Consider the following 72,089-nt stretch of genomic DNA (forward strand, 5'->3'; position numbering starts at 1 on the left):
ATCTCTCTCTCTTTTTCAAGGTATTATGCATGCCAAGCTAGCTAGTTATGTTGTTTCTTGTTATAGACTCCAGCCAAGCACTTTTATTTGCTCATAATGAATCTCCTTAATAAAACTCTCTGTTGTTAATATAAATTACACTACAATTAATGAAACTAGCTTTATTATATCACACCAACAGGGCACTGAAGACGTGCCCATGGGTTAGCACTCTCTTCAATGCTTAGATGAGGTGCTCTCTTCTCTCAACATGAAAATGTATATTTACTATCTTTTGTTTTTCATCACGATTAAGACTTTCATAAAATAAGAGTATTATAGATGTCTTAAGAGCGAAGGATATTGCTCTTTTAACATTGATTGTATGACCGAGTGGGTAGCTTAAGAACTTGCCATAGAAAAGAAATCTACCACAATGAAAGCACATAATGATATCAAACTTTATTTTCTAGGTAGAAGCGCCAAAAGTAAGTGTGTGTGTGTGCACATGCGTATGTGTGCGGGGAGAGAGAGAGAGAGAGAGAGAGAGAGAGAGAGAGAGAGAGAGAGAGAGAGAGAGAGAGAAAGAAAACACTATACTAGGACCACAAGATGGGCTGGTCCCCCAATGTTAAAGAGTATCTTCAATTATTGGGGAGAAGTCTATCCAAGCACATATGTGTGTGTGTGTGTGTGTGTGTGTGCGCGCGCGCGCTAAAGTTACCTATATAAACAATATCACAAATCAACATTACATGTTCAAACACCAACAAACACTAATAAAGTACACAAATTGTGTAAAACCACTTGTTGTTTAAATAATATTGTACAACAAAATTTAGGCAAAGCAAGTTATAGTGACCCGCCCTATAACAACCAATGATGACCTTGCATCAAACCATTTGAACAGCAACAATCCATTTGAACACACATCAAGGAAGGTAGCCCTCAGCTGCACCCGTAGACACAAGAAAACAATTCGTTAGCAAGTGATTGTATGCAGGTGATGTTGAGCATCCTAGTTGTTATTCATGTCACCTACATGCAGTAAAGTGAAAAGAACAACAACAACAAGCTAAGTGAGTCTCTTCAAGAGGACTCACCTGTTTAAATGGATTTCAATGTCCATCTATATTCGGCATTGCAATCTGCCGAATGGTCCCATAGCTAGATCCGGTGACTCTTTCCCCCCCCCCCCCCCCTTTTGAACTTCATAGTATGAGAATTCATCACACCTAAGAGGGGATGCAATAACCCACCACCATATTCACAGATCACCTAACCCCCTGCAGACGATTTCATGCACTGTCTTCAATGCATAGCATGGGTATCTCCAACATCAATTGTGCAGTTCCTATTTAATTCAATCGATTAAAATTGTCCACTCCCCATCAGTCTTTGAACTTGTTTTGAATAGAACCAGGAAATTTATACAAGTTTTTGTTTGAATATCGGTAATATCTTCCCATCTTGTCCCAACAATTGAGAGCATTTTAAGTTAGCCCTTATTATTGGAAGCATCTGAGATCCAAGAAAACTTACCTTTATGACTTTTAAAAATTGGAAACAGGATGGGAAGCTTGGTAGTTTCTTCCTGAAATCCTATTTCAGTCATACTTTTACATGTTCTCTAGACAATAATATCCAGGTCTTTTGCAATGTAACAAAACTCATTACCTCTGAGTTGGTTTTTGGCTGCTTCAAAGGCAAGCTTTTTGTAGATGACAGATGTCGTGTTAGATGCTTTATTAAACCCACAATGAACCATTTCATCTTAAGTTTGTGAAAGGCTAAGGAAAGTCCAGGGGTGAGCCAAGTAGACTCCATATGTAACCACTCATGTGGGAGCTGTGAAACAAGACTGGAAAAGACAACCATCAACGTTTCTTTCAATTCTTGTTGAATTGATAACTCCAATTGGAGTTTATTGACCAAGTCGATCAGACATTCAGTAAGAGATTTTAAAGCAATATGAGGATTAAGTGGTTGAGGAGGAATGTGATTGAGCCCTTTCAAAAGGAGGCATCTTATAGAGTTATTCTCAATAATAGAGAGATCCATGGTACAAACATGCCTTCCTTCATTGCCAAATTCAATTGTAAACTCATTCTATAAGTGATAATCACATGACAAGGGTTTTCTTTTTCTAAGAAAATCATTAGAATATACCAGATGTAGTATAGAACCAGTAAATCTCCATCCAATCCTAACTTGGCTTAGTAGATCCAAATTACCAAATGTAGAGAGAAATCATTTGTTAAAAATAAAACGAGGTAAAAATAATTCTAAAATTTTGTTGGCAAAGACGCAATGAACAAAAACTTCATGTCCACTGACCTCATTAGATATAAGATGCATTATTCCAACCTCATTACATAGTACCTGCATTTAGAAATCCAACAAGTGTCTGACAGGATACCCTTTGCCTCTCCCTCTAGTCATGCTTCTTGCTCTCCCTCCATAAGACTTAGTAGAAGAGGAGGTTCGAGTCAAAAAAGATGTGTATGAAGAAGTGGGGGATATAAGAGAGTTAAGTCTTTTAAGAGTAGGGGAATCCTCAGCATCTGTATTAGGTTGTAGCAAACCTAGGAGAGTTTTAATACCAAGGTAGTTACCATAGGTAGTCAAAAGAAGCCCAGGTTTTTCTGCAACTAGTGTTTTGATAAGAGAAAGCATAAGGAAGTGAAATTGAATAAAATCCATCTGAGCTAACACAAGTTCCTTGGCCTGGCCTCCAAGCCAAGAGCAGAAAAGGGAGAGGTAGTGAGCTGAAGGAACTCAAGACCAAGCCTCCTTACCCAAGAGATTGAAGATGGCCCAAGATATGCAAGCAGCTATGGGTGGTAGATCAGATGCCAGCGGCACCGACACAATCATGAGTACAACTTTGAATGCCAAGTGCGCGCATCTAATTGGCATTCCCCACAAGGTCTTGGTAGAAGGTACAAGGGTTGGAGCAGACTCTTTTGGTTGTGTGCACATTGTACACCATCAAGGGAAACTCTTTCTTTCCATACCACATTACATACGTGGGAAAATGCTACAAGGGAGGGAGTGAGGAAAAATTTAAAAGCTTCCAGTCACAGCAAGGAATGCAAACGCTTCACCCCTCCATTGTAAGATGCATTCGCTTTACCACCAAAGCCCCCTAGATCAGAATATTTCCATACTACAATGGGGGCGCCTTGAGCGACATGATGTGCCACTTGCTATTCGTCCACGGATCATTTAGATGCCGCAAGCTCATAGGCTACAACACAGCTGGAGGTCATTGCCACCAGAAAATTAGCACTTACCAGAGATAGAGACAACACGGATCAAAGCAGTGATTGAGCGTATGCTAGCAATCTGTCACGCCTTAATTGATGGCGTTGCGGTTGCTCACTCAGCTGGTATAGTGCACAACGACCGACACTTGTGCAACATAATGTTGGACTTTACTCGCAAAAATAAACCCCATGTTGGCATCATTGACTGGGAAATGATGCTTAGAACGTCAGCTAAGCGCGTGTTAATTAATTATCTGCATCCAAGAGGACAGTCGGACCCTGCAATTTTGGAGGCACAAAAAGCAGGGGAAGTAGAGATTGCAAAGCGATCGTGGATTGCTCCAGAACTATATGATCCATGGTGCTCATATGTGTACACAAAATTGAGCGATATTTATGCATTGGGTTATCTATCGACATGTTGATAGATTTTTGAAGTGCATCCAAGAAAGTTTATTTTCCGAAAGAAGTATTTTACCACTTCGACCAAGATGTTATGAGGGCCATTCAGATTAAAGTAGACAGCTGGATGAAGTTAAGAGAGTGGAAATGCATCCAATGTTCTGATATTTTTCAAAGAACATTTAAAGATAGATCCTAATCCTATCCAATGACCGTGTGTTGAACTTGCACTATCTTTTTACCCCACCTAAACATTTTTGTGATATACATTTGTCTTGTCCGGGGTATTTCATTTGTATTGATGTGTATTATCTGGTTCGGGGTGGTTCACCTCATTGAGTCATGTCTTTTATTTCAATTGGATCAATTGTCTTGTATTTTAATCAGATCGATTATCTTTAGTCATTTAATATTTGTCTTGTGGTTCCATTGGGTTTGTCAGTTGTGATTTTGTTTAGTTGCATCAGTAGTGGACGAGCCGGATCTACTTTGTGTATCTATGAGACTGTTGAATTGTGAGAATATATTTTTGTCAATGATATTGAATATTTGTCTATTTGTCCATTGCAACTCTAAGATAAAATGGCCGATGAAGAACAAGTTTGATTGGGTGCCTGATGATCATCAACAAGCGGCTGTTAATGCATTTCAGTGCATGAAGTCTCTAGCGCACGGTATGTCGGCACAACAAGCGACGTGCACTGCTCCACAACTTTCAAAATGGGAAAATCCAAACCACATGCAATGGAAAGAGATTAATAAAGAAGTGACCAAGGACATGATCAAAACAATATGGCCATGCTAGGACGCTGAGATAAAGAAAGCAAGGTGGAAGGTATCGAAGTGCCTCCACGAAGCGATCAAAGAAAGGAAGGTAGAAGGTATCAAAGTGCCTATACGAAGTGATCAAAGAAAACACTAAAAGGATCTACTTGGAAGTTTATGGTCATCCACTGTACAAATACAGATTGTACATTATATTTTGCAAAAATATAATATGTTCATTTTGTGCAATAGCAACCAGTAGACTTCTCGTCAAAGGAGACAAATGTTGCCACACATGATATCAAGGAAAGTTGTGTTTCTTTCACCCGAGATGAGCTGGCATTGATAGTTGAAGGCACCGACCTATAGGTAAAGAGAGAGAAATATATTTACACCGCACAGCTGGCAGAGAAAAATGCAAAAATAACACGGGTTTCTATAGCCACCCAAACACCCCAACCCTCACAGGTCTGGATGGAGAAAAGTATTCACCGCTTAAGCCAAGTCGTTCAGAATCGACACAGCAAGTGAATCCTCCACTTGTATAAGGGACACACATGAGCCACCTTGTCCTGCTGATCCATATTTGGCCCCCTCATCTACTTTGGATGCATCTTCATCATCCCAATGTCCACTTTGCTACAAGAATTTTGATGGATGGAGTGGATACTATACATTGGCATGTGGTCATTATTATCACTTTGTTTGTCTTATTCGTTTGATGCAAAATAGTAGCCGATGTGCCATTTGTTCATAAGATATTCCACAAGGAATATGTATTATATTTGGCATGAAAAATGAATATAAATTCAAGCAAGCCCGCTAGCATACCCCTAGTACAATTAGAAATCTGTTTGGTGACCAAGATGATGGTTCTGAGCATAACAATTAAGATCAACAAACTATGTATAATCGCGAATATGAATCATTGTATATGATCAAAACACATTGAATACAATCTCTTTCATAATGGTTTTTGACACAATCTTCATTCTACTCTCAAGCTATATTGAATCTGTGAAGTTGTTATCTGGTTCTAAGTCTGAGTGTTGTGGGTCTCCTTGTAACTCTGTTTCCACATTATTACTAAAATCTCTTCTATTTTGTCTATAGTACATTGAGATACACCGATATTGAACTCTTCTTTGTCTTCATTTCGACAATCATACGACCAGGTTGACATTTCCTCCTCGTAGCCAACACTTTCAATGTGATGCAATATCTTTTCGTTTTTACAAAACATATACACTAATTTTTCCGCTCTATCTGCCAATAGTGTGTTGCGAATAGTGCTATGAACATACTTGTACATACTCCATTTTCTCTCTGAACTTATGTTTGCTGCACATTGTACCAATACTCTCATCGCAAGGGGACGAAAGGTCGAGTAATGCTCTCCACCATTCATCATCCGCCTCTTCCATGCAGGTTGCTCTTTTGCCATTGACTGTACAAAATCACTTGCAAAAGGATCCTCTTTTAATCTAAATGCACTCATTTCTTTGATACAATCAATTTGGCCATGGACAGTGGAGGAGAATGTGTTGACCATGTGATAGAAATCGCTGACCACCTCTATATCGGACATCAGATCTAGATTCCAATACTCTAGATTGAGCATATAAGCCACACTATGGAGTGGACTATAAGCAATCTTCCATCTTGCATGAAAATACTTGGCAAAAATTCTTCGTTGTTTTTCAGAGAATGGTAGTCTCCACTCCTTCCCTACTACAGACTCTTTCAGCTCCTCAGGATTTTCAAGACTCATGACCACCATGTCATCCACACTTTGATTATGTTTGGCACCTTTTGATCAAGGTTGCAAATTGCAAACATAACGGGCATCATTACATGGTATGCATCCACTACACTCCTCCACCAGGCAACCTTGTTTATGTTGCCACATAGACATGTAATTTTCTCCATCACTTTTTCTTTTTGCTCAAGCTGCCATTCATCAAAGGCCCTACAATTGAAAGTGTCAATCACAACGCACTTACTGCAGAGAAGTGATTCCAATGTATACAAATGCGTGCAAAACCAAGTTTCAGCAAGAAGTTTCAACATCACTGCCATGCACATTCTGTACAATTCGAGCACTCTTTGTCATTTCAAGATAAATTTCAAATATTTTGGCGAACCATGTGGTTTCTTCACTAGTGTATCAATCCTTCAACACCAGGTTTAAGCTGTGCGTATTACAACCATTGGCAAAAATGTGTGGAAAGCACTTCTTTATTAATTTACTAGCATTTTTATAATTCTTTGTTTGTCCATGACTACTTGAACAACATGTCCAACACCAATTTCTTTAATTACATTAATCAAGACCTCAGAAATGTATTTGCCACTTTCAACTGCACCAGAATTGTCAATCACCTTTATGAACGTTTCTCCCCTTGGACAAACCAGCATTACATTGATGGTTGGTCTTATTTGAACATTTGACCAACCATCACTCACAATTGTGCATCCTGAAAGCGAAATATTTCTAAGTATTATTTTGCCAACACGCTCTTTGACTTTGATGTAATATTTGTCCAAGAGAACATTTGGTATTTGTGTAATAAGAGGGAGCTGAAAATCCTGGGCCAAATTCATTGATTTTCTTCCAAGTGGCCTTCCAATGATTGCTGTCTACCATGACTAGCGTACTTTCAGTGAAGAATATTTCTTTGGCGAGTGCAGTTTGTGCTTCTTCTAGAGACTGCATCCAAAAGCTTTGATGCAATGATTTTTGATGCATTTGACCAAGTTTACCTTCATTGTGATGCTTAAAAGGAATGCTGCTTGAAATTTCCTCTCCATGTGCAGGCTATTCTCCAAGGTTAGTTGGTGTCGCCACAGGATCAACAGAGTTAATATTTGGCTTTGATTGCTCTTGACTTGCATCCATAATAGAGCTATATATCTGTTCTATCAAACGATTTGCAATTGCAGGTGCCTGAGGATGTTCAAATTTCTTACAACTCTTTTTAACGCTACCCAAAAAATGGTCCCTGATACGAGGTGCACCGCCTGATTTTGTTGTGAGAGAAAATTTACGTTGCCACTCCATATATCGACCGCATATATTGTGAGCATAATCCCACTCATTGGCAGGTGCATTTTTATTCTTTGGCTTCTTCGTACCACTTGTGCCGACGTTTTGCTCCATTGCTTTTAAATTAAAACTTAAGACAAAAGAACTAGATGTTCAATTTTTAAAACATTTTTCTTCTTTTCAATAGGAAGAAAAGGGCTAGGAAGAGGTCACCCTCTTCTCCTTCTTCTTCACCTTCCTCCTCTTCTGACAAAAGTTATGGCTATTCTCCTAGAGAATACAAGAGGGGAGGACATTGCAAATCATTTCCTGCCTGGCGAAGGTCACAAAAGCTAAAGAAGTTCAAGGAGGGAGGAAAGAGTATCTCTTTTCTCACCTATGATGGCACCTTCGGTGCTACCGACGAAGTGTTGGCCTTCATCCAGCAATTTGATGCGGCCTTTGGAGATGAGGGCTTCACAGAGTCCTCCAAGCTACGCCATGTAGCTATGCATTTCCAAAAATCAGCTCGTCAATGGTGGGCTAGCCTTCGTGGAAATGGTGAAGCCCCAAAGACATGGAAAACTCTACGAGTTTCCATCATGAAGCAATTCCTTGCAAGCGATGCAAAGGACAAAGTGCTTACTGAATGGCGCAGCTTAAAGCTCCTCTCCCATGAGTCTATCCACAAATATGTAGACAAGTTTTGGGATTTACATCTCAAGGCTACTGTCTTTCAAAAGATAGATTTTGCCGAGCAAAGGCAGCAATTCTGTGCGGGATTACCTGAAGAGATGGCTGAATACATCAACTCTCAACGACCTGCTACTATTACCGAAGTAATCCATCACACCATGGTTGCTTCACGCATCAATTTCCATCAAGGGGCTAGACGTAATGTCAAGCCCATGGAAAACAAAGACAAAAATGATGCAAGGGGGAAAACCAATGCTCAAAATAATTCCCAAGTCACTTCAACAACAACAACAACAACAACAATCGGTCCAAGGAGAAGGGAGTTTACAAAGGGAAAAACAAACTCTCTCCTGAAGAGCTTGAAGCTTTTTGCAAGGACCATAAGTTTTTCAAGTGTGGGGAGCAAGGACATGGCTATCGTTCTTGCCCCAAGAAGAATACTCGCAATGAGACTCCTAGGGCTTCCACCATCGAAGCTCCAAAAGAGGATGCCCATTGCAAAGGATCATCACTCTCCTATGCTTGGGGAAAGGTAAGAGAGCATGATGCTTTCATCTTGTTTGACCCTGGCTCTACTCTCAACTTCATATCAATAGAGTTGGCCACCAAGTTGGGCATTCAAGCTTTTGAGATGGGAGATATAGTAGTGGCTGATGCAGCTTTCAATGGACAACAAGCCTCCGTTACTCCCTTGATTGGGAAGTTCAGGCTTCATGTCCAAAGCTATGTCGACAAAGAAGACTTCTTCATCTCTCCTCTCCAACATGAGGATGTTATCCTAGGGGCACCATGGTTTGATCGCATGGCTGCTAACATGAAGTTCCCTGAAAGGAAAATCTACTTCACCTACAGGGGAAAGAACATGTATATAGATGCTAGTGAGCATGGTCGCACTATTCCACTTGTAAATCCTCTTGCTTTTGATAAGTCAATGAAGAGCTCAGTTTCTGTGTACATGATTTTTGTCAAAGAGTCTCTAAAAGATATTACTGTTTCATCAAATGTAAATAATGGGAATCAAGAAGAGTTAGACTTGTCTAATTTTCTAAAAGGATTCCAAGATGTGTTCATCGATGATATCCCTATGGACTTACCTCCAAAACGAGGGGATGATGACCATCGCATTGAGCTCCTTCCTGGAAGCTCACCACCTAACAAGCCTCCTTATCGAGTCTCACAAGCTCAACAAGAGGAGATCATGAGGCAAGTACAAGAGCTGGTAGACAAAGGGACGGTGAGGCCTAGTTCCTCTCCCTTTTGTTCTCCAGTCCTTTTAGTGCAAAAGAAAGATGGTACATACCGTATGTGTGTGGACTATCAAGCACTAAACCATATCACTATCAAAAATAGATTTCCCGTACCTCGGGTAGAAGATCTGTTTGATAAGCTACAAGGCTCTACCTACTTCAATAAGATTGACCTTAAGAGTGGCTACCATCAAATAAGGATAGTGGATGAAGATATCTTAAAGACCGCGTTTCGCACAACGTTTGGTCTTTATGAATATCTAGTCATGCCTTTTGGTTTGACTAATGCACCAGCTACGTTCAATCGTTTGATGGAGAAAATTTTTAGACCATATCGTAAATTCACTGGAGTGTTCTTTGATGATATCATCATCTACTCCAAGTCTTTGGAGGAACATAAGCAACATCTCCAAGTGATTTTTCAAGCATTGAGGGAGAACAAGCTTTATCTCAACCAAAAGAAAAGCGAATTCTTCCTTCAAAAGATTCAATACCTAGGTCATATTATCTCTAAAGATGGTATCCAAATGGATCCATCAAAGTTAGAGGTAATAAAAGCATGGCCTAACCCAAGAAATCTACATGAGCTAAGAAGCTTTGTTGGTATGTGTGCATACTATAGACGCTTCATAGAAAAATTCTCTCAAGTAGCAGGACCACTACATGACTTAACTAAGAAGAACGTTAAGTTTGTATGGACTGCTAAGGAGCAAAATGCTTTTGAAAAGCTCAAAGAGAAACTTACTTCCCAACCAGTCCTCATGCTTCCGGATCTCTCAAAGCCATTTGAGGTCCAATGTGATGCTTGTGGTGATTGCCTTGGAGTAGTTTTGCTTCAAGAAAGGCATGCCATAGCATATGAGAGCCGAAGGCTCAATACTGATGAATGCGTCTTCGGCATTTATGAAAAAGAGCTTTTAGTTGTTCTACATGCCCTAGACACATGGAAGCACTACCTATTGGGGACTCCATTTATCCTATGAACCGACCACCAAAGTCTCAAGTATTTCATGACGCAAACCAAGCTTTCCGACAAACAAATGAGGTGGGAAAATTTTCTTTCGCAATTTAATTTCCATATGGCTCACATAGCTGGTAAGCACAATCAAGTTGCCGATGCACTTTCACGACGACCAAAAGTTAATGCGGTGTCTATAGCTACTCACACTATCCTCTATGATAGATGAGTATGCTACTGACCCTGACTTTAGAGACATATTGTCAGCCCTTGCTTTGGGGAAGAAAGAGGAACCATTCACCTTGCAGGATGGTTATCTTCTCCACGGCAACAGGCTATGTGTTACCCATTCCCTTTGTGAGAAAGTTATGTATGAATCCCATGCTCCTCCATATGCGGGGCATAGAGGTATTCAACCTACTCTCCGAGGAGTAGAGACGTACTTCTATTGGCCTACCATGAAAGTGGACATACAAGAGTATGTATCAAAATGTGTAGTATGCCAAAAGACCAAGTATGATAGAGGGAAGCAACCTGGATTACTCCAACCATTGCCTATTCCAAATTCACCATGGGAGAGTATATCCATGGATTTCATCTTTAGATTACCCAAGTCTATCCATGGGAATACAAGAATATGGACAATAGTCGACAGGTTTAGTAAGCAAGCACATTTTATTCCTGTCAAAAAGACTATTAAGGCACATCAAATGGCAACTCTCTTCATATCTCAGATTTTCAAGCACCATGGATTACCCACATCCATTGTGTCAAATAGAGATCCTAGAATGACCAGTAATTTTTGGAAAGGTCTCTTTGAAAATCTAGGAACAAGATTGAATTTCTCTTCGGCCTATCACCCACAAACGGATGGCCAAAGTGAGATAGCCAATCTTACGATACTCGATCTACTCAAGACTTATGTTACCGAAGTAGATCAACGCTGACAATGGGAAAAGTACTTACCTCTTGTAGAGTATGCCTACAATAATACTGTACATACTTCTACGGGAAAAGCACCTTTTGAGATCATTGAGGGAAGACCTAAAAGTCCCTTGCTACTCAAAGTACATGGGAAGATCTTCGCCGCCGATGAGTATAGCCGTGACCTACAAGAATCTTTTCAAAAGATTAGGGAGGCTATATCCATCTCTCAACAAAGGCAAAAAGCTGCTGCTGATAAGCACAGAAGAGCCTTAATGTTCAAAGAAAATGATTGGGTCTTACTCAAGTTTCCTAAGGCTCGATTGAGGCAAACGACGGGCAAAAATCCTACGGACCATCAAAAGTATTATGCTAAACTAGCAAAAAGATACTATGGTACTTTCCAAATCTTGAAGCCCATCAATGAGACGGCTTATAAACTCAAGTTGCCCAACCATTGGCTCATACACAATGCCTTTCATGTAAGCCTACTTAAGCCCTACAAAGGAGAGCCACCAACTGAACCAATTATTGAAGACCCTCCCGAAGTTGAAGACCAAGAAGAGGTGCTACAACCCGAAGCTGTCCTTCGCCATGAAGACAAGGTACTATGACATGGTAAGATTATCCGACGGTATCTTATTAAGTTCAAAAATTATCCTTTTGAAGATGCTAGATGGATGCAAGGAGTACAGCTTAAGGATAGTATGAACCTTGTCAATGCTTACAATGCTACATTAGAGTAAGCAAATGTTAAAAAAAAATTTAATGACTCATGTTTTTGTCTTATAAGACTAGTCCTCTTTTTAATTGTGTACAAATTTAACTAGTATGCATGCTTAGAATCATGTTTGTGATGACGACGTCTCTCAAACACCAAGTAGAATTTGTCACTCTACTTTGGGAGAATGACATGGACTAAAGAGCAGACATGCTTGCAGCAGCTATGTCTCTCAAGCACCAAATGGATTAGTCATCCATCTTGGAAAGATGTCGTAGGATAAAAAGGGATCCTCTACCCGCTAAGTAAGATTGACTAATGACTAAGGCTTTATCTCTTCTATCTCATAGTCGAGGACGACTATGATTTCAAGAGAGAGGTAATGTCATAAAATCTAATATCTAACCAACCCAAATGATTTTCTCATATTAAATTGATCACTTAATGTGGGAGAATAAACGGGAACAAGTGTTAAGATATAGATATGTGCTTATAGATCTATCTCAACACGGGGCCAATGATAAAGGGGCCCAAATGAGAGATGGTCTATCAAAGAGCAAGGCTAACCAATGGAGCATAAGACCTTAGGGTTAGCTTCATTGAATACCTCCAATAATGTGTGTAAAAGTCCTTTGACCTTAGGTAAGCTAGGGCTGAGCTTGAGGAGGGAACCCGGCCCAAGCTAGAGGTGCTTGTCGTGCTTGAGGTGCTTGTTATGCTTGATGTGCTTGATTAAGGTTCTTGAGGTGCTTGATTTGCTACATGCTTGAGGTGCTTGACTTGCTACTTGATTAAGGTGCTCGAGGTGCTTTGACATGCTTGATGACTAAGGTGCTTGATCACCAAAAGTCAAAAGATCCCTACAAGAAGGGGGGCGAGCCCTTTTCCTAGGGACTAGAGAGAGAACACACACTCACACACACAAGGAAGGCCCAATCTTGAAGAGACAGCAAGGACACATGTCAGGCCCCTACCTATGTTACCTTCATGAGATGCCTGAAGCTTATTGGTTGGCCACCCAAGGGGTCCAATAGTAATTTAGGAGATTTAATTAATTGATTTAGCATTTATCTAGCCCTCTCTCTCAAAAGGGAAAGGGGAACACTTGTCTCAAGGCTACCCCTACTGCTTGTAATGCCTCCTGCTTATGATTGGCTAGGCCTAGAGGGGTCCAATGAGCTTCAAGCATGAGCTACAAGGGGGGGTCGACCCAAGCTAGCTAGGGGGTTGGTTAGGGGGTATACTCACCCACACACACTCACAAACACTCTCATTGTGTGCTATGCAAAGTGCAAGAGCTCCCTCTCCTTCTCCAAGCAAGTAGAGGTTGAGAGCCTACACCAACACTCTTGGCTATGGAGTGCAAATCCAACCAAGAGCCATGCTTCAATGCTTAAGCTTGCCATCTCCTTCTTCTTCATTACTATGCTATTATGTATGCTAGCAACAAGAGTATGATAAGCGAGGAACTAATTCTTTCTCCTACGAAATGTTTCTTCTTCATCTTCCCTACCCTCATTCCTTGCTAGCTCTCTCCACCTTCGAAGGTGTTTGAGGTCTTGGGACTGAGGCTTGGGATAGTTAAAGCTTTCTTCAAGTTTATGTTATGTTTGTGATGCATGAAGCTTTCCATATTCATTGCATCACCTAGGTCATAAGGAACACAAAGATTGTATTGTAACAAGTCTCTCTTAATGGGAGAAATCATAATACAAATGCCCATTGGAGGGGGGACCGGCTCCACTTAAATCCGGTCCTCAACTGTTGTCATGTTCTCTAAATTCTCTCTCTTGCAAAAGTATTGTTCATGCCAAGTTAACTAATTGCTATGATTATGTTGCTATCCTCAATTATGTTCACCCGTTATGCTCACAAAGTTATTTCACAAAAGTACTCTCATTAGTTTCCGCTACTCTCAAGTTAAATAGGCCAATTCCATTACATCACCACACTAAATATCACCACACATTGCACACCATTAATGTCAAAAAAGTTGATTCGGTTTAATCATCAATAGGCCTCAAGCCAGATTCAGTTACAATATGATAGCCAACATTATGGCCTCCATTCAAACAAAGGCTTGAATCCCATATCTTAGGTCTATCTAAGGGTTTGGGGGATTTTCCACTAGCAAAATGTTTATTTACATTTCACAAAAAATTGCGCTTGAGAACCTCAGCGGGCTTTGGAATACACACAATCAAGCGTCTAAGAATATATGAGAGACTATATATATCAGATGTCTTGGTGAATGGAGGAGGATTGGTGCTGATATTTTCAGGGGCAGTCCATGGAGAATCTCGTTCAAATTGAGCTCTACATTGAGGGGTGAGATTTGGCAGCTTGGAAAATGTTGCAGACGTGCTTGATGGTGTGCTTTGCCCCCAATCTGCAATGCCAGCATACACTCCTCGCTCACCAAAATGAAGTAGAATATTTCTAGTTTGTAGGTCATTGTGAATAACTTTGTGACTATGCACGAATTTAATCGTTTGTAGAGGAGCATTACAGATTGGCAAAATGTTGTCTGTGAATTGTTGTACAGTTCTAGACGTATATTGGAACTCTCTTATTGCAGGCTTGCTTCCATCATGATGACATGCCTGAATCCACTGCTCGAGATGACCTCCATTCCAAAGCTTGAATATCAGCATAGGTCTTTTGTTATACCGAACAAGAGCACGAGGCAATATCATGCCACAATGCTGAACAGTTGTAGCAGTTGCCTCCTCTAGCACGATATGTAATGTCAGCTTGCTTCCTATTAGGTCTTTGTAGATAGATAGGAACTTTGAAGAGAGGATAAGCCACTGATACTTGTCTCACATTTGCAAAACGTCCCTCACCTAATTGGGGTGCTTGCAAGTGAAAGATGGAATGCTCCCCAAGTAAGTGTAGGACATGAGGACATATCGTATCATCCAGGTGTACAACTAAGGATGAGCACCTGATGGAGGAGGTACATCCTCTTCTATCCTAGGACGTTTTGAAGAGTCTTCAATCTTATCTTTGCTCTTCAATTCTGAATGTAGCTGTGCTACAAGCTGCATTCACTCTTTGATTCCAGGTTTGGTTTTGATTTCTAGATGAACCATACTTTCAAAACTTCTAGTGACCTGACCCAATAATTGCTTTATTGTGTTATGCATCACTCCATTAGTGCGCAGAGCTGGGTCAAATGAAACTGGGAATGCACTGCACAGCTTCAGCCAACACTGTTCCACAAGTTCAATCACAAAATTATCAAACTTTGCCTACAGTGGATCAAATGCTCGTCGCAAATGATCATCTGAAGCTCCATAGATAGATAAAATCAGAGCATCACTAATGATTTTGTGATGTTGACGCATTAACTTTGTCTCTACCATGACTGAAGCCTGAAAATACATGAAGCAAATATAAGGTAAATCTAGGATAGATAAAAAGTTGACATATATGATTGTAAATAATTCTAAACAAAACATTTCATGGACAATAATAACCTCCAGTGTGATGCAGTGGTCACCAACAATCAAAGACAAAAAAATATATCATAACAATCGCCTTGCAGTGCGACGCGAAAGTCAGCAGCTATCAGGGACGAAGAATTAATACTATCAAACCTCTCTCTACAGTGCAACACGGTGGTCAGCAACAACTAGAGACGAGGAATCTGTTAAATCCAATCAACCTAAAGTGTGACGCGATGGTCAAAGCATTCCAGATTGAAGGATGTCAAATATATATCTCCTCCCTACAGCGCGACACGGTGGCCAGCAGCAACTAGAGACGAAGAATCCATTAAATGCAATCTCCTTGCAGTGCGACGCGATGGTCAGCAACAACCAAGAACGATGGATTTAAAAAGTCTAAAGCTCTCCCTGCAGTGTGACATAGTGATCAGCAGCAACCAGAGACGAGGAATCTATTAAATCCAATCTCCTTGCAGTGCGACGCAATGGTCAGCAGCAACCAAGGACGATGGATTTAAAAATCCTAAACCCCTCCCTGCAGTGCGACACGGTGGTCAGCAACAACCAGAGACGATGAATCTATTAAATCAAATCTCCTTGCAGTGTGACGCGATGGTCAGCAACAACCAAAGACGATGGATTTGACAACCCTAAATCCCTCCCTGCAGTGCAACACAGTGGTCAGCAACAACTAGAGACGAGGAATCTATTAAATCCAATCTCCTTGCAGTGGGACGTGATGGTCAGCAACAACAAAAGACGATGGATTTAACAACCCTAAACCCCTCCCTACAGTGCGACATGGTGGTCAGCAACAACCAGAGACGAGGAATCTATTTTCTTAAATCCGATCTTCCAATAGTGTGACGCAATGGTCAGTAAAAACTAGGAAGAAAAGATAAGTTAGCTAACTCCTCCCTACAGTGCGCCTCGGTGGTCAGCAACAACCAGGGATGGAAAGTCTAATTGAACAACCTAAGCTACTCCTTGCAAAGCGACACGGAGGTTCGCAACAGTCAAGGACGAAGCGTCTAAAGTCTAATCCCCCTTGCAATGTGTCACGAGGATCAACAGAGTCAAAGATGGGTGTCTCAACCTGCAGACTAACAATGAGGTGTGAGCAAAGCTCCACAACAACAACGCTAGTAAAAAATAAAATGTAAACAAACATTGAGATGCGAGCAAAGCACCACAACAACAATGTTAGCAAAGAAATTACAAAAAGAAACAATAAAAAAAAATTACCTGCTCTGTCTGTCTCGACGCGGGCCTGCTCTGCTCGCTTTGTACCTGCTCTCTCTCTCTCTCTCTCTCTCTCTCTCTCTCTCTCTCTCTAACATCCTCTCTCTCTCTCTAGCAACTATCTATACCTCTCTCTAACAATCGCTATCGCCGCAGTTCCTTCAAATTGCCGCAACGCCTTTTTTTCTAAGTCCAATAGTATTTTGATCGAAATAGACATATATTTTGATCGAACTATTATTCGATCGGAACATATTTTGATCGAAGTACATTTTATTTGGATAAACGTGTATAATACGGATAAACATCGTATAACTACATAATATACGTAAAAATTGTACTATACGAGCGTATAAATGCAACTTAGATGTCCACCACGGTAGAATTACACGACCATACTGGCCGATGTCTATCACCCCACAAGTAGGTTACCCCACTATTAAGGGTCATACACCAATCAACCCTCTATATAGGTACAGTAGAAGGACGATTGTGGCCACCATCAACCACAACCACCCAATCATGACTAAGTGAGTAAAATTTGACAGTATAGACCAGAATTGAGCACGAGTAGTAAACTTGGTTTCCAACCTAGAATCACCCTCGACACAAACGGTATAGACCAGATTTGAGCAAGAGTAGTAAGCTCAATATCCAACCCAGAATCACCCAATAGAAGCATACCTGCTACGGTAATTTATAAAAACCAACCAAATTTACCAAGTCATGGTGTATTACCTGAAGGAGTACGAGCGGAAGTGCGACGCGAGAGAGAGTGCGAGAAGAAGAGCACCACGATATGGTGAACTCGCTCTACTGTAATGTGTAGAGCATAGTGAGTTCTTATTAGGTTTTTACAAAAGAATATGTGTACATACCTGGCGGCCCGCCCACTTACCTGGGCGACCACATTGGGCTTTATACCCCAACAACCTCCCACTTAAAGTCCAATGTGGTACTTTAAGTGTGAGAGAAGCTACTATACAAGCTAATATACAAGAGATGTAGAGAAGTGATGTGCTACCCTACACCTAACTGCTTGCGAAAATGCGCAAAGCTCTCTGAGGGAAGTCCTTTTGTAAGTAGATCAGCAGGATTTTCTGTGGTGTGAACTTTGACAAGCTGAAGTTGCTTATCCTCGAGCATTTCCCTGATGAAATGATACTTCACATCCACATGCTTTGTCTTTGAGTGATAAACTGGATTGCGAGCCAATTGTATAGCACTTTGACTATCACAATATAACACAGGCATCTCTTCTTTGATTCCCAAATCTGTTACTAGTCGACTAAGCCAAATTGATTCTTTGCATGCCTCTGATGCTGCAACATATTCAGCCTCTGTAGTAGACTGAGTAACACAATCTTGTAATCTAGAACGCCATGATACTGCTCCACCAGCCAATGTAAAGACATACCCTGACGTAGACCTTTGGTTGTCTAAGTCACCTGTATAATCTGAGTCTGTAAAACCCTTTACACTTAGCTCCTGACTCCCATAGCATATACGCATACTCTTTGTAGCTTTCAGGTATCTCAATATTCCTTTCACTGCCTCCCAATGTTTCTTGCCTGGGTTTGACATGTATCGACTTACTACTCCCACTGCAAATGCAATGTCTGGGCGAGTAGCGATCATTGCATACATCAAACTACCCACTGCAGATGCATATGGAATCTTATCCATTTCAGCCTGTTCTTCCTCAGACACAGGACAATCTTGTTTGCTAAGTTTCACATATGGTGGCAATGGAACACTCAGTGCCTTTCCCTTCTCCATATTGAAACGTTGCAAAATCTTGTCAATATACTCTGTTTGAGATAACCAAATCAACTTCTTTGATCTGTCTCTCTCAATGCGCATACCAAGTATATGACTTGCCTCACCCATGTCTTTCATGTCAAACGATTTTGCCATCTTTGACTTCAAAGCTGAAATTTCTTCCAAGTGCCTGCCAGCAATCAACATGTCATCCACATACAAAATAAGGATCAGCCAACTACCATCCTTAGCCTTCTTTGTATATAGACAATGATCGAACTCACTACGTTTGTAGCCTTGAGAAAGCATAAACTTGTGGAATTTATGGTACCATGCCCTCGGTGATTGTTTTAAGCCATAAAGACTCTTTAAAAACTGGCATACCCAATCTTCCTTGCCTTTCTCAACAAACCCTTCTGGCTGCTGCATGTAAATTTCCACATCTAAATCACCATGCAAGAACGTTGTCTTGACATCCATTTGGTGCAACACCAAATCTAATATGTCAACCAATGCAAGAAAGCATCTCAATGTAGTCATCTTGACCACCGGAGAGAAGACTTCATCAAAGTCAATGCCTTGTTCTTGCTTAAAGCCCTTGGCAACAAGCCTTGCTTTGTACTTTGGCTGACTATCATGAGCGATGATCTTATACCTGTAAACCCATTTACAAGGTAGAGCCTTTTTGCCCCGTGGTAATTTAACTAGCTTCCATGTCTGGTTTTTATGCAAAGTTGTCATCTCTGACTGTATGGCCAATTGCCAATTCCCGGAGTCCTTCATTTGCACTGCTTCCTTGTAACATGAAGGCTCATTGCAATCAGTCAACATGACATAGTTCATAGATGGAACAAACCTATCAGGAGGTCGCGTGACACGTCTAGATCTACGCACAATAGGTGGCTCAGGCTCAGCCACAACCTGTGGTTCCACTCTATCATGTCCTTGCTCCTCTTGAGCCCTGACATTTTGTCTTGCACGTGCAGGTCCATCTTCTTGGAAGACAACTCTTCTAATCTCCTCAACCCTCTCTGGTTTAGAATGATATTTGGATTCATTAAAGTGAACATCATTGCTGCAAACAACCTTTCTGGATTCGGGATCCCAAAGTCTGTACCCCATCTCACCAGAATTACCATAGCCTAGAAAGATGCACTTTCTACTCTTTGGCTCAAGTTTGTTCCTAAATTCCTTTGGAACGTGAGTATATGCCTCACAACCAAAGACTCTGAGATGCTTGTATGAGGGCATTTTGCCTGACCATACCATCTCTGGCACTGAATCCTTCTGCAAAACCTTGCTAGGAGATCTATTTACAAGATGAACAGCTGTTGATACAGCTTCAGCCCAAAACCCATTTGGCAGCTGTGCATTAGACAACATACTTCTGACCTTCTCTTGTATGGTCCTATTCATCCTCTCAACAACACCATTTTGAGGAGGATTGTAAGGAGCAGTAAGTTCACGTTTTATACCTTTTGACTCACAAAAGTCCTGAAAGGCCTTTGAAACATACTCTCCACCATTGTCAGTGCGTAAGCATTTAAGCTTCTTGCCACTCTGATTCTCCACAAGTGTCACAAATGTTTTGAAAACACTAAACGCTTCATCCTTGTGCTTGAGAAAGTAAACCCATACTTTCCTCGAGTAATCATCTATAAATTTCATAAAGTAAGAAGCTCCCCCTAGAGATAGGTTAGGCATAGGTCCACACAAATCACTATGAACAAGTGCCAACTGTGTATCTCTTCTACTGCTTCTATGCTTATGTGGCTGCTGTGTTTGCTTACCATACAGACAATGTTCACAGAATTCAAAATCATTAAATGAAAAGCCAGGTAAATAACCAGAACGAGACAATATTTCCATTCCCTTCTTGGACATATGTCCTAACCGGCTATGCCACAAAGAAACGTTCGGCTGCTCGGTTACATTGATTACATTTTTAGAGACATTTGATACATAAATCATGTAAAATCCTCCAGACTTTACTCCATGTGCTACTATCATAGAACCCTTGGATATCTTCCACATGTTCTATCCAAAAGTGGTGACGTAGCCAGCATTATCAAGTAAACCTGTGCTGATCAAGCTCTTTGTAATTGCGGGAACATGTCTCACATTCTTCAGCGTGAAAGAAGATCCATTCTGAAACTTCAATTGAACATCTCTAACACCTAAGATCTCACATGTCTGCCCATTGCCTAGCCGAACATGATCTTTAGTGGTCACATAAGAAGTAAACCACTCCTTGTTTGGAGACACGTGAAGTGATGCCCCTGAGTCTATAATCCAGTCACTCAGTGCATTTCCATCAGATGCTGTAAGAAGAGCTGAGTCCATTGTATTCTTCAAGAAGTAGATGTCTCCTGACACTAGACTGTCATCCTCTGCAACAGTGTTTGTCACATTTATTTCTTGAATCTTCATTGAGGACTTGTTCTTCTCACCATGGTCTTCAGCTTTCTCTTTGCCTTTTTCTGCTTTCCATTTTCTGCAGTCTCTTTTCATGTGACCCTTCTTGCCACAATGGTAGCATTCTATGTCACTCTTGCCTTTAGCACTGCGGGACTTGCTACGAGACTGATTCCTCTTTCCACCTTTGTACTTTTCTTTGGTCCTTCCCCTGACAACTAAGGCTGTTCCTTTGCCTTTGTCCATTGTCTTTCTATTGGTTTCTTCAGTAAGAAGACTTCCTTCTACACCTGCTATGTTCAAACCATCTGGAGGTGCAGAATTACTCAAAGTTGTGCGAAAAGTGTCCCAACTTTCCGGCAATGTGATCAACAGGAACATAGCTCTAACAGGTTCATCAAACTTGACACCTTGAGCTGACAACTGACTATAGATTGTATTGAATTCATTCAGATGATTGGACATAGGTGTCCCTTCTTTCATCTTCAAGTCAACAAGCTTCTTAAGCCAGTATACCTGTGAAGCTGCACTCTGCTTCTCATAAAGATCACTCAGCTTTAACCATGCTTGATAAGCTGACATCTCGCCTGCTACATTGAAGTAAACGCTTTCTGCCAAAGTCAGCATAATGGTAGAAAGTGCCAATTCATCCATTTCGCTCCATTCATCTATGTCCATATCTTCTGGTTTTATCCCCTAGAGCTTTATAGGTTTTATCTGCTTCTTTTGTACCAACACGTGCCAAATCTGCTTCTTCCACAATGGGAAATTGGTTCCATCCAGCTTCTTGATATTGTAAAGAGCAGTGTCCTGTGATCTAGCCATAGCTACGCTTCACAGTAGTTTACTTTCCTGGGAAAAATTCGGCAGAGTTTCCCCTGTAAACTGACCTCTGAACCAATATCAACCTGTCAAATGAACCAAGAAAGCTTCAGATTCTGCAGAAATTTTGGCAGAGTCTCCTTTGTAAAATGGCTCTGGTGTACTAAAAACAGACCAAAAAACAGCTCAAAAAACACTGTCTCTCTGACACTGTAAGCTGCGGGTAAACCTGTCCTGCACCTGTACTGTCTCTCACTGTCCTGTCACTGTCCTGTAAGCATAGACTATGACAATGCCTCAACGGCAGTAAAGCAAAGATGCAATCCCAACTGTCTAACTCACAGTCAATACATCCTAGCTGCCTATCTAAGGGTGCTCGAGGGATCGCTCCAAGACCTGTATCACCGAAAGGATCTCAACATTCAAGAATCCCCCAGGTCAATAAAACCTCACTCGACCCTCAACAAAGGCTGCAGTAAATCTGACAGTACATAGACTTCCCACAAAGTCATACATCCACAAATTTCCCACTGTATGCTGTAACCGCTGTGGCGGTTGTTTGCTGCGTGACTCACAGCCAGCAAACCCTCAACAGACATACATCATCTCTGACAATACATCCCATGTGGAAGTACCTGCAATGTCAGGATGAAAGCTGGAATATCAAGCAGCAAACACAAGCTACCTGATGAACTAGTGGACGTCGCCTACAGTCTGTGTGTAGATGCGCCCGTGTCGTATGTGACACGCCTCCAAGAACTGTGATCCGTCCTTCGATGTGTAGACAGCCACAAATCAACACTCTGGGAGTGTCGATATCCTCAGCACCTGCAGTCGTAGGCCGAAAACCCCAAATTTGCAGAGTCGGATCTGCACCCGCTGAGACCACGTAGTCGAAAATGGCCTGCGCAGATCTTTGTCGAAGCCGAACGGTGACCGAGATGACCTCAGAATGAAATTCTGAGCACACCTAGCCCTTCGGGCTGTCCCACAAGATTTGGGGCCGTGTCTTTGCCTATCGAATTTCACTCCAATCTGAGCTGGTGACTCTAGCCTCCTGCAGTGCTGCCCCGAGCCTCGATCTGAGCTCTGATACCAGTTGAAGGAGTACGAGCGGAAGTGCGACGCGAGAGAGAGTGCGAGAAGAAGAGCACGACGATATGGTGAACTCGCTCTACTGTAATGTGTAGAGCATAGTGAGTTCTTATTAGGTTTTTACAAAAGAATATGTGTACATACCTGGCGGCCCGCCCACTTACCTGGGCGACCACATTGGGCTTTATACCCCAACATTACCTACCAATAGGTTAACTTTAAAGGCTCTATCACCGAGTAATAGGCAGGACTTCAATCATCTTATTTTAATCAGAACAAAGATTCAAGTTAACAATCAACTAGTACTGTAAGAGGAGCTTTATTCTATGATTTTTATTAAAAAACCATGCCTATGACCAGTTCGTACCCATGCCTGACCAATGATTATTCCCAGCAGGTAGGTCAACATTACCATATAGTGTCTTTTACCAAGTTTGAAGCTTTTTAAGACACCATTCATCCATTATTGCAAGAGCTACTTTCCTTCCATGTGAAACAATCCGAGCTAATGACAGGACCATCTATATGCATCGACAGAACAAGCCCTACATTTTGACAGGAAATAAAAAACCAAGGCCGCCGATACACACTATTGCACTTCTTTAAGATTTACCAATAAAAGGAAAGCATTCCCTACAGGAAAATAAACCAACCAACCATAGCCAAAAAAAAAAGGGGCTCAATAGAAGTCACATTACAGTACAAGTATGAGGGATGGTACCATAGCATCAAATGAATCATACCATATCAATCAGATAATAGTCCATAACTCACCTAAGATGGAGTCAAAGCGGCCAACTCTACAATAGCATGCTTATCCTTGCCTTTAGCCATATAGCCAATTACTAAACCCGACACCCTTGTGGAAAAAATCCCACACTCTCAAAGCACACAGGTACTCACACGCTCATAGAAGCCACACAATACCAATGCTAATGAGCAGAAAACGCTCACCTTTATAATGATGGGAGCTCATGGCCATTTCCTTTTACAGTAGTGTGGCAAGAAATCTTCAAGATGAAGATGATATAGCAGGGCCACATCATTAAGTGGCTGCATTCCTTCCGAGTTAGTGAGGCGGGCCCAGTTTGTACAGCAACCTCATCTCATACAGAGAACGAGGGATGGCAGCGATAGACAGATAAGAGAGGGGCAAGAGAGAAGGGGAAAGAGGAAGGTAATGCGCAGTATTGCAGAAGAAGAGGGCAAAAAATGACAGAGCGAGCTTGCCCGCCTTCCTTCATAGCACTTTAATTAGCTACTAATGGTTATGTTTTTATTAAAGGCACCTCTAAAATTATCCCTACTAATTTTACTCCAATAATTTACCCAAGGCTCCTTAGGTTAAATAGTCCTCAATTAAAAAATACCACAAGATATTAACACACAATCCCTAGCAATGTATGTGTGTGTGTGTGTGTGTGTGTGAGTGAGAGAGAGAGAGAGAGAGAGAGAGAGAGAGAGAGAGAGAGAGAAAGAGACCGACACCGTACTAGGACCACAAGATGGGGTTGATCCCCCAAATCTTAAAGAGTATCTTTAATTATTGGGAGAAGTCTATCCAAGAACGTGCATCGAGAGTTGGCGTATGATTCCAAAACTCCCTTTAGATATCTCAACTCAATGGCCTTGGAGGCCTTTTCTTCCTAATCTTAAGGTAAAACCGTAATCTCAGGAACCTCTATTCCTTATTATCTTGTGGGGGGAGGGGGGTTCACTATGTATAAATTGTGTATATCACGTGCATTTAGGGACTATTTATAAAACTTCTAATCTGTGAATTTTTTACAAATAAAATGCACCCTTTTACTATTCAATCTGTAAATGTTTTTCCCAATTCCATTTTATGGTACCCTTTTATATGTGAAAATGTGAGAAAAAATTAAATTTAATAACCCCTTCTATTGCACTCATATGATAGTCACATAATTATTATGTGACCACCCCAAGCTGGTTATGAATCCTCTAGAGCAGATTCTATCATCTTAGGAAAACTAAGCCCAATCTCAAGGCATGGCAAGGGTTTCAAATCCTAAGATTGGGATTAGATTCAAGAATTTGAGAGTTGCAGACTTTCAAGTTCATGTCAAGGAATATAGATTCTCTAGAAGAGACTTCGTGTCTAAGGTGGAATGGTAGATGGCCAAGCTCTATGCCAGTGAGGGCTTGGAGAACAAAGCTGGAATATAACTTTAGCGCTGATCTCGCTCTATTGCAAGGGAGAATGCATGCAACCAATACAATCATAGACCAAATAATCTAAACATGAAAAGCATCAGCTGTCAAGACTCAAAACTTGGAAAGCGGCTCCTCAAAAGAGAACTCGTAGAGAAAACCTTCTCCTCCAATTCTACACACTATCTTCAAATACTTCTTGCACATCAACCCTGTGTGACAACGTCTATGGGTTGTAAATAGGCAAAAACAACTTCTTGTTGTGGGATGGAATTGAACATCCGAGACTCTTCTTCATGATGGAACTCTTCTCCTTGTTCATGGCAACATCTCAACTATTGGGTAGTTGTAAGAGCACTTTGAGACGTTGTAAAGATGGTTGAAACGGAAAAAATGTGGCCAAAGCCAAACATCCATTGTGGAAACTCACATCTTCATCACGGTGCTTTTGCGTAATAGAATCTACTCATACTACTCTGAAGTACAAGTGAGAAGCTACCTTTATAGTAGGTGTGAGGATAGTTTTGAGTGCCTAAGAGAGAGAGAGAGAGAGAGAGAGAGAGAGAGGAGGAGGAGGAGAAAAAATAGTCCAGAGAGAGGAGAATGCCTAGAGGAAAGGTGAGGGACTAGGTTTTTGCGAGATATGGAGGTGGGGAGGTCGATTTGAGTGAAGGCTTGCTTTTTATAAGGGGGGCCCTAGATTGAGGCTTTCCTCTTTAAAATAATGGCTACCCACTCGAAAGTGGGTGGCCAAATCAGTTGAAAATCATGCAAAAACTCACAGATACAATGTCGATAGGCTCCTATGTTGAAAAGCACCTGCTTTTCTAGAAAGCAACCAAAAAGAAGCTTGCTTTTTTGTAAAGCAACCGCATCTCTACAAAGCTATTGAGAATCATACAAGTCCTTACCTTTTGCAAGCAACTCTAACTCAGAGTAAGATTTACTAGAACTATGGAATATTCCTTACTCGATGCTACATTCACCCACCATGTGATGCCTTAGGAATTTCCTTAATCTTTGATCGACCAAACTTACAAATCAACTCCTTAGCGATTTACTATGTCGTCCTTTTGATGAAACATTTAGAAAACCCCATCACTTACGGATCTAGTTATTTCTAATAGGTTTAGCAACATCCCTCTCACTTATAAAGACTTTTTCTCAATGTTTCTTCTGCCTACCATCCTCAAATGAATGGGCAAAGTGGGATTGCAAATTCTACAATGTGAGACTTGCTAAAGACTTGTATTAGACGACGTTGTGATTGGGAACAATACTTGCCTCTTGTAGAGTATGCGTACAATGTACACTACATGTAAGGCTATGTAAGAGAGGCTTAAATGTATGAGACATGTTTCAAATAGAGATTTTGATGCAATCCTTGCCCTTAAGACAAGTCCTAGAAGTATGCACCTACAAACTTTCAAAATTGATTTATCATGTGTACTAGAAGATGAAAACAATATCCACGCTTCACAAAAAATGTTTTCAAGTCAAGCGCTACCCTAATTATAGCAAGACCAATTATCCACCCTATAGAGTTCTTCAAAGACAACAAAAGGACCTTGAGATAAGGACAAAGGTAGAGTTTTTCTCTAACATAATGAAGAAGGGGTCTCCTCTCTTGCTATAGGAGACTCAGATAATGATATCCTTTGAGAACTCTTGCATTATCCTTTGAACAGTCTTATTGTTGGAGCATTCCATTTGTACCTTCACTCTTGTTTTTAAGACGAGTCTTTGAGTTTTTCAATTGAGGCTTGGAGTTAAGGGCATTGTTGTTTGGAGGTGTCTTCATGTAGGTGTTAAGTCTCCAATGCTTTGTTGTTTGTAAGGGAGTTTGTTATGTTGCTACCCTTTGTTCAAGGGGAAGACTACAATGTATTCACCTTGTCTAGAGTCTTTTGTCATTGTCACTATTACTATTGTCTTACCCCTAGGCTTAAGGGGACATAACTCTTGTGTAGTCTTCTTATGGTCCAATAATGGATGGTTGTATGTAATAATATAAATGTTGACAATTACCAACATATTGGGAGCAAATGCATCCAATCATTGTAAGTCGACCCTTTATTCCCTCCTTAAGATTCACCATCACACGTCCTCCATTTAGTGTTTGATTCCACCCACCAATGAACCCTTGCATCATGGCCTCGTGCTTGTATAACAAGTATGCACTCATTTCATAATGCAAGTAGTTTTATTGTTTTGTCCTTTCATAAGAATGGCCAGTTTGATCTTCCTCCATAGCAGCATTATTTACAACACTTCTCATAGACAAAGCTTAGCTTATTCATATTTACAAACAACCAACAATTTGCACGTACATGAAGCATAACAAAAAAGTGTCACATTTGAGAACTACAAAAACATTAGATAACAACAATATGATTGCATCACCAACTCAGTTGTTTGCAACACCAAATTCAATTACACAATTTATAAGTGAAAAGCACTCTAACTCCATAATGAAGACCGAAGCACAATAGAATCTAAATTTGACTACATAAGAATAGACAAGAGAAATGTACAATAACGAGTTGCATGATCTTTGCATAGGTATGATAATACAACTGATAATTTTTTATTTAAAAGCATTCTAGCAAGGCAGTTTGCTTCTATTTTGGTAATTGGGTTGTCGCTTTTTCTTTCAAAATTATACTATTTTAAATTAAGATGACGTGTGGATTTAACTTTGTTGGATCAAGTTTAACCATGGAACATTCATCTTCTACATATTAAGACAATTTGAGTCTTAGACTCATTTAAATCTACTTAAACTTACAATACATACTTTTTTGATGCTCAATTTTTTTTTTGAGAGGGCTAACATACATGATTGCACCAAAAAGAAATTAGTTATAATAAGATTGTGATTGTTCTCAAACAACTATAGAAATCAAATCCTTTTTTGTATATAGCTTTCATGGTTGTACGCTATGGCGAACTAATTCTTATGCCCCTTGACCTTATACGAGGACTTTGCAACACAAAAATTTACTAGACTTCGAACAAATGACATCATTTGTTTGAGACAGCAATAATTCATTAGTCTCATAGAGAAGATTTACTCACCTTTTGATGATAAGATGCAGATTAACAATAAAGGATTTTGAGGCCTAAGATTGGAATGGCTACATGTAAGAATAACATAAACTCAAGAGAAAATTAGTATCCACATTCTAAAAGAATTGTTTGTGCGTACTCAATAGTTTTGATTAACACCATTACTTTAAAAAGTACTAGAGCCATTTGCTACATGAAATTAATGTTTGCTATGCTTGTAAGAACAAAAAGATTAAGTACTTCATTTAGAATGTGAAGGACAATAACCTTCACCCTCCCTTTAGAGTACCAACCTTGAATATAGATAATTCTACATTGGTTTTCAATGAAAGATTAAGTGATTCTCCCTCTTAAAACCATCCTTATGCAAAGTCAAACTTGAAATCATTAGTAAAATTATGTGATAAAAGTAAGCAATGCATCAAGCTATACTTACACCAAGCTAGCTAGGTGTTTGATACTTTTCGATGACATTCCTGTGCTTTGAAGGCTTTCCAAACTATGTCTTTGGTAGTGTTTAGTATTTACATGTAGAGAATTACTTCCTTCTTGCATCAAGAGTTTGACAATTCTCTCAATTTCACTTCTGTCGATAATACCTATCTCATTGAAGATTTCAAATCCTAGCCCCACCTGCCATACTTTTTTGATAAGTGTCGCATTCATAAATTGATCTGAGATGTAGGGGAAGCAAATCATGGGAACACCATTGCTAATTGCTTCAATTGTGGAATTCCATCCACAATGTGTAAGGAAGCCACCAATTGCCGGATGCGCAAGGACTCTAGTTTGTGGTGCCCAACTGATTATATGGCCTTTATCATTGCTCTTAAGGTTTATCTCATTTGAAATATCCTCATAAGAAGTCCCGGTCACAAGGTCAGGCCGAACAACCCAAAGAAAGTGTATTTCACTAGAAAGTAAACCAGCCACAATTTCTTCATATTGAGCTTTTGTTAAGGCAGCAAGACTGCCAAAGGAAATATAAAGAACGGAACGGGTCGATTGACTGTCTAACCACTTCATCCAATCTTGATCTTCCCTCCACATGCTTGTACTATACTCTTTGTCAAGAGAATCTACCAAGGGACCCACTGCAAATATTGGAATTCCAAAGTCAACGGTCATGGCATCTCTTTCCAACTCTTCAAAAGTGTTGACAGCTATTGCAAGGGACTTTTCCCTTGATTGTTGCAATGCTTCCACATAAACTTTATAAACAAAAGGATTGTTGTCAATGAAATCTAGTAAGTCTCCCTTTGTTAATGTAGGTAGCCCTGCAAGGTTTGTTGCAAAGTCTCCATCCTTGGCTTGCTCCTTATTTGATAGCACTTCCAAGACTGCATGAAACAAAGAAGAATTTTTAGCATAGTAACACAAGGTTTTGAGATTCACTAACCACCTTGCTTTCTTCAGAACCTTTTTTATTAATTGAGCTTCCAAAAAATACTTTCAAAATTATGTATAGTTTTTCCTAGGGCTAAGGGTACACATTCATCGATGTTTGACAACTCATTGGCTTTTAAATTCCGTGCTAAAGCATCTCATTACTTCATAGCTTTTTAATCTCACAAAGGCAAGTGACATATCCCCCTTAGTTAAATTTGTCACAGCTAAGTTCGTGCATTCATCCAAAATGATGAAAACTAAAGAAGCTATGCATATAATCGAATCTAGCTAGTGTTTCAAGGTATTTTGGTCTAGAATTTCGAAGTTATAAAGAAAAATTGGGGGCACCTAGATTGAGGCTACCCTCGTTAAAATAGCGGTTGTCCACTCAAAAGTGGGTGGCTAGAAACTTTAAAATCCTATAGAAACTCGTGTCCCCAGATGCACTCACTTGCACAGATGCACTGCCGATAGCCTCCTCCACGGATGCTTATCCAAAAAGCAACTTGCTTTTTCAAAACGCAATAGCATTTCCTCAACGATACTAAGATTATCTTTATTCAAGTGCTTGCCTCTTGCACACAACTCTAACGTAGTCCTCAATTTACTCAAAGTATGGAATATTCCCTACTCGATGCTCCCTTCACCCACCATGTGATACCTTGGGAATTTCCTTAGTCTCTCACCCACCGAACTTACTGAACAACTCCTCAGCGATGCTCTATGTCATCCTTACGATGAAACATCCGGAAAACCTTCACTTATAAATCCAATGATTCATTAATAATTATATTTCTTTAAGCTATAGCTGATTTAGCAACCCACCTCTCACTTATAAAGAGTATTTCTGAGCGTTTCTTCTACCCGTCACCCTAAAACGGATGGGCAAAATGAGATTGCAAGTTCTACAATGCTAGAATTGCTAAAGTCTTATGTATCATAACGACAATTTGATTGGGAGGCAATAATTGCCTCTTGTAGAATGTGTACAATGTACACTACTGTGGGCAAGGCTTCCCAAGAGAGGGTTAAATGTACGAGACACATCTCAAGTAGAGATTTTGATGCTTGAATGCAATTACACTTGCTTTCGCTAATCTTCACAACCCTTGCCCCTAAGATAAGTTAAAAATATGCATCTTCAAACCCTCAAAATTGATCCATCGCATGTACTGGAAGGTGAAAGCAATATCCACGCTTCATTTCAATGTACTAAGGTTGATCGAACTCACGAGACATCCTCCCTACATATAATCTCGAGAGCTAGAGCTCTCAACTTGAGGATCCCTCAAAATTGAATCTCAAACCAAACTTGGTCGTCAAGCCATCTCATATTTCGATCCTCAAATCCCTCAAGTAGAGGTTGTAGCCTTCGACTGCTCCTTCACTCTTGAAGAGAGAGAGGTTAGATACAAATAAACAGTTGTCACAATCACTGAGGTAAAAATTCCAATAGAATAATAGCTCATGCCCATAAAGCATCACAATTGACTTTCAAAAACTTATCTTGACTCTAGACTCAAAAGATACTTAAGCTTAAGCCTTAGTTAAAGCTTCCTTGTATGTGTCTAAGTCTCTATAAGATCTCGTCGTACTATCTTACCCAATAAATTAGATAAATCAATAGACAACTACCAGATGCCATATCAATCTATAAAATTCAGTGTGTTCATCAAGCCACTTCATCAAAAGGAAATTTTTAACTCACTTTAACTCTTATTAAAGCTTGAAAGCAATCTCTCTCTCTCGCTTTAACTCTTATCAACACTCCACAACGATTCGTCTTTGTCAAACACATCCTTATCTTGTGCAAAAAAGTAAAAATGCACGTCTCTACTTCTCAAAGATGCATCTTTAGATAAAAGACTTGCCCTTTGATCTTAAGTTTGAGGGTCTTTCTTTACAAAACTTGGGAGTTAGTTTGAATCATGTCGCTCCTGAACTTTCCAAGGATGACGACACATCCTTCTATGGGAGACAACAAAAAGTAGTCGATATGGTTTCTTATTTCACTGCAAAGATTAGATTCTTCTTAATATTGAGTGTAAGTCATCAGCTTTGAGTGCTTGCTCAATCTTTATGCAAAGTATCTTGTGGATACATCTTCATGCATGAACGAGTCAATATAAAGAGTCCCGTTTCAACCTTCATCTTCTCTACATCACATGGAATCACTTAGCTGAAGTGGACCAATACCTGCCCATGTAATCTATGACTCACTCATGCTCCTTTGGAAAAAACTAATTCCACTCCTCTCTGATGCCTGCCTCAAAGTGTAGAAAAAAGAAATTCTTGAAAGACTCGACCTTGATTTGATTCGAAGTTTTTGCTTGAGTTCCCTATGAAATGTTGGAAAACCACCACTTGCTTGCTATGCCTGTGAGGTTGATAATCACATGCCACATCTTGGATTTTTTTGAAAGAGTGTCTCAAAAAAGCGTCATCGGCAAAGGCAAGGTCAAATCAAATAAAAGAGATGGCCTTAAGGACATCTCTACTTTCATCCAAATTGTTGAACTTGGACTTGCTTGTCCTTCGGTCTAGGGATCTTCTTGCCATCCTTCCAAGAGTGGTGGGATTCCATGGCTATGGTTCTGCACTTGGTATTCATGGGTACTTAGAATGTAGATGAAATGTAAAAGGAGATGATAGAGAGAATTCTTTTAGGCTAGCTAAATAGAGATAGGAGAATCTAGCTTAGGTGTTGGTTTTGAGTAATCTTGAGCATTCCGCTCCTCGAATCCTCCCGGTACTTGAGCATCTTGTTCTTGTCGCCTTCTTAGAGAATCCTATCTCATCTTGACTTCTTATAGAGAGAAGAAGTGATCCAACATAGAAAACTTTCTTTGCATATCTTGAAGCTCCTCGTGCTCAATTCTCTCTCGACTTATCATCGCTTCTTCCAGTAACTTCCGAGAGTTCTCCTCTGTAGAGAAAGAAAGGAGACCTTGCTCTAAAACCACTGTTACAAACGGGGGCACCTAACAATATCAAATATACTCTAATAATAGACTATCACGTAGATAGAAGCCAAGCCGAAATAGAGAGGATAAGAGACCAAGAAAGAAGATCCGTACCGTTACGATTCCCACACTGTTTCCTAATCTCATGGTAAAACCCTTAACTCAAAAACCTCTATTCCTTACTTTAATCCTTGAGAGCCGATGCTATCAACTTTGAAAACTAAGTCCAATCTCAAGGCATGGCAGCAGATCTGTGAATCTAATCCCATTCTCAAGGTATGGAACCCTTTGGGGTGAACTCGCTCTCTTCCTTAGGAAGCTTTTCTTGAGAAAAAGCTTTTGCCTTCCCCTCCTCTTGCTCCCTCTCTCAAGGGAGAACACCTGCAACCAAAACAATCATAGACCAAACAATCTAAACATGAAAAGCATCACTTGTCAAGACTCAAAACTTGGAAAGTAGAGAGAGCCTTCTCCTCCAATCGTACAAACTGCAAAGGCGTATTCTCAAAATCCCTCTTGTGGATCAACCCCGTGTCTACGACATCTATGGGCTGTGACTAGAGAGAACAACTTGTCGCGATGCAAATGATCCTCCAAGACTCATCTTCGTGACGAAACACTTCTACTTGGTCATGACAACCTCAAGTACACTTGGGGCCAGATGGGGCAGCCGTATGAGCACTTGGAGACTCCATAAATCTGGCTGAAATCTGGAATCAGGAAAAGGCAGCGGGCGCTAACAATTCCTCGTGAGAACTCACACCTTTGTCACAGTCCTTCTGCACCAGAATGTCCTCCACAGACTGGCACGCCAACATTACTGTTAAGTACAAGTGACAGGCTGCTTTTATAAGTGTTGTGAGCAGACCCATCGAATAGAGGGGCTGCCATATGATTTTCTGGAAAAATTAGGGCAGTCCTCCGATCCTACACATTGCAAAGGTGTATTCTCAAAATCCTTCTCGTAGATCAACCCTGTCTACAACGTGGATGGCTGTGAGCAGAGACAAACAGCATCTTGTCACAAGATTCCGAGACACTTCTTCACGACAGAACTCTTCTACTTGGTCATGGCAACCTCTGGTACACTAGGGGCCAGTAAGGGCAGCTCTATAAGCACTTGGGGACTCCGTAAAGCTAGCTAAAATCTGGAATTAGGAAAGGGCAGTTGACACCAACAATTGGGAACTCACAGCCTCGTCACGGTGCTTCTGCGAACACTATTATGAAGTACAAGTGATAGGCTGCTATATACGTGTGAGCAGCCCCTTGAATAAAGGGGCTGCCATATGCTCTTCTGGAAAAATTAGGCCACCTTGGAGCGCCAGCAATCTAGAGAGAGAAGGTAAGGGGCTGCATTTTGCACTAGATACGGAGGTGGGGAGGGCTTGAGTTGAGTGAAGGCCTGCTTTTTATGAGGGGGGCCTAGATTGAGGCTGCCCTCTTTAAATTAGTGGCTGTCCACTCAAAAGTGGGCAGCCGGATCACTTAAAAATCCTGCAAAAATTCAAAAGAACTTATTTGTTAGCCTTATGCTCCCACGCTCTTTCCAAGCATCCCCGGATGCACTCACATGCACATATGCAATGCTCACATAGACTTATTCGCAGAAAAGAACCTACTTTTCCAGAAAGCAACCAAAAGCAGCTTGCTTCCTCGAAAAACAGTCCTTAAAGCTATTGAGAACCCATCTTCATCCTAGTGCTGGCCTCTTGCGCGCGACTCAAACTTAGTTTGAAATTCACTATGGCTAAGTAATATTCCCTACTCGATGCTCCCGTCACCCACCATGTAACGAATCGGGAATTTCCTACCACTTAAGTCTCTCACTCGGTGAACTTACAAAACAACTCCTTGGCGATGCTCTAAGTCACCCACCCTAAGACACATCAAAGATGTTCGTCAAATACTTCTTCCCAATGCTCTAATCACCCATCCAAAGTGGCGCATCAGAAGTGTCCATTCCTGGTGGCCAAGGAAATATTCCCATTCATAGTGCTCTCATCATTCCTCTAGCATGAGGCACGAGGAATATCCGTACTCAAATGTCCAAAAAGAGGTTTTGTTTATGTTGCTCTGTCATCCTTCCAGTGACACAAGAAAACCATCTCTCTTATGGATCCGATTATTTCCAATTATCCGTTTGAAATTTTATTACTTTAATCTTTAGCTAATTTAGCAACAAAATACTTAGCTTTACATGAAGAGGAGTGAAGTGGCAAGAATGTGTTAACTACTAGCCGTCAACATTTTCTCGGATCTAAAAGAGGCAACAACAATAGTGGAGGGAATAGGGGAGGTTTTAAGCTTTGTGTTTGAGACCCAATTAGACACTCAACATAGATGGGCATTTGACTCTTCCCATTAGATGGAATTGTTCATGTATCTTACTTTTGAAACTTGTTCACCTTTAGGTGCCTGAAAATCTGAATACTCCCTCAAAATGTAAATTTTTTGTGTTAAGCTCTTGAAGATGGTTCGCATAGCAATAGGACTACCATTTTTTTAAAGGCAGTCTAAAATGATAGATGTCTATAAGGAGTTCGTGGGACACGGCCTACTACTGACACAAGCCATTTCTACATAGTCATAGGGGACGCCCATTTTTGGGCTTCCCGTCCCTACTTTTCCGTTCCCACTTGCCATCCCGCCCTCTTTTTTACACTAAAAATCCATTCGAGCCCCGTCCCCACTCCTCGGAACGCGTCCCTTGTGACTATGCATTTCTGGCCTTTGCTTTCTTGTATGCATAATTGTGCAATGACAATTTTTTGCATAAACATAAGGCTGAAACTTTACTTATGGATGAACGTCTGTCCTACCTGATATGGAGTTCTAGATACTGCATTATATGAGTTTACACCTCACACAACTATACCAGCTATAGAGAAAGTTTGAGACATTGGATGTCTATGCATGGGTGGTGCACGCAAATGCATCACACTCTCTCAGCCGTACTAGCTAAAGTGGGTCATCTAGGTCAACATTACGGTAGCTCAGCTGCATAACATTATTGTGTCTTGTTTGTTGCTGCTTGTAGCCTGCTATTGTATTTGCTAAATCCAGCAGTCCCTTCTTTGCTAGCTCAGCTGCATAACATTATTGTGCCATGTTTGTTGCTACTTGTATTGTATTTGCTAAATTCAGCGGTCCTTCTTTGCTAGTCATACATATTGCTTGAAACTTGGAAACTCAAGAGGCAACCTCTCATGGGCACAAAGTGATCTGTCATACATGGACGTAACACTAATGGACACGCCAAAGCTTGGAAGTGAGCTAGGAGTAGGAGCCAAGGGATAATTAAGTTGGAGGGAAGCCAACAGAGGACTTAGACCAGGCCAACAAGAGGACCAGGTTAGGTAACTACAACAACCATGACAAGAGGGCTACTAGAGTCACTTGAACCCACAACCTGGGTTACATTGTACAACTTAGCTACATTGTAAACAATCCAATGCGCATTCCTGTCGTAAAATTGGCACATTACTCCTTTCACAGTGTGCATGTGAGGAGAAACCCTTGCTCAACAGCATATGTTTCTCAAAGGCCTTGTTTCTAGACATATGCTCGAAGAAGTTTTTTCCCACCAACAAATTTTGCAGCGTAGCTTGAATTTCAAAGTAAAAGCTGAGGAAAGCTACACAAGTTAAGAGGGATTACTTGTAAAAACCTTTCAAACACACCCAATTTACCTCTAGAATTTTCCGCATGAAGTTTAGGAACCCAGATTAGTGTAGCTACACCTACAAATTTATCATTTAGCTGCAAGAACATCATTAGGAGGTCAATTTACTTACCAGTGTTCAAAGAGAGAGTTCCTTGGAGGATGTAATGTGTGTAGAGCAAGGCGCTGAGGTTGGCGGTCTGGAATGAGAAGCGTGGGATGCCAAACTTCTCAGCGGCAGTTTGAGTGGGCCCAGTCATGAGCATGTCGGAGATGACGCATGTGACAGGGGGCTCAGCATTCATAAGCTTCTCCAAGAGCTCTTCTATATGAGGAGCCAAGCCACTCAGAGCCCCAAAGAATGCCTCAAACTTCTTGTCAGGGTTGGACATCTCCGGTATGTCAAAATGAAAGGGCAAGCACACTCTCCTGATGTCAAGCTCCTCCTCTTTCCCGTTTGCTTCTGGCCCTCCTCTTCTTCCTTCATTTCCGTCTTCTTCTTGTCTGATCTTCTCTGCTTCCTTGATACGGGCCTCTTCAATCATGTTGTGTATGGGCGCTATGTTGGCAAAGGTGATGGTGAAGCCCTCCTGAGAGGCAAGCCTCTTGCAGAAGCGCATGAGGGGGTTGATGTGGCCGAGGGCTGGAATGGGGATGGCCAGCGCATGCTGCTTCTTCATATTCTTTTCTGGCACAGAAGAAGCCATAGAGAAGCTGCTTTCTGGCTCTGCGAGTCGCTGGAGGCTTTAAAAGCTCTACAGTATGCGCAACAGTGGTGCGTGGGCCCGTGGTCATCAAGTTCTGGAGACCAAGTCAGGAATAACACTCTCACTAGGACTCTCACTCTTACAACACTCAAAACGAATGAGGCTAAATTGCTAGAATCTATGGAGATGCTACATTGATACTGTTTTGCAAATGACATCCCTGCTCACATACCTGGTTCATACTATAAAGTCCTTAACTGAACATTCAAGCTCCCAAAATTTTGGGCTTCATAGGTCGGTAATCAGTTTAATCTTTGCATTTGTCCTGTTTGCTTTGCACAATAAAGGCTATTAATATGGTTATTCCGAGCAATGGTTGCATTGATTAGGATGTGTCATTGTGAGGACTAATGTATCGAAATCAATCCTTGGTCCTTACAAAATTATTATAAGCGCACTCGGTACAAAAGCAAATCGACCGATGCCAAAACATCTTTCAAATTGTTGACGATGTCAAAGTGATGGTTGCGTTCAACATCAATTAATCATTGCTAATTGAAAGCCAAATATGCCCAATGATGTCTAGGTTCAATTGTGTTCGCGATGCTAATCAAAAGGTTTACAACTAGTCCATATGGTATGGTTCATAATAAATAAAGAGCTCCTAAAACATTAGACATGCAATGTAGCTTTATGTGTGTGTCTGTGTGTGTGTGCGCACATGCGTTCGGGCACGCACGCAAACGTGCACTGGCGTGTGTTTTTGTCTCTATATTTGAGGTCTCTTGAGCTTGTTTGTGAAGCACTAGGGTAAAGGAGCCCATAAAAAGACAGGACTCAAAACTAAGACAAAGTTTGAATAAATCCACCACATTTTTTTTCATGATTGACTTTCTATAAGAAAGTGAGGAGTCACAAAGGCTTGCCGGGTTAAGGGGGAATGCAAGTTATGGGGAGTAGGTTTAAATGAGTGCTTACAAGCATATGTCAATTTTTGTTGCAATTTAATATAAAACTATATTTTTCATTATACACACATAATTGCAAATGCTTTAGATGTTACTAGCTCACGCGACCCGTCTTCAACAAATCTCGTTCCCTCTTACCAACGATACATGTGTGTGTGTGTGTGTGTGTGTGTGTGTGTGTGTGTGTGTGTGTGTGTGTGTTTACATCTTCCCATGACATACATGGTATTTATAAGGTGTTAAAAATTTTGATGATTAAATCAGCACCCATTAAATAGTGTTTTTAAATTTTCAAAGCATATACGACAACAGTCAACTCTTTGTCATAGGTAAATTTTTCTTCAGATGGTTTAAACTTACGACTTTCAAATACGAGTGGATGGTTATCTTGCATAAGGACTGCATCGATACCTTTTTCACTAGCATTAGTGACAACGACAAAGAATGGTCTATCAAAATCAGGCAATTGCAGTACTGGTACATTTATCAAAGCATTCTTGAGTGCATTAAAGGAACTTTCTTGCAAATCAGTCCATACATAAGGAGAAATTTTCTTTAACAGGAGAGTGAGGTAATGAGATTTGTAAGCAAAGTTACGTACAAACTTCCTGTAATAACTGCATAGACCAATAAAAGAAAGAAGTTCATGTAAATTTTTGGATCTAGTCCATGATTCATGGCTTGAATTTTCTTAGTGTCTACATGGATTCCCTTGCCCGATACAATGTGTCCCAAATATTCAATTTCATTTGGAAAAATGAACTCTTTTCAGGATTCAGATACAAGTGGTTGTGTAACATTTAATGGCTTAGTAACTTGTGTGTAGCGGAAAATAGCATAAACATAGTGAGAATTTCATTAGAATAGATTCCTAATGAGCATAGCAAGAGTGCTTGGATGGAGAGAGCAACAAAAAGCATAACACCTAGTTAGATAGGCATGAACAATACTTCAAAAGAGAGAGAAATTAAGCTATTGACAATAGTTGAGGACCGGATTTACATGGAGCCACCGGGCCCCCCTCCAAAAGGCTTTGTATTATAGGTTTCCCCATCAAGGGAGACATTTTACAATACAATACTTTGTATTCCTTCAATAACTTGCTGGTGCAATGAAGATGGAAGCTTCAAGCACCATGCACACACTTATAAAACACAACATCAATTCCCTCACGGTCTCAGGCCCAAGACCTCACACACCTTCAAAGATGGTCAGAGCTAGCGGGGTATGAGAGTAGATTGAGAGGAAGAAGGAGTATTCTTACAAGAAAGAAGTATAGCTCCTCACATAATCACTCATAAAAGCTTAGCATAGCTTAGTAATTAGCATGGTAGAGGAGATGAGCATGCATTGTAGCTTGGCTCTTGGTTGTATTTGCATCACAAAGCCAAGAATTGTTGGTGTAGGCCTCCCTTCTCACAAGCTTGGAGTAGATAATGAGCTTTCCATTAAAGCTTGAGAAGGAGAGAGAGTCTTCTTTGCTTCACACATGAGATTGTGTGAGTGTGTGTGTGATAATGCCTTGCCAAAATCAGCCCCCTCTCTCTCTTGGTCGACCCCTCTTGCATTTTACTCATGCTAGCACCCCATTGGACCCTCCAAAGCTTAGCCAATGATAATTAAGAAGCATAAGGGATAGCCTTGTGACATGTGTCTAGGTAATTGAATAATGCAATTAAACTCCCATTGGACCCCTTAGTCTTCTGGCCAATAGGAATCAGGCAAGCCATTGGGCTGTTGAATGCTCATTGGACGCCTTGGGAGACTGTCTAATAGTCTTCTAGAGAGCTTAATTTCTATTGGTTCTTTTATCAAGCGTTTTAAAATAAATTAGACTAAATGTACTCTAGCCTAATTCTCATTGGTCCAACTCTATGGCCATCCAATAGGAATTGAATGCATCTTGGGGGCAACTGGACTAGCGAGTTGACATGTGTCCCCTATTCCCTTTGTGTGGGAGCCTGCTAGAGTTTGTGTGTGTTTCTCTCTCACCCCCTACAATAAAGGTTCGCCCCCTCCCAGATAGGGATGTGGGAAGACTTTTGAGTCTTCCCACAAGCATCCAATTTACCCTAGGTTTTGACCATTGGACCTAACCTTTGAATTTTGGAACCTTAGCATTTTGGAAGTCCTAATGGGTTGAACCTTAGGGCCTTTGAAGCCCAGTGTTTGCACATTGCTCTTTTGCAAAGGCCCCCCCTTTGGATCCCTATTGTTCCTCTTTTGAATCCTTACTGTGGCTGGTCTGCCAGCTTAACCAATAGTCTAGATTTTTCTCCCTTGGTACTTCTCTATATTAAATAATTAGTTTAACATGAGAAAATCATTTAGGAGAATTAGAAATTAGTTATTATGACAGGTTGTGTGCAAGTAGTTCAAATACACATGTTAAATGCTCTTTATGTTCTTGTTCAGATTTATTGAATACAAGAATGTTATTAAAGAATACAATCAAAAAATCTTGATGGTCAATGAAAATTATGTCCATCATATGTGTGAATGTGGCGGGTGCATTTGTCAAACCAAATCGTGTGACAAGAAATTCATAATGTTCCGTTTGTGTTATGAAAGCAGTTTTGTATACATCTTGATCAAACATTTTGACTTGGTGATACCTTAATTTGAGGTCAATTTTGCTAAAGATGTTTGCACCTTTTAGTTTGTCTAATAGATCATCCACTCTAGGAATAGGATTCTTGATGGTGATCTTGTTTAGATCTCTATAGTCAATACACATACGAAAAGTCCCATTTTTCTTCTTAACAAGAAGTACTGGAGCTCCGTATGGTGAACTACTAGGTCTTATAAGTCCTCGATCAAGCAAGTGAGTTTGTATCTCCTTGTGTGCAGTTGGATTTACACAATAAGGTGCTCTACAAGGAGGTTCACTAGCCGATATAATATCTATTTTGTGGTCTTCTGGGCGTGAAGGTGGTATTCCAGATGGTATATCATGCATGAAACAATTCTAAAATTGTGAGAGAAATCATAATGTGAAGAGTTATGTGAGGTATCGGTTTCAATGGTAATTTGATTTACCAACACTAAATATGTTTTCCCTTGTTTTCGAATGGCTCTTTTGGCTTGAGTGTGAGAAAGGAGTGGAAATTTTTGGTGTGCTACTGTTGCTTGGATGGATAAATTTTTATTAGTATGAGTGAGAGACATGGTACACATTTTATAATTAATCAACGGATCAAATTCATAACGAAATGGCATTCCCAAAATCATGTCAAGACCATGCAATGGTGCTTTAAAAAATGTACGTGCTTGTGTAAATTCACCAATGCAAACTTCAACAATGATTTGGGTTTTGCAATTAAAATGTTGATTATTAAAAATGGTTTTGATCTTGTGAGGTGAAGAAATTTCAGAGAGAAAGATAGTTGTTGTGCCAACCGTGCAGAAATAAAATCATGGCTACTGCCATCGTCTAAAAGAATGGTGACAGTTTCACCCTTGACTGTGCCTTATACTTTAAACAAAGTGTGAGGAGATATAGGAGTACCTGAACATGGGTGGTCATCGTGATCATACTCAGGATCATATCTCTCATCGTAATTAGCTTCCACTTCATTGTCGACGGGATTGGCATCTTCAATGAGGTTAACAGTAGCACCGTTGGGGCGATTGTTGTTGAAGGGTTTTTGGCTTGGATTCCGGTTGACTCCATTGGTTTGGCCAATGCTCTTAGCAAGACTTTTTGGGCACTTATGTGCATAGTGACCATATTGAAAACATTTGAAACACTTCATCTTTTTATTACCATTAGAATTTTGAGCAGGAAGTTGGTTGAAAGAATTTTGGTTGCCTCGTTGCTGCATGTTGTTGTTGTTGTTGTTGTTGCTATGAGGTTGAGAAGTTGTAGCAGAATTGTCAAATCTGCGTTTCTTGAAAAAGGTACGACTTTTATGTTTGTTCCTGTCAAAGTTAGGAGAGAAAGAAGTTCTCTTGTTACGTTAGTGCTAGCAGTTTGTTCGGAGTGAGAGGGTTGTCCAAATTTCTTCTTCTCCGCATTAAGGGCCAAATTAATAGCCTTTGACAGTGAATTCGGTTCAAACATATCTACCTCAGCACCAATTTGTAGTGCTAAGCTAGAGATATATTTACGCTTTAATATCCTGCGACTGACATGATCAATAGCTTGCAATTGAATTAAACAGTTCGAAAAACGATCAGTATAGCATTGGACATCTTCATTTTGACCCTGTCGAATTAAATCCCACTAGTGTCGCGCTTTAGCTTTATATTGTGTGGGAAAATATTGAGGTAAAAATAGCTTTTTGAATGCATGCCAGGAATGTGGTCTTTTCTTGTGCTGTTTGGTGGCGTTCCACCACAGTGCAGTTCTACTGATGAGATGATTTGATGCACATTTCACCATTTCACGTTCGGTTAGTCTTCATCATGAAAATAGTCAACTAATTGACTAACCCATGCTAGCATATTTAGTGCCATCAAATTCCTTGAAAGTGAAGGCTTTTTTGCTAGTTTTGTTTTGCTTGGGTGCCGATGCAGATTGTATGCGTGCAGAATGCAATAATTTATCTTCAAGCTCTTGCCTTCGCATCCATTCATACGTGAGAGATTGTTGCAGATTGGCAAGCTGCTCAGCAATCGTGGCTGCCTATGGAAGGTGTGCCATGATTGCTTGCTTTACTCTTTTTTTTCTTTTCCTTTTTTTTTAATGTGTGTTTTGAAATTTAAAACGGCTATATAGAGATTTTTACAGATGCAGTATGCAGAATAAGTGAGAGAGAATAAAGGAAATGACAGAAATAAAATGTACTTAGCTTAAGATTGCGTTGGTGTCCAGTCGAGAATGGCGATATGCGAGGAAATTGCCGAAAAAGTGAGCGGCCAGACGGTTGGTTTGTGAGTCGATCGAGTTCGTGGCGTCCAATCTCCCGTATCCCAAAAATAATGGCAATACAATCGGCAATTTATGTTACTCTTCACCATAAAATTAAATTGGTAAAGTCGGCGGTAGTTGCAAACAGCGTAGCTCGAGCAAGCTTGGACAAATGAGGTTGTAAGAGCTCCAATGAGAATCACTTCAGGTTATTTCTTGCCAAGTTGTGCGTGTTCGAGTCTGAAGTCGCCCTTGTGCTGAATTCTTCAAAGGACAATAAGGCCTAGAAGGAATTCCTTTGAAACGGTATGGTGGTTAAAGGGCGGCCGATGGTTGAGGCTAAGGAGCCATGGCGGAAAAGCAGCTAGTTTGATGCTCTCTCCTACGAGAACTACTAGTGTTTGATTTGCACCAGGGGTTTTAGGAGAGGAAGGGGTGAATGGGTTTCAATGGGTTTTTATTTTAACTCTTGGACAATGGGCGGCCGGCCATTTTACCTTTTTTTTAAGTCTCACCTTTAAACTAGAAGGTATGAAAAGCAGGGACGATGCCGACAGTGTGAGCTGTAGTTACGGAGATGGTGGCCACTGTGAGGCTTCTCGGTCTGCATGCATGAAGGCAAAGTTTCTCCCATGGCCGGTGCGACCGCTATGGTGCTGATTGTGCTCGTTTTTGTGGTGGTTGACAATGTAGCCTCTTTCTCGGCAGTGATGGGTAACCACGCCCACTCGAACAGAGGCAGATTTTTCAAGGGTTTACAGTGTGTGGGTGTGTGTAGGTGGATCTTCTCACGGCCGGGAGAGTCAAAAGTTGCAATTTTTAAGTAGCCCATGGGTCCATTTCCTCTTCAATACTTCGCGTGTCTTCACAAATCCGCCTTCTTCTTGATTCGTCTCAATTTCTTCTTAGTTTACGAAGTCGATGTCGTTAATTCATTAAAAAAATTGACTTTGATTGCCAATTCTTTTGAACCCAAGGCTCTTCCAAATCTTCAAGTTCCTCTGCTTTCTTCGACTCTCGCTCTCTTTCGTCTTCACAATCGGCAAGAATTATCCATCAATTAAAATTTAAATTGAGCATATTGAATCTCGTTGTTGTTAAGCAAATTAATTTGTCGACTTGTCGATTTATCGATGGATCATTGATTAGCTTCAATTTGTAGATCTGATATTGCCAATTGGAAAATTCCTCTTTGGATTTGAAATTTGATTGCCAATTTCCTCGAACCTGAGGCTCTAATACCACTGCTGGTAGAAAGGGGGGAGACCGGTTGCTTAGAACACTTCGACAATTGCTCACACACATCACTATCAACCTGTCAACCTCTGTCCCCAATTTTCAAGCGCGCGCGCGCACACACACACACACACACACACACATAGAATTGACATAGACATGTTGTAAGAGGGTGAGAGCCTGGAAGAGAAGATATAAACTTAATTAAAGAGTACACAACAAACACAAAATAGCTTAAGAGATGCGAAATGGAAAATTGACAGCATTTACACAAGAAAGGCCTAAAATCATAGCCCCAAACTCCACTGCACCTCTCTTGTGGAGTTGGTATTTGATATTTGATTTATTATTGGTGCCAAAATTGGAGGTCCCTCTTTTACACTTTAGTTCCACTTAAGTATTGAGTGGTACACACTAGTTATTGCATGATCCTCTTTGGGTGGGTTCTCACTGTCCTATTTACAAGGAGCAATAGTGGCTTATTTCTAAAATACTGTACTAGGATAAAATAATAGAGAATTATTATTTGTTGGCGCCTCCTCGTCAACTCCCAGAGTTCCAATCTACAAACTATCATGCACTCATTGTTAGTAAAATTCAAATAGACATCACATAATTCACCATTAAGCCAGCTATCACAATTGCAGTTAACCACATGCAACAGGAGGGTGTCCAGTCTCGTAACAAATACACTCTTTTTGCATGCAAATTCATTATACATACACACACACACACACACACACACACATATAAAGTCATCTCGTCAAATACGATATTAACTAGGTATGAAAAAAATATCTTTAATATGTTTGGATGTTTTTTTGTGAAAGTTTACTTTTATATAGTGACATGCATGATTCTTTAAGGCTCCGATCACCCTCCATGGCAGATGAGATAGAGCAAGATGTATTGTAAGGACGCATGCTTTTAAAACCCTTTTAATGAGGTTCTCTTAGAATGCATAAGCAAACAATTAATATCTCAGTCTTTTAGAATGTGAATTTCTAAGCTTTCTAAGTATCTTTTCAATTAAAATGATAATAATTTTTTTCTATTGTTTGTAACTTAATTGCTATGGCTAAAAATTTTGCACGTTTAGTTATACATAGCAATTAATACTCTAAGTTTTGTAAATCTACCCTTTACATGAAGAGCTATGTAAAACGATTCTTTTAAACACTACCTCTCTTTCTCTCTCTCTCTCTCTCTCTCTCTCTCTCTCTCTCTCTTTTTCGGAGATCATTATGAGTTTTAGCCTTATTAAAATAGATTTTTAACTCTCACGACCTCTCAATAGTCACTTTTTTTCCTTTTGAAGGCTTCTGTGAAGACTTCACCTTGTTTCCTTACTAAGATGGTTTTTCCTCGTGCATTATATATACACCTATCACTATAGGGTTAACTTATCTTTCTACTTGTGCACTAAGCAACACACTCTCTGGTGTGTGCCTTGAGCTTCTTCATCTTCTGCGAGTTGTGTGTGCATCCCTGCAACCATAATTCCAACTCTTTGTTGTGTGCTTTGAGCTTCTTCATCTTATCCCTACAACCCTAATTCCGCCATTTGTTTTTTCAATGAGTGCTTTTATTTTATTTTTGGAAATTTATATTCTTTTTATTTTGTTTTGTTTTAATATGCCTATCTGAGTCTTTCACCTTGTTGTTTAAGTATGCCTTTCATAACATAAAAGCCATTTGTGATTATGTATATTAAAGCACAACAAAAATGACATATGATTATAAGAATTCACTCACACCGACTCCCCATAACTATCATCACCCCATCACTTTATTAGCCCTAAGTGACTCCTCACCTTGTTTAGGAAAAAGCAAGAAGAAGTGATGACAAAACTTGAACAAGTGAAAGGGTCACGACGGCTTTCAAAAACAATAAGAAAGTGATAAAATTGTTAAATTGAATTGAACTAGTATTAGTGTTTGGGAAAGGATTGCCTCGGCTTAGTCTTGAGCCGATTCAAAACCAAGACTTGCTAGCTGCAAACCATGGTAAACGAAAAAAAAAAGATGAAATATGTGAGAAAGTTGTCAAAAAATTTTGCAAATCTCAAAATTTTTGCTAGTATTTTCGGTTTTCTTCTTTGTGGAGGAGGAAACTCGATCAACAGCCGTTTAATAAAAGAGACTTTCGTGAACGCTAACATTGATTGGAATCAAGCTATAAAATGCAAGAAATGTAAAGCTATGTGAAGTTGTGAACTGAAAGGTGAAATAATAAGAACTAATTAATATATGTGTGTGTATAGAATTTATTAGATGTATGCAAAGTGAAGCTTCACTTTAGCATTCTTAAACAATAGAATGCAAAACAAAACATATATGTGTGTGTCACGCCTGAAAATTGCAGGGCACCCTTACCCATCCTAGGGAAGGGAAATTTTCAAGAGTGCCCGTCACATGGGAAGGGTTGTTTGGCATTTCGATCTTCAAAATGAAGGGCAAAATTTTCCCTGCCCTTCGATCAAATCTTTACCAAAATCTAATTTTTTTCGCATGTGTTTTTGAACGATTGTAACTTGTAAAGAAAATTCTAAAGTACAATGAGAAAGGGTGCACTTTTGAAACATTGCATAGCAGTACTAAAAATCATTTTCTACAAGATACACAATGAGCAAGAGAAGTAGTAAGTTGTAAATGGAACATGCAAATACTTGGAACTTGAAATTTTCAATGCAGTTGCAATGACGACATCATATATCTTGATTTTTGTTGGAATGTGCCCTTTGCTAGAATTGTAACCATGAAGAGTCTCCTCCCGAGTTACAAACCTAGATCATGAAGTTATCGCTATCACTATTGTCTCTGTGAGGCTAGGGTAGACATCTCTTCAAACTTCAGCTTCCAAGTTCCTTCGTAAGTCGTTCTCGTCCCCTAAGAATCACCAACGGCAAAAAATAAGATCCTCATAATATTATATAACAACATAAACGTAGCATCCTAATCATTACACATGGTGCCATCTTAAAAATGATGAAGTGATAAGTAAGGGTTCTTATAAATAGGCTTTGGGAGCATGCCTAACAAACCAGGAGGCTAGCACTATGTGAATCATGATTTGTGAAGGAGCCTTAAGGCTTGAAGGACCTTTGCAATCGTAGACTTTGGAGTCATTTGGACTCACAACCTAGAGGTTTCCCAAGGGACTCTCGAGGGGAGCTTGCAGTTCATGGATAATGGGAGAGTGCTAGGAAATTATGGAATCTGGAGCTTTAGTTGATCGTGAGTCTGAGCCCGTGTAAGAATCAATCAATATTTGAGAACAACTTTAAAAGATTTTGCATAGCAAATCAAATTGGGGAGCATCAAGAGTGCTTAATCTTTATTCTCTCCGTAATTTCCTTCAATAAGGCATTATTCAGCCATGCTTTGAGTTAATCTCTAGTGTACTTACCTTCTCTCTTTTTCCAACCCACTAGCCTTGATTACATGGTATCCCTCAAACCTCCTCATCTCACTTGGAACTTGGATATAGAAGCTCTGTGTCAGCAATTGGTGGACGAGAGAGACGAGTGACAAGACCTATCATTCAAGCCTGATGCCTTCATTAGAAAACTCGCGAGCGATTGAACATTCAACTCTCACGTTCAAACTTCATATTTTGTTTCCTTTACAGTCTGCCCAACGCGTTAAAATTCCCTATATTAAAAAGCATACTTGAAATTTCCTATATTAAAAAGTACATCTTAACTTTTTTTTAAGGTGTATGGCAATGCATGCTTGCACAACCTACAAAATCAGATTCTATACTCATTAGTGACTGTCAAAGTCCATAGAACATCCTCTAGGTACAAGTCCAAAAGTCACAATGTCAAGCATTGACATGATTAATCTTTGTAGGGCATTTTGAAAGATTGCCCTTCCCTAAGAAGGCCTTGCAAAAATATGCCCTTCCTTGGGGCAGGGCCAGTCGAACAACTTGTCCTTCCTTGAGAAGGGCTATTATAAATTTGCCCGTCATGTGTAAGGTTAGCAGCAAAGGAAGGGCGGGAAGGGTTACAATTTTCGGCCCTGGCACTGTGTGTGTGTCTAAAATTTACTAAAATTATGCAAGATGAAGCTTCACTTTAGCGTTCTAAAACTGTAAAATTCAAGAAAAATAAAGACATGTCATGATGTGAAATGGAAGGTAAGTCTGGTTTCTTTTAGAAAGCCAAAAAGTGAATGGTACCTTAGAAAGTAGCTCCAAAAGAAGCAAATATAAAATGATTTCCTTGAGAGTTCTATTGTTTGAAACCCCACTTGATTAAAACACAAAGAGATGAATGACGTTTCATATTGCTGGGAGCTTGTTTTAACATGCCAAAAAGGCTAAGCATTGTAAGCAACAAGTGCAACACTATAGTCTTTTCGTTTGATGATGTGACCCTAGCAAGACTTTTATGGATTTTTCTTATCAGGAAAGTGACTTTTGACAAATGGTGACAAGCCAATGATACAAGTCCTCATACCATCGAGGAGTCAGGACTATGACTCAAGTGTCAAGTACAATAATTCAAGGTTTTTCTCTCTCTTAGGAGTTAGGACTATGACTCAAGTGTCAAGTACATTATGTTGGACCATGTTCATTTTTCTCATGAGTCCTAGGTTCTTTTAGTAACATTCAAATTGTATGAGCCTATGAAAACAAGGTGAGGACTCACTATGGCCTGTTGAAGGTAAGGGGGGAGGAAAGATTTATGCAAGAGGGAAATGGCATAACCAATCTACCACACTTCGGTGATAGAAAGGTTATACCATTTTCCTCTTGAATAACAGGTCTTGAGTTCAACTCTCCTCGTCGGCTAGATCTCTAAGGTCTTTTGGGATAGTTTCCTACGACGTTAAAATTCTCTTCTTCTTCTTCTTCTTCTTCTTCTTCTCTCTCTCTCTCTCTCTCTCTCCCCCCACACACACACTCACATGCACATACACATATACATGGAACCTCTCTCTACTCTCTCTCTCCACACTCACTCACACACACACGTATACACAAATACACAAGCATATATGCACGTGTTGAAATTGACCTATCCACCATCCCAAAAGCTGATTTACACAAGAAGATGTACTCTTGCTAAATCTAATAGTGGGTTGTCCACAAAATTCCTCTCTTTGTCAACTCTCTCTCTCTCTCTCTCTCTCTCTCTCTCTCTCCGGTTACATACTTGAGTTGCATCGAGATCTACCCCATGGATGTCTGAGCTTTGTCATAAGTAGGCAAGCCCTCCTCTCTTTATAAAATATACTCAATGTTTGAGTTTTTGTTAATGTCTCAGTCATGTGCATGTACATATATACATGCACTCACTATAATAACCGATAAATTGAGAGAGAAGGGACACAACACAGGTGCCCAATGCCAACAATTTTTCAAGCACTTTCAGAAAGAGTATAGAAGTGTCTCTTTATAGTTATTTTTAAAATTTTGAAAATACATTTGTTTGTTTCCAAAATACACGGATGTCGTTGTGGCAAGGTACGGTAAGTAAAAGTTTGTTAGTATAGTACACCTAATTTGTTCTTGGTAGCCTCTGGGAGAGAACAAATGTGTAATCTTCAGCACCTCAAGGCTCGGCTAAGCTTGAGGTCTTTTTGTAATTTCTTTGAGATTTAAATACATTCACTTACTATTGTGATTTTGGCCAAATTTTTTTATTTGAAAATACACTTTCACAAATTGTTAAGAGATATCAATATTGGTCTTTAAAAAAACCCTTTGAAAAAACAAAGGCAATTTTATCTTTAAAAATTAAGTTCTCATAAAACAATAAAATATCCACAACAATTGTCATTTTTTTGTTATGCGCACTTAAGCTGGACTATTTACTTTATGTAAAGTAGAAAGGCTTTTGACTTTACATTTTCCAAAGTCTTTTTGCTATGTGTACTTAAATGGTTCACTTACTTTGTGTAAAGCAGATAGCCTTTGATTTTCAATTCCCAAAAGTCTTTTCATTTTTTGCAATGTTACTATTCACTTTTGCATTTTAAATCTTTCTACCTTTGAGTTTTGCATTTTAAAATAGAGGTCCTATAAGGTTTTCTCTTGAATGAAGCCGCCCAGTGACACATGGAGGGTCTCTCCTTCCTTAAAAAATTTAAGTTGCTTCATATATAGTATAGAAGTATAGAAGTCATTTTCAAGCATGCAAACAAAGTAAATGCTACCTTAGTTTAAGCTTTCTATTCACAAGACTTTTGAATCCCTTAGGTACACTTGTCTCTCAAAGAAAGTGATGTAAGGAAACAAAAGGGACAACAAAGATATTTTACAAAGAACCTTGCCATGTGGCGCTCATCTAGCCAAAGAATCCAACGGCCTCAGTTTTGCAACAACTTTGCACCCTTAACCCTATGGCCTTCCACAGGCCAAAAATCAAATATTCCCAATTCAATCTCCCATGACGTTCTATAATTTTCAATCAAAATGATATCAAACAATACTTGATAGAAACTCTTTAAGTACAATATGTTTACCTCATCAACTGCTCAAATAATCTATGATTTTGAATCAAAATGATATCAAAAGATACTTGATGGAAACTTTTTAAGTACAACATGTCTACCTCATCAAGTATTCAAACAAGGGGAAGTGTCACATTGGCATTTTAAAACAAACTAATAAAATGGACCCATATGAATTTCTAAAATGAAATAACTCTTTCACAAACTGAAATACCAAATAAAGTTTCAATATAACAATACTTCACATCAAATGTATGCTCTCCTTCCTCCTTCCCTAAGGTTTGTTGATCTCTCTAATCCATTCCTCGCACTTATGGTTAAATTTTAAACAAGGTGAGGAGGCACAAAGGCTTGCTAAGTTAAGGGGACGATGAGACTTATGGAAGTAAGTTTAACTGAGTGCCTACAATCAAATGGAGTTTTAATTATGTTTTAATATAAAATTATACTATCTATTATACATACATAATCACAAATGAATCTCTTTATGGAAGTAAGTTTAACTGAGTGCTTACAATCACATGAAATTTTTATTATGTTTTAATATAAAATTATATTATCTATTATACATAATAACAAATGGTTATATATTAGGAAAGGCTCCATTTAAATAATAAGATGAAAGGTATACATTGCACATTGTCATTTGAAAACAAAATAACTGAAAATAAAAACATAAATTATATTATTCATATACATACATGATCACAAATGGTTTATATATTAGAAAAGGCTTCACTTAAATAATAAGTTTGTACATTATTATTAAAAACAAACCAAAATATAAAAGAAAAAAAATATAAAGATACATTGAAAAACTAAACAAAAGAAAGCAGGGGGGCAATCATAATCGTTCTTAGAGATCAATCCAATAATAAGTCGACTTTGAGATTTGTTACTCAAAACATGGGGGGGGAGAGAGAGAGAGAGAGAGAGAGAGAGAGAGAGAGAGAGCCTTCTCCCATATAGCCGACTAGAGAAATATATATATAAATATATAAGGTTGCTCTCATCTCCCACACACATACGAATACATACATATATGTATATATATAGAGAGAAAGTATACATATGAGGTTGCTCCCATCTCCCACACACACACACACACACACACACAGAGCATGCTCCCATGTAGCCAACTAGAAATATATATATATATATATATATATATATATATATATATATATATATATATATATATATAAGGTTTCTCCCATCTCTCCCACACACACACATACATACTTAGAGAGAGAGAGAGAGAGAGAGAGAGAGAGAGAGAGAGAGAGTCGTATCGTCAGCAAAGGTGATAATATGTCGTATGGGATCAAATGAAACATGTCAAATGCTTTATGCTTGTTAGGAGATTAGGCACCATCCTATTGTATGTGGTTAACTACAATTGGATTAGCTGATGCGTAATGGTTAATTATTGTGATGTCTTCCTATATTACTAATAGTGAATTGATGTTATGTAGATTGGAATGCTGGGAGTTGAGGAGAAGGCATCGGTAATAAATTATTTTCGGCCATTTTGATTTCCATAGTGTTATAGCTATTTTGCCAATACGCCACTATGACTCGCTTGTAAATAATTAAAGAGAGCTCACCCTATAGAGGTTCATGCAAAAAGTGGTAGTCCCCCACTCAAAGACTAAAGTGAGACTAAGTGTAAAGAGGGGCCTCCAATTTTTGGCACCAATAAGCAATAACAAAAATTATACCAAACTCCACAAGAGATGTGATGGAGTTTTGGGGCTACCATCTTTAGGCCATTCATGTGCATGATTCCTCTCTCTCTTCTCTTATGCTATGTTGTTTGCTCTCAAATCTTATTTACATCTTCTTCCCTCATAATCTTTGACTCTTAAGTCTATATTGTGTGTGTGTGTGTGGTTTCCTAGCTTAGGTGTGTTTACTTGGGTTTTGGGAGAGATGGTGAGAGGTTGATAGGTATGTGTGTGAGAAAATTGAAATTGTTCAAGCAACCGTTCTCTCATATCTTCTTCCAATAGTTGTATCAGAGCGTCTGGTTTGAGGTAATCGGTAACTGATTTAAAAAAGGATCAATTTTTTAGTTTGTATCAAGATTGCAAATCAAGGCTAATCGATGATTATTCGACAAAACAACCATTAATTTTTCTTATCGACCATTGAGATCCGGTATGTCAAGCTTTATGTGTCAAATTTATGGCTAAATTTGGGGGATTGTGAAGGCAGAAAGGCGAGAGTTGAATAAGCAAGAGATTTCAAAGATACTGAAGAAGTGATGATTAAGAATTCCTCATCATAGTGCCGCAAAGGAAATTTTGAGGACCGAACCCAATGTAGGTAAAGAAAAAACAAGAAGAAACAAGATCTCGAAGGATTTATGTAAGCGGATCTCGAACTGGGTAGAGATATGAAGAGGGGATAAGTTGAGAATGTGGCTTTTGGTGGGAGCATTCTAGGCTTTCTTATAGCAAATTAAAGCCGATGGCAATCAAGAAGCTTGGAGTCCATCAAGGTTTCCAAAATTAGAAGTCGAACTATGACATCTTGTAACCGAAACAAAGATTAAGCTCAACTTTTGATAACTCAAAGTTGGTGATTGTGGTCTAAGCCATTGTAGTGTGGCTAAACTGTCATGAATTTTACCATAAGCAAAGACCATTGGAGAAGCCGACAACAAGCTGTGGGAAATTGGCCTTACACAGGACCTCCCCTTTCAATCGACCTTAGTAAAATCGTGCAAGATTGGTAGCAAACTAGTCACTGCATGGCAAGTGGAACAATTTCTTCTTCATGCTCACAGGCCAAGGGTCTCCTTGTAGGTTACCATCATCCCTAACACATCAACACTGTCGTACTCTATTGCAGCTTGCCATCAACCATACATTTTCACACCTTTTTAGCAAAACAGTGTGGCTTTACTAAGTCGGCCACCCAAATTGCATGCCGGAGGCAAGATTAAGTTCAATCGATAGTGTAGTTGATCCCGGTCTGTTGCATATACCCAAATTTTGGCCGTCCCTTTTTTCAAACTCCTTGGTCTCCTAGCCTTGATTATTCCCATCTATCCTTACTATTATTGGCCTCCGAATCTCCACAGCCTTGGCCGATCAACCATAAACTTATCAACCACCCTCAAAACTGAATGCCTTGGCCACTCAACCTTAGTGACAATTGGTCGACCGCCCATGGTGCCTAGGCCATGCTAGCAATAGCCGCTCGACTACCATTCTAGGAGGAGAATTGATATGACTTTTAGTTTCCTTTGAACCTGGATCTTCCAAAAAGCTCGTAGGAAATCTCTACAACTTCGAAAAATTTTCACCAAAAGACAACCTTATTCACGAACAGCTCTCAAGGAGTTGGATTCAATTTTTTTTTGTCTTGTGAACAGAAGTAGACAACAATTGGCTAACTCAAACTTTCAACCGACTGAAGATTCAGTCAAGAAAAACCTTCCCCGGACACTACAGATAAGTATTATCAACCTTAATTGTTCCATATATCGTGATGAAGATAAGGGCATTTTCCTTGAGTTTATTTCTTGGACGAGTGAGAGTGAAAATCTTGATGAGCTGAGTGTTTGGGATGGCTTTTTAGCCAATTTAATTGATGATGCTACTTTTAACCAATGTCGTCTTGAGGAGGAGAATGTTGACCTACCTCTCGTTCTTTCCCACCCTTCCACCCTTGTTTAGGAGGTGCAATATGGAGTGGGGTTTACTGCTTCTTTTGACCATATCGATGATGTGATGTAGCTTTCAAATCGTTTTTGTGCAATTCACCTTCCTAATGTCTAAATCTAGTTGTCTTTTGAACAAAATGTTATTTTGTGTATAAGTATTATTTTAAATCATCAAAACACACACACACACACACACACACACACACACACACACAAAGAGAGGGAAAGAAAGAGTGGAGAGTCAATGAGAATGTTGGATTGCTGAAACTCATTGATGCTTGCTTTCCCTCACTCTCAATCTCATGCTCACCTAGATACATTAGTAGACCAAGGTCCATATAATCTTTTACATGTGGTTAACACCGTGGTTTGTTTGGATCCTCAAACATAGAACTTTGAAAGGGTTTAGATGATGTCATTATGAATCTTGGAAAGAGTGAGTGAGCTATTATAGCAATGGGGAGAGTTGTGAGCTTATGTTAGGCTATGTTGATATGACTAAACAAAGTTTGATAATTGTAATAATCACTTGGGGTTGCACTGTGCAATTATAGAAAAATTATGGAAACTCTCTTTTATTTTTGTTAATACAAATTGATTAAGAGAGAAAGAATGTTTCTTTTCTTTTTCAAACAATAATAGGTAGATAAATAAGGCCATAGATCATATCCATTCCATTAAAAAAGTCCCCTACAATGCATACACATTCTATCTGTAGATCCTAAAATCATTAGACCATGCTATGAGCAAAACAATGTATCATGTCTAAGTTGCCAACCAATCATCATTAAAGAATAACCAGCTCAATGGAACAATTTAGAAACTTAAATCAGCCAACAATTACTTTATGTTTCCAAAAGGTTTATAATGATAAACACATTTATGTGGGTGGATTTTCATTGGATTGTCTTTTGGAGGTTTAAGATGTCATATCCTCCATCTTTCTATATGTGATGTCACTATTGATAGTTAGCTATAGTTTCCTTATCATAGCTTTGGAGGATGACTTTATTTGATAATGAAGCATCCAAAATTATATTTGGCATTACCTTATCAATGCATAGAGAATGTTTACACATGTTTCCACCTTTGAGGAAGTTGGGGGAGGCGAGTGTCACAGAGTTACGCTTTACTTCTAATTAGCCACAGCAACGCGCGAATCACATACTAGTAATTCTATAATTAGCAAAAGGAAGGCCCTTTACACACATCTGAAACTGCATCCTCCAAGTTTTTTCCCCTAATTTGAGTGCTCCCCCTCTCTCTCTCCCCCTCCCTGTGTGTGTGTGTGTGTGAAGCGACTTTTTGTCTCTTGCTTTTTATCTGTTGGCCTTTTTGTCAAATAAGTACAGCCTTTTATCAACTTCAGTTTCACTCTCTCCACACAAAGTGACTTTTGCATGCACATTTGATTCAATGACTGGCTTCAAGCGTGCATCTTGCACACTTTGGTGGTGAAGAACACACCTCGATTGCTTCTTTTATTTAGTTGTGTGTGGGTGTCAAACCTATGTAGCCTTGACAAAAAATGGACAGCTGCTATTCTCTCTCTCTCTCTCTCTCTCTCTCTCTCTCTCTCTCTCTCTCTCTCTCTCTCTCCATCATAGAGATCATTGTAGGTCAAGACCACTTTATGGAAGCCTTGGTTCTAATTTCCACCACCTCAAGATGTTGTCATGGTAACATGAGAAATGACAAGGGGCATGCCTTTCCAATGACAGCACTACGTGAGATAATAACATTTTGGGCTCTCACAAATGCTTCCCCTACCCCCTTCCTTTCACGATTTGAACCTCCTTGAGTGGAGGAGGTGAAGCAGCTATGTCAGATGATGCCCTTATTATTGACTGCCATTCCCTTTGCACCTAGATTGTTGTTGCAAGGCACTTGTTACTATTTTCGGAGCAAGCCATTGCCATGGATGCCAAGCTGGCCCCTTTCAACATCTTTCCATAGCTATGTATGTGGTGAGTATCATCATGTGTTTGTGGTGACATTGGTCTTCCCATGATGATGTAGGTAGAACAATTGGTTGTTGTTTCATGGTGAGAAAGTAGAGTCCACACCATTGCTTCTTAATAAGAGAATCAATATGTGGTACCCATGTGTGCCGTTGAAGACAAAAATCCAAGGTTGCAGGCCGGTATTTACTTTTGTAGGCAAATCATTACTAATAAGCATGCAAGACAACAACGGTAGGTGAAGAAGCAGACCAAGCTAAGAGAAGGAGAAGAAGGAAGAAGAGAGTTTTAACGTTGTTGAAAACTATCCCAAGAGACCTTAGAGAGAGAGAGAGAGAGAGAGAGAGAGAGAGAGAGAGAGAGAGAGAGAGAGAGAGAGAGTAGTGGTGGCTTCCATATCTTGGCAAGATGTTCTTTGCTTCTCCCTCTTGGGCATGCCATAGCCCCAAGTTTTTTTCCTTGCATATTTATGATGTCCATTGCACATCCACTTGGTTCATGCAAGCTTCAACGAGTTTTTTTATAGCCTTGCAAACCTCTTGCCTCCCACATTGCCTCTTATGTAGGCTTTCTCAATGAACACATTGTATGAGTGTGCAAAGGGGAAGGGTGTGTGTGTGGAGAGAGAGAGAGAGAGAGAGAGAGAGAGAGAGAGAGAGAGAGAGATTGTGAAAAATAAAAAAAATAGAGAGGATGAAAAAAGAAAAGAGAGATTCAAAGAGAGTGAAAGTAGAGAGAGAGTTTCCTAAAATATAGATGTGTGTGTGTGTGTGTGTGTGTAAGTGAGTGAGAGAGAGAGAGAGAGAGAGAGAGAGAGAGAGAGAGCGACAATGAAAAGAGAGCATGAAAATATTAAAAAAACAAAACAAATCCAAATGCCTAAACAGATGGCTGTGCCCGTCAGCTCTACCCCAAGTTGGCTACAGTGGACTGCACATAGTAGGTGGACTTTGTTGTGATAGAGCTAAGGTTGATTGAAGGTTGATGTGAGCTAGGGATAGATGTCGCAGAAGGCCATTGTGCATACAAGAATGTGCAATGATGAGGAGCCATGGGTGATGATGGTGCAAGTCCTTGGGAGGACATCACTGGCACATAAAGGAAAGGGTTGTTGATGAGTATGCACATATGTAGACCCGATGGATAAGCGTAGTGGAACAGTGGCATAGTTTGATGGATGCGGGTAGTAGGATGGGCTACATACATGATGCAATAGCTCAAGTGAAATTTTGGCAAGAAAGGTCCCATGTGGCCACATTTGCCCCTCCAATTGTTGGTCTCCATACACTTTGAGATCTTTTTTCTTTCTTTTTAATGGCTACTAACATATAATGACGAAGAGAGTTTCCTTCTAGGTGTCAATATATGCTGATTCCAGTTGGTAAAGGTAATATAAGAGAAATTTCAATCGTGAGAAAAAGGTTTGTCCTACCTGTAAGGCTAGAACGGTGCTACCCTACAAGGCTGGACCCTTCTGGGATAAACCAAGTCGTCATCATTGTCCACATTTCCGTGGAGTTAATGCTTCATTACTAAACTTGGAAAAATACAAGTGGCCACTTCAAGTGCAATTTAGACCTCACCTAGGCCCCTTGCCTCAAGACTCACCTTGCCACACCCAGTGTTGTGTGTGTGTGTGTGTGTGTGTGTGTGAGAGAGAGAGAGAGAGAGAGAGAGAGAGAGAGAGAGAGATTTGGCCTTTAAAGGACATCAAAAGGCATACTCTTGCTCTTTCTCTCACTTTTCTCCCATGCACTCTTGGAGCTTACACAAAATATATAACTTTAATTACATATCATTGAGGAGTGTCAAGCTGGCTCTTGTATCCAATATAGCATTGAGGGAATTTCAAAATTTAGTATTAATTGAGACTCCTTTTCATGATGAAAGACTAGAGAATCTTATCGCGCATGCTTCTTCCTAGACACTGAGTGCTAGCACAATAGTGGGGGTTATGACATAAGTGATTATGTCATCGGTAAGATTCCTCATGTTTTAGCAAGAAATTATGTTATATATATATGGGGGGCGGAGAGAGAGAGAGAGAGAGATTCAAAATTTACTTCAAAAGGCCATTTGGTTTAATATTTACAATATGAGGCTATCACCGTCCAACGTTTGAACCATTCGACAAATCATATACTCACAATTGTGAGTTTGACCAAAAAAACATTTACAATATAAGATGAAAATTTTGCATTAACTCATTTTTGGCATGTACATGGGGCATTGCCTTAACTTGCCTCACTCTTTTTGTGTTGACTAAAAAGAAATTTGTATTTTTTGTTCTTATTGGATACAATTAAAAATTAAAACCCTTCACCAAATTTCTTAATTTCAAAGTGATTAGGTCTCCACAATTTGAGAAAAATAAGTACTCCATCTAAAATGCAAAAGTGAAGGCTATAGAAAATGGAAAGCTTCTTGCAATTGGGAAGTTAGAAGGCTTTTATTCTATATAAAGGGGTGGCCTTGCCTATATGCAATGTGTCATGCAAAAGAATCAAAGGTTTTTAAATAAGGTGAGGAGGCATGAAGGCATGCTATGTTAAGGGAGGGATGAGATTTATGGAGATAAGTTTAAATTAGGGCCTACAATCACATGGAATTTTTGTTGAGTTTTAATATAAAATTTTATTATCCATTATACATACATAATAAAAAATGATTAAGAAAGGTCCCACATAAATGATAAAGTAAATGGTGCACATCGAACATTATCATTCGAAAACAAAGACAAAATGAAAAAATAAAATAAAATTGTATATTATATTATCCATTATACATACATAATATATCGATTATACATACATTATATTACCCATTAAACAACCATTATATTACCTTATACATACATTATACAACCATTATACATACATAATTATGAATGGTCTATTTATATGTTAAGAAAGGCCCACTTAAATAATAAAGTGAAAGGTGCACATTGCACATTATTATTTGATACAAAATAAAATAAAAATAAAAGAAAATAAAAAGACACATTGAAAAACTAAAACAAAAGTATATTTTAATATTTTCATAAAGAGGTTAGAATTAATAAACAAAGAAAATAATAAGATAATTTAATGAAAGAAATCTTTGTGAAGTCGTTAAATAAAAGGTCTCTTTACAAATCAAAATTTTAAAAAAATATTATTGAATCAATACTTCACATCATAAGATCACACTCCAATGAATACAAGCCTTTTCCAGCATACCAAAAAAATGAATATAACTTTGGGAAATATCATTTTAAAGGGACAATATTTCCTTCCCTTGAAGACTTTAAGCTTGCTTGAGGATACATGTCTCACAAATAGAATTGAACGACCTTCACCCATATGATACTAAGGCCTTTAGCAGACCAAAAAGTGTTCCAATGGTCATAAGTGTGTTCACACACATCACTACCACATACATGGTAACAAATACCCGCTGGGAGTGATGGGTGAGTGAGAGCTAGTGCATAGTGTATAAGAAACTGGCACTTCCTGAGGACATGATTAATCCACAAAGGAAAGCAAGACCAAAGCTTTGCAAAAATCTTCAAACTTCTCACAAGGCAATGCCGTTGTGAACATATCTACAAGGTTGTCCTATGTTGGACATAAGTGATCTCTCCTACTGAGTGTCTCTCCTTGACATAATGATAATGCACCTTAATGTGCTTTATGAGAGCATAAAAAAATGGGTTCCTTCCAGCTGCCAATGTGCTCCAACTGTCAATGTAGATGATGCTGGTAGTGTCTTGTCCAACATCTGAATCATCCATAAGGCACCTAAGCCATACACACTCAATCGTAGCTGTGAAGATTGCTATGTACTAAGCTTCACAACTGGAAGTGGCAACATTAGGTTGCTTCTTGTTCAACCATGATATGCATGAATTGCCAACTTGCATGAAACAAATACCACTTTGTGGGAGATTCTAGATCTATAATCTCCGCTCAAATTGGAGATCATATGTAGGAGTTATGGAAGGCCAAAAATCATAAAGCTGACCACCCCCTTTTTGGGAGAAAAAGTGCATCCTTTGACCACTTTTACACATCTCTCACACACCCACCATTCTTGCACACATGGTGTATATCTATTCGTCAAAACGTTAATCACCTCCATAATCTCATGGCAAATAAAGAGGCCCTCCTAGTCCCCATCCTCTTCCTAATGCTAAGTCCAAAAAAGCATGCAAATCGGGTGGCAATGATCCCCCATTGGGATAAAACAAACAAAGATGTAAAGTGCCACTCAAGTAGCAAAACATCTTTTTAACAGCCTACCAATGCTTAGACTGGGGGCTATGCATAAATCTGTTGATCTATGAGACCGCAAACTAAATATTTGGCCTCGTATTGCATATACAAATAAGGCAATAAATAGCAATAGGTTTGTAGTCCTCAAGTCCAAACTTACATAGTAATGTCTCTATGTATCTTGCTTGAAACAAAGCAATACCTCCATCACGCTGCTTAAATAGTATGCCCAAGTAATGATGCAAAAACCTCAAGTCTTTCATCTTGAAAACAACATTCAAACAAGCCTTAAATTCAGCAATGTGTGTCTCATTTCAACCAGTAATATAACAAATTTTGTACATACAAAATGACAATGAGATATACATCACCCTCAGTTTTGACATACAAAATGCTTTCAGTTGGACTATTGTGAAAGCCTTCTTTAACCAATTGAGTGTAAGCTTTCTCATACCAAGCACAAGGAGACTTGCTTTAAGAGATCCAAAGATTTCCTACATTTGCACACTTTTGTTTCTTGTCCTATTTTGAAAAAATTATGAGGTTGCGTTACATATACTTTCTCAAATGTGTCACCATTCAAGAAAGCAATAACATTGTTTGATTGATGTACATTCATCCAAAATGAGCTACCAATGCACATAGAAAATGAACAATAGTCATACAACAAGTGGGAGCAAAAGTCTCTTCATAGTTAATGCCGTTTTGTTGTGCATAACCTTTTGCAACAAGTATAGCATTTAGCAATCAATCTCACCATTTGGCTTATGTTTAAACTTGTAAACCCACTTTGTACCAATGGCCTTTTTGTTAGGAGGTAAATCACATAAAGTCCATGTTTCATTCTTTATAAGTCCAACATATTTGGATTGCATTGTAGCCATCCAATTTAATGTGCTTCATTAAAAAAAAGATGTTTCTCTTCATCTTATAAACCAGAAACAACCAAAGCATGACAATCTTACGCATATGATGCATGGCAAGGACTTGAACAAGTACAATTGGACATAGATGTGTCCAATTTATTGTCATGCTCTCGTGCAACTCCGCTTCATGATGAGAAAAAGAGCAAAAGGATTCACATTGTCCGTAATTGAGGTCTATGTGTTTATTGAACAAGTGATAAGGGCTTGATAACAAACTAGCCTAATGCTAAATGTATGCCAAATGCGGCTTTAAAGGGCCAAAAATTGTCTTCTTAATTCTAAAAGAGAGTATGTTTGAAGTGATCACAAATGGGATTTTAAAGACTAGAATTGTAGTACTCAAAGTGCTCTACATGCCTATCTTTACGACTAGTCGATTGGAGTTACTTTGAGGAAGTTATGATAGTTTGAAAATTGAACGATTTGCATACCTTTTTTGGATTGGGAAATTGCAGATGAGGAATGAGGAGTGAAGTACATGCATGGTTCTAAAGTTCTCATCTTATGGAGCACGTTGGTATTTTCAGATTGGCAACCAGAGTTCTGGTTGCCAAGATACTATCAATTTAAGTTTCATTGCGTGTCAGTTCAATACCAGATTGGCCGCCTCAGTTAATGTGCCATATGAAGGTTTTGAAACCTCACCCAGGTTTGTATGAGTTCTATGCGGCATATGAAGGCCATAGGAGTTGACGCATGTAAAACGGAGTCCGAACGGGCAATATGCGGTTGAAGTCAGCGGCAATCGCTAGCCAGGTGATGCCTCATGAATTTTATTAGTTTTGGATAGCTCAGTTGATGGGCCCGACGAGATCAAAATGGGGTGGTCCCAAAATTGATTTGTGTGGTCTACTTGATATGCTTGACCTTGTGGTATACTCAAATGTGCAAAAATATCCAATTTTGTAGCAGATGTAAATAATCGTGATTATTTACTCCTGCTATTTTTGTGCACTTTTTTGCAACAATGTCTACATAGATTTGTTAAGCATCTTAACTTAAGCTCCCTAGCCAAGTTTCATCAAGTTTGGATAATTCTGTTCAAATGGTCAACAATTTTGTATCTGCAGACTGACTTTGCAAATTTGGCCGCAATTTTCAGTCCAATGATCCAAATCTTACCAAATTTGATTTGTGGGCTTATTATAACATGCTAAAACTTGTGGTATGCTTAGTTGGTCAAAAAAGTTGAAAAATGGGACAAAAGTAAATAATCACGATTATTTAGTTCTGGTAAAATTTTCCATCTTTTTGGTCAAATGAGCATATACATTTGTTTATCACATCAATATAAGCCTATACGTCAAGTTTCACTTGGTTTGAACAAAAGTTTTCCAATTTACACTCAAGTTCTCAAAAGTCAGTACAAAATTTAGTTTTTACCCAATTTTTGGTCAGTTTCGTGATTTAAATTCTATGGGCCTCTACAAAAGTTGTTTGTACACATGCATAGAGTCTCTGGTATTAACCTTGGTCAGTTTTGAACTGGAAGTAAATAATCACGATTATTTACTTTAGGCTTAAAATGAGCACTTTTTTAAACTTTTTCACTGGACAGTCTTTTCATGAGCTATTTTAAGCCTCTGAGTCAAGTCAAAACTTAATTTGGCCTAAAATGAAAGAAAAAGTAAATAATCTGAGTTTTTGCAAACTCTTGAAATTTTTACCTCAATGCGTTCTTGAGCTTACCCACTGGTTCATACAACCTTTAAAGCATACTCTCCAGTCCAACTGAGTGGTTGACAATCTTTTGGTACTATTTCTAGCCGTAGACCTGAAATTCTGCAACTTCACATAAAAACTCACAATTGATTCTTTTTGGGAGAGCAATGCTTTGAAATCCCCCTCGGATTCTACTTACCCTACTCCTAGGTTCTACTGCAATGGGGTTGTGGAAAGTGTCCACAAACACACGTTTTCTTGTTTTTTATGGTTTTCGGAGCCTTGATCTTGTCCATCAACATTCTCAAAATCCTAATCTAATTCTACAATCCTACAATCCTAAAAGGTACTTAGCAAGTACAACCTACTTCCAAGCCACCTCTACACATCAAAAGACGACAATCTTAAGCTATGCGGTTTTAACTTCACAAGACGCTCGTGTTTTTTCCTAGTTTAGGTCTCTTCGATCCTCGGTAGCAATGGCGCCAAATGTGGAACGGGTGTCTAACCTCACTTCTATCTTATTGCATACATAACGAGAACCACGAATATAATTGTCAATCCATGGGACAAAGCTGACTTAACTAGTGCATAGAGGCTACAAGAGGTTGTCAATCTCTTGAAAAACAACAAAGAACTCGCATCTAACTCAAGCTACACTCAAATTACTGAAATCACCAAAAGCTAATCGCTCATCGACAAACAAATCACATCTGTTACAATATCAAACGACATCCAAACGTTGCAAAACTTCTAGGACATGTTTATAAGACCTAAGCACACATGCTTATGGTCTCAAATCTCACTTTAGGTCAAGTACAAAAATTGCGATTATTAACAACAGTGAGTTTTTGACCTAGTCGTTTTTGACCCATAATGCATCTAATTGCTTAGCAATGATGCCCCTATACCCCGCCTATACTTAGTTTTTTATTTTAAAGCTTAAATTCCTACTTATGATGAAATTAGGCCGTGGGTCGGCGATACCAAAAGCTACGGATTACCATGAAATGCTTACGTCAATGCGTAGAGCTCTTACCTACGATTGCAACGCGCCAGACACGACTACAATGTGACAAGCGGGAAGGGAGTAGGAAGCGCGAGAAGGAGAGAAGTGAGCGTCATTAGCTCACACTATGTTTCTATTATCCAAAACTTCTTTAAAACTTACAAAAATTGGCCTTTATACCATAGCCAAGGTTTTTGGTGGTTAAAACTAATAATCTGGGAGCTCTAACTAAGGACAAGTTGATACAATCTGGAAGCTTGTAGCCCCGGATCATCAATTTACAAAAGTTTATCCGGAAAGTAGGAGTTACAATATTCTCAATTCATCAAAATAATAAATGTTTTTACAATGAAAGCTCCAAAAAATGATATCCGAGTTAGCTTGTTCTAACATGTTCCCTTCAAGATTGTAAGCAGTAGTGAGAGCAAGTTAGTTTCTTCAACATCCAGCTCACCCCTATCTACTGTTATTTTCCATAACAACAAATTACACCTTCAAGGAGAAACTTTCATACTGCCTTTATAGTCTTTGTCCTTAATGAATGACCTGCCCCATAAAATCTAATATCTACCTATCCCAAATGATTTTCTCATATTGAACTGATCATTTAATGTGGGAAAATAAATGGGAATAAGAGTTAGAATATAGATATGTGTTTTTAGATCTATCTCAACACGTGACCAAAGGGAGAGAAGGCTACACTCATTGAGGTTCCAAAAAGGAGATGGTCTACCAAAGAGCAATGAGAAGATAATGGAACTTAAAAGACCTTAGGATTAGCTTCATTAAAAACCTCCAAAAGTTAGTGCTAAAAGTCCTTAGACCTAGGACCTTTACGTACTTTAGACCTTAGGCAAGCTAGGCTTGTGCTTGAGGTATTCAAGTCAATCATGAACCCTACAAAGGAGGGGACGAGCCCTAAAGGTAGGGGATGAGAGAGAACACACACACACACACACACACACTCTCTCTCTCTTTCTCTCTCTCTCTCTCTCTCTCTCTCTCTCTCTCTCTCTCTCTCAAGGCAAGCCCAAGACTCAAGAGGCATTTTGGGATGGGTTTAATGAGACCCCTATTGATGCTTGAATTGAGGGCCCCCATGAGTAGGGCTTGGTTGGCCATTTGTGTGATTGGGGATTTTAAATCCTCCCAAAATTTGTAGTAGAACTCTCTGGTTATGCCATCCCACCCCTGATATATTCTTTGCCTAGTAAATTTAGCAGAAAAAATAATTCTTCCTGAGTAAAGGACTTCTCTAGGAGGTTAGCTTCTAAATTGGGTCAGTGTTTTCTTTACGCTCCTCAAGTGCTTGTCCCTAGCTTCCTCCACCTCAGCCAACCGGCCTTCTGGCTAGCCTTAAGTGATCAAGCATTATCTTAGTCATTTCTTCTTGGTCCTTCACTTCATTCCCCTCCTCGTCTACAAGCACGTGAATTAGGCTTCGAGCCCTCTTGAATTTAAAGGCCCTGTAAAAGTGGGATTGGTTAGCTGCCTCGGGCTATAGGTAGGCTTCCATGGATAAGAGTTTGGCTTTTTGGACTCCTGCAAGCTGTTCAACTTTGAATTCCAAATGTTTATGATGCTCCTCTTGAGATTTCTTCAATCTAGGGTTTGATCACTTTCTGAATGTTCCTAGTAAAGGAGTCCTAAGATTTGGGGTTAATGGCATAGACCTTTTTATTGCTCACCATAAGGGATCAACTTTTTAGACCCTTTGGGGTGATGTTCCTTTTTCCTTGGCTTTTCTTAGTTTAATTGAGAATGGCAAGTGACATGACAAACATTGGGATGTTACTCCTTTCATATCCAATGGTGATAGAATCTAGTCATCTTGGTGAGAGTAGTAACAAATGTCTAGCCTAGAAGCCATTTGTGCATATTGGAGGCTAGTGTATGTGGAATCGAGCGTGTTGCTCCACGGGCCAACCTCTCACACGTCCACCTGTCCCTACTTCTCACAAAGGTTAGTCCATTTAGCTTTCTTGGAGTGAGCTAATAGGCTAGAGGAGCATTTCCTCTTTTTACTCTTCTCCACCATATTAAAGCATATGACCGAGAGACACTCCCCTTCGAAAGGGAGGTCTTTGAGTTGTTTCCACAGTCTGGCTCTTTCTTTTGCTACACAGTGGCCATAGATGTTGATGATGGTAATCAACTGATTTGTCAACTTGACCTTGACTCCAAGATCTCTCCCAAAATGTGGTTAAAGACCACCTTGGGTTCAATGGATAGGACATCGTTGAACCCATCAATTCCCTTACCATAAAACACTAGATTCTTCCCAAAAGCTTGTTTTCTTTTGTTGTGCGCATCCAAGTGGTGCTCTTGGATGGCCCAACAGTTAATCTCCTTGCCTTTTCTAAATTCTTCTTAGAAGAGGAAGCTCTTCTTCTGGATTTTCAGCCATTTCACATTCCATGACTGTATAGAAAGTTTTTCCATTATTGTGAAAGGGGTACAAAATCTTCCACTTTGAGGAACTCCTTCTCCATGCCCTCTTTCTAGGTATTCTCTTCCATTGGAGCTTTCCCATTCACAACCTCAGTGTTTGATTGCTAAGTTTTCATGAGATTCTCAGGTTTGGCATCCTGTAGAACCTCAAATATGTTGTCATAAATAAAGGAGGTTTGCGCACATTTGGTGGGGCTTCTTTAAAATTCCCAACTTCCCTTGCCTATGATTTGAATCACTTGTAAGAGAAGTTAGCGATTGGTTGCCACCCTTCATCCTTTTTTCCATACGTGGGTGATAGAACAATCTTTTGCATCACTGGGGTTTCAATTTTTTGTTGGGCAGCGGAAGTGAAACGATTTCGAGGGACGGCCTTACCATTGCTAGAGGCGGCATGGGATGGGTTCACTATTTTCTTATTTGTTTTTTTAATCTCAATGGCCAGCTCCTCTTCCCACTAACTTTGTGAGTTAACTTCCTTGAATCAATCTCTGTCTGAGGCACTGTTGAAGCATCTTTATCCCAACATTGGGTCCTATAGCCAAGGACAAGGCGGAAACACATGCTCTTGCAAAAGGGCCTAAAGCTGTTTCTATTAAAGCACGCACCAAAGAAGGTGCCAAAGTTGAGGGGGATGACCTTCATACTAGCTCGTACATTCACCACCAAATTCTTGGGCTGGGGGTTTTCTAAGATCCCACCAAATGTACACCTTATTCATTGAGGTACCTACGTCTTTGCAAGATGGCACAAACAGGGGAGTTTCGAGTGCATCTACTAGTTCCTTCAGGTTGCTCCTTAGCCAGACTGGGAGATTGACAAAATCCACCCACACGGGGCACTTGTCTTGGAATGCATCAATATATTCAAATGAAGGATCCGAAGGGAGCACGCAGACCGGTGCCTAGTTGAAGAACACGGGCTTTCTGCTAAAACTTTTGCCACCATAGAAGCGTCATTGAATTGCAATGGGAAAAAAGCTTTTGCAAGGTATTGGGAAACACCACTGACCCTCCATCATTCAAAACACTCAAACTGTATAACCAATTGATTAGTTCGGCCTTGGCAGACACTCTACACATGAATCCAAACACCAAGGTGGAGCTGGCTCCTTCTTTTAGCTATTTCTTTAAAAGAGCTGGAGGGACAACCACCGCGAGTGCGTCTTCCGATTCTACTCTTTGCGACAGTGTCTTTTTCAAATCTTGATACTCTTTGTCGCATCTGGTAGCTTCCTTTGAACCCCCTAGTGCCACAGCTTCCTCTATCAACCTCTTGTTAACAGTTAAGACGCTCATTATTTTTGCTAGTTACTTCTTTACTTGCGTCTTCTACAATTTAAGCTCTTCCTTGTTCAGCCCTGAAAGTCTTCTAAGGGAGCTCTTGTTGTTGGCATCACTCGTGGGACAAAAAGTATTAGGTCTGGATCCCTTATATTGGCTAATGATGAATCCACTGCTTTCCCAGTAGGTCGTACCCATTTCAAAAAAAGACTTAATAAGCCGAATCTTTCAAAATCCTATCACAAGTGACCGCCTCCACGTATGAAAGCTTGGGGAGATTCTCCATCCTCTCGCAACTAGGCAGCCCTAGTGGAGCCTTAAAAATGTCGGATTACCAAACAGAAAAGAGGATACTAGGCACTATTTAAGCATCACTTATAATGTAGATAATAAGCGTGCTATAACCAAGATTATAAGCACATTTTTTCCCCAAAGTAGACCCGGAGGGTTGCAGTCTGTGCAGGGTGATGTATGAGAAGTGCAACTACTAATGGCTATTGCAGGTGTGGTGCCAAGATTGAGATCTTAGAGTTTCACAAGCACGCATGCTTGCCAACACACCCAATGTTCTTCCCCTCAGTGAAAGACTATCTAGCTACTCACACTTCACACAAGGCCCTAAATGCACAGATCACCCTCCAACCATTGCCTCTCTCTGCTTTAGACCGTCGCATAAAATCATCGCGACATAGAGCAAGACTTCCCGAGCCTCTATGATGATTTGGTAAAGATATGTGTATTGACCTTGCCCCCATCCTAATCACCTCAGATAAAAATTGTCCTAGAGGCAAAGACCATCTTCAAGCTTTACCTATAAGTCTGTTTAGATTCATAAGTCCCTGAGAGATATATCTATCACCTAATAAAACCTCACCTAATCAAGTTGAAAAAGGTAAAATAGGGAATGTGAAACCTTGTCCAATTGAGCTCTTTTTACAAAAACATCATCCTTGACAAACCACCTGAGGGGCATGGCCTAGAAGTTCCGCCCAAGTGCCTGCATCTTCATCCAAGCCTACTCCTATATTTTTTGCCATGGTGGAGGCCGCCCCTTTAAGGCCCCTTTGCGGGTTGAAATGGAGGCCAGCGCTTCTTCAACTTAAGTTATGTTCACCCTGTGGCAAGGTGGTTGGAAGGGGTTGACTATGCATGTGGCAGATGCTTGGCCCTCTTGTGGAACCCGCTATCTTGCCGTGCTTTTCGATGGGTATGGCACTCTTCCTTGCCATATACTTGAGGTTTCTCCTCTCGGATGGATGTTGGTCCTGGTTGTTCTTCTCTCGTGGCAAGCTTTTGGTTCTACTAGCAGATTTGTTTTGGTATGATTGGGTTGGGTTCTCAAGGGGTGAGGGCATGCATCTCTTTGGTGATAGCAGGAGATGCATGGTGGCACCCTTTCCCTCCGTGGTTAGTGGACATGCTAGTCGGTGAATCTTCCTATGTGCATGGTCTTTGCCTACATGGAGGACATGGGTGTTGGGGTGACAGCTCAATCTTCATGGTGGCATCCCACTGTAGGTACTATTTAGGTATGCTCAGATGTATTTAGTCTTACTCAGTTGTCACTATGATTTGTATGGGTGGCACCCTATAAAGCCATACTCTTCTGATGTTGAATATGATATGGTGTACTTGTTGTAATTCTTTTTGAATGGCTCCATGGCTCATGTTGAGCATGGAGGCCTTGTAATGTTTTGTTTCATAATATATTTTGTCTCTCTCTAGTTGGAGAGAGTATGGCAAAAAAAAAATCCACTTGAAATATGGATGTGCACAAAGACAAACTAAATAGAGACATTTTGAAAATTTGTACAAGGCAAGACATTTTTTTGTTTCAACTTCATGCATAAACTTTGGCTTTATGTGCTAAATTTTTCTGCACCCTTGCGAGCTCTAGAAAGAATGGATCAATATGGAAAGGGATATGGTAATGGAAGCCCGCATGAGATCTAAAAAAGGCTCATGATCCGAGCTCAGCATTCACAATAGATTTCTCCCCCCTACGGTGTAAGGCCTCAATTGAGGGGTTTTACTGGAGAATTTATTGGGAAATGTTGTAAAGCGATTGAGGCACTCATGTGGAAGGAAGAGCCCAGGTATTGGAAGGGTACGTCTCGTCACTGATTTCCTTGGGGCCCTATTGTGGAAGACCTGTACCATAATAACCATTGGATTGAAATAGCCAGGAATCTTAATAATAAGGGTTTTTTCACCTTGGTTTCTTTTTGGGATTATCAAAAAGGGGACTGACAATACTTGGAGCATCTTAAGCTATGCTGCAATATCTCACTCCAAGAGGAGATCCTCATCGGTAGACTTCTTGGAAAAATCTCACACCTAACCCTTCCTCTTTGCTCCACACCACTGGATTGGAAATCTTGGAAGTGGCCTGGGAAAAGAATGTTTTGCTTCCCCAAAACTTAATTGATATATGAAAAGCTATGCTCTTTAGGGGCTTGGAGCAAACACCTCAACAAGATTTGGTCCAAAAAGTGGGATGCAAGAAAATGGTCTCAAGTAGTCAGAAACGTATGGAAAGCCAAATGTGAAGAGAGAGAGAGAGAGAGAGAGAGAGAGAGAGAGAGAGAGAGAGAGAGAGAGAGAGAGAGAGAGAGAGAGAGAGAGAGAGAGAGAGAGAGAGAGTCTTCCTTTGGAAGGTTCTCTTTGGATTCGTGCCAACCGGAGATAAATCCAAAGCAAGAGGACTAGCTGAAGGTTCTTGTATTAGATGCAAGCCCCTCGATGGAATATAGCAACAACAAGCAGTCGATTGGAAATGAAAGATGAGGATGAAGTGTTGCCACTTACTGCTTGTCACAGAAAATTGCCTCTGCATACAAGTATCACAAGTGAATCTAGAGATTTGGTTACCGCTTTCTGGAAATCGGAGACGAGAGTCTCACCTAACAAAAAGATATTTGCAAGCACAAGATAAAAGCAAAATGTGTCATCAAATATCCCATACATCTTCAGGATACTCTCAGGTAATATGTTTTTCCTACAATGTAATTCTAATGGCCTTGGTTTTTGTTGGATTAGTGCTCACAAAAGTTGTAGTCTTTAGGTGCAGCATTCTGGTTTGGCTCTATAGTAAGGTATTGGTAGATTTTTTGCCAGCAATCACTCTAGGCCAAACAATATCAGTTTGGTACTTTTTGGGCAACAATCATTGTAGGTACCATTCCTAGCTCCATAGTACCAATTTGGTGCTTCTTTGGATTTTGCATGGTTCCCAAGACGATGCACAATACAATTTTTTGGTTGCAGTGCCCGAAGGTATGGATACACATTCTCAATTTGGTACTTTTGATTTCCACCCACAGTTGGTAGTGTAATACTGAATCAGGGTTTGGAAACAAATTTGATGCCTTCGGTATATCCTTCAAAGTACCAAACTACCAATTTTGGCTCTTTTTTGTATCTAGAAAAGTTTCCAATTTCGTACTCTGAATCCAGTTTGTAATTATGCAATATACAAAAAAATACTCAATTTGGTACTATGCAGGTCACTTTAGGTGTGTTTGCGTACTACCTAAAGGGATCCACAGTAAAATTTGATACTTTTGGGAGCTTCTTGCACTCAAATGTATAGTTTTGGTGCTTTCAGTTACCTACAAAGTACCAAACAAGATGCATAAGACCAATTTTGAAGCTTCTTGGAAAATGGGAAGTATCCCATTTGGTGCTACAGTATTAGATTGGCACTATGCGGTATGCAGAAAAGTTTTTTTTTGGGCTATGAAATCAATTTGGTACTATGAAGTGTAAGGAAATGTACTCAATTTAGTACTATACAGGGTGCTTTGAGTTTGCCTGCATATGACCTTAGAGATTCACAGTCTGAATTTGGTACTTTTAGGCATCACTCACACTTGGTAGTATACTACCAAACTGGGTTTGGAAACAGATTTGGTGCCTTCAGAGTATCCTATAAAGTACCAAACTAGATACATAGAACCAACATTGGTGCATTTCTCTACCCCAAAATTCCATCTTGGTACTAGGGATCCAATTTGGTATTATGCAGTTTACAAAAAAGTACAAAATTGGTTACTATGCAGGGTGCATGCATAGTACATTAGGGGATCCATAGTACCAAATTTGGTGCTTTTAAGCGGCATAGTACCAAAGATAATTATATGCAATTTAGTTCTTTTGGGCACCAGTCAACTGTAGGTAGTATAATTCTAAAAGCAAAGTATCTGGTTTTAGGGGACTTGCATAGATTACATAGAACAAATTGGTGCTTTTCTGCACCCAATTGGTAGTCTAATTTTTGGTAGTACAGTGCAAAATTTGTTATTTTAGAATGAGTTGGTGTTTTACAGTACCAGATTTGGTACTGTAAACCGATTTGGTGCTTTACTCTTTTTTTGTAATATTATGAGCTCTAATGCGCATTTTGTTTCTATATATAAGTGGAGCTCTACAAAAGATTCAACATCACATATCTTGCGGTGAAGTTGTCACTTATGTCCTTTGAGACAAACAATTCTTTATCCAAAAATTGAAAGAGCGCTATACTTGTTGATGTGTTTACCATATCCAAATGGTATACTTCAAGGATGCTTTCAATCAAATGCGTTATAACAAGTTTGGGCATCACACAA

General features: G+C 39.7%; 1 protein-coding gene across 1 annotated transcript; it reads right to left on the bottom strand.

Moving 5' to 3' along the window:
- Window positions 1-28,379: 28,379 nt before the first annotated feature.
- LOC147421063 (7-deoxyloganetin glucosyltransferase-like) lies at window positions 28,380-36,819 on the bottom strand. The gene is made up of 2 exons (XM_086504753.1): window positions 36,167-36,819; window positions 28,380-29,357 (listed from the first exon to the last, which is right to left on the bottom strand). The coding sequence occupies exons 1-2, from the start codon at window positions 36,738-36,740 to the stop codon at window positions 28,450-28,452; spliced, it is 1,482 nt and encodes a 493-aa protein (XP_086360879.1). The 5' UTR covers window positions 36,741-36,819; the 3' UTR covers window positions 28,380-28,449.
- Window positions 36,820-72,089: the final 35,270 nt, after the last annotated feature.

Source organism: Adiantum capillus-veneris, chromosome 28 (genome assembly GCF_014529385.1).
Source record: "Adiantum capillus-veneris isolate H3 chromosome 28, ASM1452938v2, whole genome shotgun sequence".
In the NCBI taxonomy this organism is placed as follows: domain Eukaryota; kingdom Viridiplantae; phylum Streptophyta; class Polypodiopsida; order Polypodiales; family Pteridaceae; genus Adiantum; species Adiantum capillus-veneris.

Bases quoted from the DNA above. Each gene is read 5' to 3' on its own strand.
- LOC147421063 (XM_086504753.1), bottom strand. From the start codon at position 36,740: ATGGCTTCTTCTGTGCCAGAAAAGAATATGAAGAAGCAGCATGCGCTG. The intron at 29,358-36,166 runs GTAAGTAAATTG...TGTTTCATGCAG, and splicing joins AACTCTCTCTTTGAACACTG to TCTTGGAAGTGCTATCAAAT.